Below are 72,089 nucleotides of genomic sequence, written 5' to 3' on the forward strand. Positions count from 1 at the left end.
TTCCAAACCCACACTATAGATAAACATTTGATTGGAGATACTTAATCAAAACAAGAACGCTTTTGATATGCTGAGGTGGATCCGGTTGAGGAGAGGGTAGGAGGTCCCCGACATGCCAGAACAGAGGGGAGGGGGGGGGAGGGCAGGTGGACCAGTTGGCATGGGCCTATGATTTTAAGGGGGCCTCATGTTGAACAAGTAAAGGAACAAAAAATTACACACTTACATTGATTCTTGTTTTATTTTCTGGTGTAATTGATGAATTTGCTCAAAGAAAAGCACGGAAAGCATTTCTGAATGTGAAGAAGTGATGACCATTTCTGATCTGAAATTCCGAATACAGAATAAACATGAATGTACTGTTGCATTTACTGCTTCTTATTACAGTACTGTACTTCATTGTCTTATATACATTTTGAATAAAATTGCTTGCATTACCTTTTTTATAAATCGTTCTAGTTCTTTTATTCTGTTCTGTTACTTGTAAGTACATCATGCACACTACATGTACATGTATATACACATACATAAATCATATGTATTTAGCATTGATTACACTGAACAACAAAATTTTTTTACTGGAGATGTGTAAAGTGATTTAGACTAATTTGGGTACGCTGATTTCAAAAATCATAACCGTTTTGCTGTATCACGTCAGGATTTTCAGTAACAGAAATATTCCCATTGCCTAGAAGTCAGGATTTCAATGAAATTTACAAAAATTCATTTATTCATTTATTTCATCATGAATGCTTCAAAATTATAGAAATTACAGAAAAACTCCACTAGAATGTAATTAAAAATGCTTTAGGCATTTGGCTTTGCGTTTGTGCTGCTCTGTGTCAGTTTCACGATGCAGGAACCAGCAGAAATCGCCCATCATGTTCGGGTTGTGCCGCCCTTGGTAACGCGTCTCCATGAGTGAAATCTCTTGGTGGAATCGCTCGCCGTGCTCGTCCGAGACTGCTCCCAAGTTGTCAGGGAAGAAGTTCAGGTGCTGGTGTAGGAAATGGATTTTCAGGGACATCCTGGAGCCAAGTTTCCTGAAGGACTCCAGCAGCTGCTGCACTATTTCTTCATAGTTGTCCGCGCGCTCGTTCCCCAATAAGTTGTCCGTCACAGCTTTGAAGCTCCTCCACGCTGCCAGCTCTTTGGGGTTTAGAGTTGTCGGAAAAGTTTCGTCCTTCATAATTTGTCGGATTTGCGGTCCAATAAAGACACCAGCCTTGATCTTGGCCTCCGACAAGGTGTTGCCAAACTTTTCCTTGAGGTATAAAAACCCACGCCCATTCAGATCCATTGCCCGTACAAAACTTTTCATCAAGCCGAGCTTTATGTGGAGTGGTGGAAGGAAAACCTTGGCTGGGTCGACAAGGGCGACATGCTTCACGTTGTGTCGACCAGGTACATGCTCTTTTCGCTCTTCCCAATCTTTCTTCGTCCAGTGATTCTTGTCGTCTCTGCTATCCCAGAGACAAAGGAAGCACATGTATTTCGTGTAGCCTGACTGCAGCCCTAACAACAGCGCCACCACTTTCAAGTCTCCGCAGATGTGCCAGTTGAAGTCATTGTACTTGATGGAATCAAGCAGCTGCCGCATAGTCTCATAGGTCTCTGTCATGCCGAACGCGTGAGCCAGTGGGACTGATGGTTTCTCGTTGCCATTGTGGAGCAAAACAGCCTTCAAGCTGTTCTTCCCCGAGTCGATGAAGAGGCGCCAGTCTGCAGGATCGTGATCACACCCAAGTTCTTTCAACAGACCGTTGATGTCACTGCAGAATGTCATCGTGTCTTCCATCTCAAAGAACTCAGCCATGTCTCTGTGACGTGCTCTGAACAAGGATATCTTGGTGTTAGGTTCAAGTAGATTCCACTGCTGCAGCCTTGATCCAAGCAGCTCTGCCTTCGCCTTTGACAGCGAGAGATCTCTTACAAGATCATTTAAGTCTCCCTGGTTCAGAAGGTGTGATTCTTGAGTGTCGGGTTCAAAAGGTTCATCATCACCATCCTCTTCACCACTGCTTACAGCTATGTTCTGATCAGCTGGAGGTGTTGGAACGGGGTTCTCGTCATCATGAGGCACAGGTTTACGAGCAGAGACGCAGTCAGCGTACTTGATGTGACCTTTATTCTTCTTGTTGAAGCCGGCGATGCTTGTGCAGCAGAAATAACAATCATCATGATGATTCTGCGGCTCACGCCATATCATGGGCACCGCAAATGGCATGCTCGCGCGCTTGCCCACCAACCACTGAGTCAAGGTTGTGTGACAGCTTGTGCAGCAGATGTGTGGTGCCCAGCTCTGTTCTTGGTCCCCCACCTTACACCCGAAGTAGTGAAAGTAGGCGGCCTTCATTTTCACTGCTGTAGATATACTTCGCTGTTGATCTTTTTTGGTATACCGACCACAGACATAACAGAAGTTGTCAGGATGATTGGTACAGGAACGCCTACTCATCTTTATCTGAAAGAAAGAAATATAACACAAGTTAACAACAATTGTACGAAATAGACATGTTAAAGACATATGTAAATTTCATTGAAATCCTGACTTCTAGGCAATGGGAATATTTCTGTTCCTGAAAATCCTGATGTGATACAGCAAAACGGTTATGATTTTTAAAATCAGCGTACCCAAATTAGTCTTAATCACTTTACACATCTCCAGTAAAAAAAATTTTTTGAAATTTGTTGTTCAGTGTTACAAAAATACTTAATAAGCAGTTTGAAATTGGGGCCTACATTTCCCATGTGGCCTGGGCATATTACCAGCTTTGCACGGGCCTGGTCCCAGGAGGACCCCATGTGCTTTTGATGTTGGGGGGAATCATTATGCCACCATATTAACAGTTATTATTAATATATATAATAGTAATAATAAAAACGTACAAATTATTTTATAACCAGAGAGCTGCAAGCATCACTAAATGCACCTGTACTGCTCCCATCCAGTTAGTTGATTCCAAGTTCCAAACACCACCTCCTGTTACTGCTGGAGCCACATAATGCTGACAATGTATTCAAGCCACCTGTTGCACTAACAAGCCACCTATTGCACCAACAAACCAACCATTACACCGACAATCCACCGATTGCATCAACAAGGAACATATTGCACCGAAAATCTACATATTGCACCAACAAGACACTTATTGCGAGACAAGCCACATATTTCACTGACAATCCAACTATTGCAACAAAAAGCCACCCATTGCACTGACAATCCACAGAGTGTACCGAAAAGCCACCTATTGCACCGACAAGCCACCTATTTCACCAAAAAGCCACCAATTGCACTGATAATCCACCTATGTCACCGATAATCCACCTATTGCACCGCCAATCCAACTATTGCACCAAAAAGCCACAGATTGTACCGAAAAGCCACCTACCTATTGCACCGCCAAGCCGCCTATTTCACCGAAAAGCCACCTATTTCACCGAAAGCCATCTTAATTGCACCAACAATCCACATGTTGCATTGACAAGCCACTTATTTCACGGATACAAGCCATATATTGCACCGAAAAGCCACGTTACTTACACCAACAATCCACATATTGCATCGACAAGCCACTTATTACCGCCGCCACCGACGTTGGACAGAGGTTATGTTTTCACCCGTGTCTATCTGTTTGTCTGTGAGCAGGATATCTCAAAAAGTTATGTACGGGTTCGGACGTAATTTGGTGGAGAGGTTGGGTGTGAGACAAGGACGAATTGATTCCATTTTGGTGAAGATGCGGATCTGGACCCAAAAGAAAATTGATTTTTTAAAATCATTCTTCACCATTGAGGAGGGATAGGGCCAAAAAACGACATATAACATGATATCTCAAAATGTAATGGACGGATTCGGACAAAACTAGGTGGATGAGTTGGTTAGGTGACAAGAACAAGCCAATTAGATGTTGGTTAAGGCCCAGATCCAAATCCGGTCTATCAATAGGATACAAAATGTAACCTGTTCAAAATGGCGGGAGTAACCTATGCACTCACTCCACCGAGTGTCGTTCTAGTTTCCACGATTTGTTCAAAAGTTCTCCACTTGGTAAGACGCTCAAATGACATGAGTAGTCACGTGGCACACCGGCTCGGTCACGTGGAATACCACGCGTTTCCATGCAAACAAGAGGATCAGGTTTACTTGAAACTGTTTTTGTTGGATAGTCCAACCAACGTCTGTTCAGCGGTATTATTTTCTTTTCTTTTTCACAACTTGCCAAACCCTGAGAGAGCAGCCTCATTGGGAATAGCATTTCTGTGCTTCCAGCTGGGGATTGTAAACAGGAAATGTGCTTCGTTCGAGGGAGATTGGCTTCTAGCAAGTGGAGGTCACAGTCAGGGAAACGTGTTGTGTGTACATGTACACGAAATGTAATGTGTCTAACCTAGGTTCGATTCCTGACCCGACTATAAACTGTTCAGAATAGAGGAGGTATGCATTGACCTTCACAGGCACGATCATGTGCTTTTGAAGGTCAGCATCTCTCTGGCCATTCTCAGAGAACAGCCTCTGTGCCGATGAGTCTGACAGTTCACTTAGGAAGACTGGCAGGGACTGCAAGCAGCAATCTCTCTTCATGACTGGTCTCCTATATCCACCACCGCTAATATTGACTCAACCTGGGAATTCTTCCATAGAAACCTGCTCTCTATTATGAACAGATTTACCCCATCTCATCTTCAGTTATCTAACCCATCCTCCCGTTCTTGATACTTTGAATCCTGTGGTGAGGCAGTTGCTTTGAAACTATTTGCATTCTCCTCCTGGAAGGGAAATCCAATGCAAGGCAACCACAGATCATTCCACAAAGCCCCCACACCAAGTGTGTGTGTACTCTCAGGAGAGCCAGAAAACATCTGAAAAAAAAATGTCACGAATGAACTTTCAAACTTGTCTCCCTCCTCTAAAAGCTGGTGGCACCTTGTTCAGTCTGTCTCTGGTGCATGCTCCCCTCCAATCCTTTCCCTCACTTCAAATGGCACCACAGCCGACTCCGCTCGTGAGAAAGCCAAATGCTTCAAAATCTTGTGTCCCTAACCCCCCTCTCTCTCTCTCTCTCTCTCTCTCTCTCTCTCTCTCTCTCTCTCTCTCTCTCTCTCTCTCTCTCTCTCTCTCTCTCTCTCTCTCTCTCTCTCTCTCTCTCTCTCTCTCTCTCTCTCTCTCTCTCTCTCTCTCTCTCTCTCTCTCTCTCTCTCTCTCTCTCTCTCTCTCTCTCTCTCTCTCTCTCTCTCTCTCTCTCTCTCTCTCTCTCTCTCTCTCTCTCTCTCTCTCTCTCTCTCTCTCTCTCTCTCTCTCTCTCTCTCTCTCTCTCTCTCTCTCTCTCTCTCTCTCTCTCTCTCTCTCTCTCTCTCTCTCTCTCTCTCTCTCTCTCTCTCTCTCTCTCTCTCTCTCTCTCTCTCTCTCTCTCTCTCTCTCTCTCTCTCTCTCTCTCTCTCTCTCTCTCTCTCTCTCTCTCTCTCTCTCTCTCTCTCTCTCTCTCTCTCTCTCTCTCTCTCTCTCTCTCTCTCTCTCTCTCTCTCTCTCTCTCTCTCTCTCTCTCTCTCTCTCTCTCTCTCTCTCTCTCTCTCTCTCTCTCTCTCTCTCTCTCTCTCTCTCTCTCTCTCTCTCTCTCTCTCTCTCTCTCTCTCTCTCTCTCTCTCTCTCTCTCTCTCTCTCTCTCTCTCTCTCTCTCTCTCTCTCTCTCTCTCTCTCTCTCTCTCTCTCTCTCTCTCTCTCTCTCTCTCTCTCTCTCTCTCTCTCTCTCTCTCTCTCTCTCTCTCTCTCTCTCTCTCTCTCTCTCTCTCTCTCTCTCTCTCTCTCTCTCTCTCTCTCTCTCTCTCTCTCTCTCTCTCTCTCTCTCTCTCTCTCTCTCTCTCTGGACCCACCCTTCCCAGTTGTACCCAACTGTTCCTGGATTCTGTGTATCTTGCACCTAAAAAAGTGGAAAAGAGTTTGGAAACACTCGACTCCAACTCTGAAACTGGACCGGACGGCATCAGCTCATGTGTCCAAAAACCTGCTCTGCTGCTTTTACGCTTATGCTCGTTGCCCTTTTCACCCTTGTCATTTATCATAGATTATCTTCCATCTGCTTAGAAATCGGCCAACATAGCAGCATTATATAAAAAGGTGCAAAAACGGATCCCCTTAACTCCAGACCAATTAGCTTACTTCCCATCATCAGCAAGGTCATGGAATCCATCATCACAGTTGACATAAAATCATTCCTTTTCTCCAACAGAGTCATCTCAGATCATCAATTCGGATTCAGACCAGGTCACTCTACCTTGGACATGCTGCTTCTACTCTCCCAACAATGGTGGAGGCCCTCAATATCAGACATGAGTTCAGGGCCGTCTCTCTGGACATATCTCGTGCTTATGATAGTCTGGCATCCTACCTTCCTTTCCAAACTGTCTGCCTATGGAATTCAAGACCAACTCCACTCTTGGATTACCGACTTCCTCCCCTCTCGTAGACAACGTGTGGATCTCAACAGAACCCTCTAATCTCCTCTCCCTGTTAAGGCTGGAATACCCCAAGGAAGTGTTCTGGGCCAAGTCCTATTCCTGATATTCATCAATGATCTCACCGACTGGAAAATCGTATTAACCTCTTTGTTGATGACTCCACTCTCTGCTGTGACATCTCTCATACTTATGATAGGCAGGCTGCAGCCTCTTCCCTCTCTTCAGACCTTCACAAAATCATAAACTGGTCAAATGCTTAGAATATGTTTTTCAATCCTGATAAATCCCTCACACTCTCTCACTCTCCCTCTCCGAAAGGACTATTATACAAATCCTTCCATCTACTTTCTTAACAAGCCTCTCGAAGAGGTTCAGTTACTCAAACTCTTGCGTCTCATGTTCAGCCATGATCTCTCTTGGGCAAGCCACATTTCAAAATTGGTTTCCAAAGCCAGATGCCGAATGGGCATCCTCCATCATGCAAAGTACTTATTTGGCACAACTGAGCTCCTGTCCACCTGCAAGGCTTTCATCCACAGCTCAACATCATACTGCTCTCTCCCTCTGGGCTGACTCCCCTGCCTCACATCTTACTCAGTTTGATGCCATGGAAACAAAGGCTTTCAATGTCATTGGAATCTCTCGTGATAAAGCTGAGTCTATAGGGTTATCACTTTGCCATCGCCAACAGGTCGGTGGTCTCTCTGTCTTCTTCCACCTCATTTCTGGTCTTGCACCCTCTGCCATCTCCATGCTCTGTCCCCCCAGGTATCTGCAGGATGCACGCAGTTCACCAGCAACCCCTTACTCATGAAACTGCCTTGATACAGAACCACTGCTCACCTCCACTCATTTATTCCTCTTTTTCCCCTCCTGTACAACCACCTACCATACTCTATTCAATCTCAGTCTTCCTCCAGGTCTTCAAGACAACTGTTCACCACCATCTCAAGTCATGTCCTAATAGATCATGACCCCGCCCTCCACCCCCAGTCGAAGATCATGACCTTTCCTACACCCGTTAAACCACGCCCACCCCATCCCTCCCAAAAAATAATTTTGCTTATGTATCCATGCTGTCCACCCCTCGCATTCTCTCTTACTCCTCATTGTTATCTGAATCCTTTGTTTGTCCGTTTCTGTCTACTTTCTGCCTCTGTCTTGCTGTTGGTGTTTTCCCCCTTTCCACCCACATCTGCTGTTTCCTCGTCTTCAGTTATCTTACTCATCCTCACGCTCTTGGTTCTCTGAATCCTGTGTTGAGGCAATTGCTTTAAAACAATTTGCATTATCCTCCTGGAAGGGAAATCCAACGAAAGGCAACCTCAGATCATTCCACAAAGCCTACAGCAAGTGTCTCCCCCCAGGAGAGCCAGAAAACAACATCTGTCCAAAGTGAAGAATGAACTTTCAAACTTGTATCCCTCCTCTAAAACCTGGTGGTGCCTTGTCACGTCTGTTTCTGATGTCTGCTCCCCTTCCATCCATTCCCTCACTTCAAATGTTATGGGTACGATATCTATTGGAAAAAAAAAATGAACTACTGAAATGCCCATTGTTATGGTGTGTCCTGACTTGTTCTGTCATAACTCTTCCACGAGCCTAGATCATGCATTTTTTTTAAAAATACTAGCAGTCACCCGTGGAAATTCCGTGTAATGTAAAATGGTACTTCAAGTCCTCAACTCTCTCCCCTCGCATCCCCCAAGTCCTCAAGCTCCATCTTCTCACCCCATGTCCTACCCTCCCCCTCTCAACCCTAAGGCGTCAATCCCCTCCCCATTCCAAGCCTTCGACCCCCCCTCCCCCCACTACCACAACTCCTAAACCACCACCCACCCACGGAGCCTCACCCTCCTACTTGTGACCCTAAGGCATCAATCCCATCCCCACTCACTCCAACCCTTCAAACGCTTCCCCACCTATCACGTCGCCTGTCCAACTCACAATCCCTTCAGATATGCGGATAGGATATGTGACAATAAACGAGCCAAAACCAATTAACTTCTTCCCCATATACACATCTTTAAAAGTCAATAATTAACTTGGACAAAGACCTTGAATAATGACATGGGTTTAAGCCCTGCTTGAGCGTATACCACAGTTATTTGGGCAGTGTGTAAGTTAACAGTATATATATATATATATATATATATATATATATATATATATATATATATATATATATATATATATATATATATATATATATATATATATATATATAATGATTCAAATTTTATGGGCAAATTATGACAAAACGAGGTGGATGGGTTGGATAGGTGACAAGAACGAGCAGTTTCGATTTTTCATTAAGGTCCGGATCCAAATCCAGATCCAGATCCGGCCGATCAGTGGAATACAAAACTTAAACTGTTTAGTTTAACCTGGTGAAGGTATGTGCTCTACCGAAGGCCCTTCTAGCTTCAAAAGAGTCCCAGTTTGATCACGCCGAAGGGCTCAGATTCCAGTCCATCTCCAATCCCTGCTGTATTCTTTGCATCCACAAAGTTGCACACAGGACAGCCGGCTTTTTAAAAAAAATTCCTTCCAAAGGACAGCACCTCCAACACGTCCAATAATAGAAATGGCATTTCAATTATGATTCGATTCCAAATAATGTCCAAGCCAAATCCAAGGAAATATAGAGATGAAGTAATTTTCAACGAAGGTTGTGTAATATTCCTGTGTTTGTGTGTTCCTCTGGACCATCAACTGATGCAAACGTGTGACCATTACACATGCACGCCCTTTGGGTCGTCGTCCACAGTCATTCCCGATGGAAAGCTCGCATTCTCGTGTTGATTGGCAAATGCGTTTGATAATTATTTATTTATTTATTTATTGAAATCTTACTTCGCTGCTCTTTTGGGTTTTGCTGAGACCATGGAGGAGCAGAAGAGGAATGACGTAGTGAGTTTTAGGATTGTTTGGGTTCGGGCTGTTTGGGGTTGGTGCTGCTCCATCCCCTCTACATATCACTTGAACAAACGTTCACACCTGAATATATCACGTGGCATAAACAGAAAGAAAAAAAAAACTGATAAATAATATACACACTCACTCATTCATGGTAAAGAAGAGTTCACCCCGAACAAGGGTAAGCTCGACGAGGGTCGAGGGGAGGCGTGAAGAGGGTCCAGGGTTCCCACGCACAGAAGGAAGGGAAGTGGAAGAGGAAGTTTGTCGGATTTGTGGGAGCGGGAAACTTGTGAACTATTAGCTTGCAAGTTGCACCTGCTGTTTCTAAACTTATCACTTCCTCTCCTGAAAGGCAGTCGAGCCGCTCTCCGTTCATCATGCATCCCCGAGCTCCCTGTGACGTCAGTAAGTGCGTCACGATTTGATGCGCGAGCTCGTTGAAGGAATTACCGCTTGCTCGACGTGCCAAGGTGTATTTCAAAACCTCGAGGCAACGGAGATTCAACAACAAAAACAACTACTAAACAATGTCGTGATGGCAAAGTTGGAATTTTTATTTATTTTTTAATCGCTCTGTTGTGCCTTTAAGGATTTGTAGCAATGTAAATATTAAATGACCCCGACCCCATTCCTTAGTGGGTATATGGAAGTATTTCAGGCCTCCCACAAAAAATAGACTGGGCATCACAGGTACCCCTGCTAGTTAACATGAAATACAATGGGCTCACAGGATGGCATAGACTCCTGGAGGTACTCACACTCACCTTACCTCTGAGTTGTCTAGAATGGGTTCGAATCCTGACCCAGCTATAAACGAGGACAGACATTGATTGAATTGAAAGACCATATTCCACCCTCTTATTAAACCACTTGTGTGGATCAGCTCGCGACGCTCGCCTCTCCACACGTCGTTACAGAGATTGACGTCACAGATGTGCTGTGTTGTCATGATTTTCACCAATCATAATACAAACGCTTCTTTTCTACAAATGTATTTGTAATATTGGTAATATTATATTTATTTGAAATTTATTTGTAATATTAAAAGGTCCAAGTGGTCTAAATGGTCAAGGGTCTAGGCTGTCTAATCTGTCTGAGGGGTGTAAGGGGTCGAAATGGTGTTAAGGTCGAAGGGATCCGGAGGGTCTTCGGGGTCTTTTTGGTCTTTGGGGTCTTTTAGATCCCCTGGGTCTTTTGGGTCCTCGGGAACCTTTGTGTCATCTTGGTCTCTAGGGTCTTGGGGGGTCTGAAAGAGTCTTCAACGGTCGAAGGGTCTCACTGGTCTAAAGCGTCGAAACGTACATTCCAATAGTACGTAATTAATAGACGTATGTGTGTGAAGTCAGGATGCAACTGTCGTTCAAATAGTACGTCATTAATAGACATATAGTCACACGGTTTCACGGACTGAGTGACTGACGGATGACTTCACGGCTTCACAGATGGAATGATCTTGCTTTATGTATATGTTTATGTTTATAGTTATATATAAAAAACGAACATCACCTCTTCGCTGTGATGGAGCCATGACGATGTACGTCACAAAGCACCTGCTGAAAGGGTCCTGGCCACCATGGTCTGCCACACCATACATCCACCCTGTTTAGGGATCCATTACACAGTTAACGAGGTTATGGAGTGTTTTATGAGTTGGAGGCGACTCGATACTCCCAAATCAGTATTTATTGACTTCTCCCAGTGCTTCCGATACCATTGCACCACACATACAATATCAATAAAAAACTAAACTGAAACTGAAAGTCACACACCGGTTTTCAAGATTAATTCAGTTTTCTTGCAGATAGACCACAACGGGTGGAGTGTAATAACATAGTGTCACGTGTGAGGTTTTTAAGTCCCAGTGCACCACAAGGTTGTGTTGCTTCCCCTATTTTGTTTTCTTTGGACACAAATGACGTGTCAGTTCAAGTCCTAATTGTAGTGTTATCAAATGTGCAGATGATACAGTAATTAGTGGATTTCTACAAAACGATAAGCATGAATACATGAACTAAGTTCAGAGGTTTGAAGACTGGTGTATGTTCAGTTACCAAGTTTATTGTAGAGCGCTTGCCAAGTGGCTTAAGCACTCAAGCAAGTACTCCATTCAAAATCATTGATAAGGAACGGCTGACTTGGTAAGCGCTAGCTGAATGCTTGGTAAATGAACACCCCCTTGTGTGAGTGGCATAATTATTTAGTTTGTTTATGTCAATAAGACAAAGGAAATTATTTTTTGATTTTCACCGCTTAACAGGTGGACGTGACCCTTTGATTAATAATTATATATTCATGACCAGAGTAGAGAACAAGTCTCCGAGCATAAGTATTTGAACACTGATCGATCACCAATTGAAACAGCGATAATTCCCAAGTGTTGGCCGGGTAAAGCAAATGAAGCACGATACTTTTTATGGAAATTGAAAGTTTTGTGTCCATCATAGCATTTTGGTTCTTTTCTGTCAGTCTTTGATCCCAAAATATTGTGACGGACGGACCTCGCTGCTCTCGGACAACTCCGAGAGTCCGAGGGGTGTATATAAAGACCACGGATGCCATCTACAACACACCTCTGGTCGGATCTTTGCACCTCGGGTTGGTTTACCATACCTGTGAAATGATTGAAGCAGACAGGGAACTTTGCCGGTGGCTGTGCAACAGATGTTAATTGGCTGAGCGAACCAGCATTACGCGCCACACCCTATCGTGTATAAGAAGCCCATCAACCCTGAATCAATGGCCCACCAGCATGCTATATCATGGTCAAAGCAAGAGAGGGATTAGTTGGGGTTTTATATGCATTGTGAGGGATTAGTTGGGATTTTCCCCACTTCTCCCCCATCTTCTACTTTCGAACACTCTCTGTTAGCATCATAATTGCATCATCGTGCCAATACCATTTGAATATGCATGCCAGAACTAAACTGCCACTGCATTGCAATAACATTAACCACAAAACTTCATTGTCATTCCTTCATTCCACTTCTCTGTCATTCCTTCATCATCTCTGATAACCACTCCACCTGCTTCAAATACAAACACTTTATTCCAATTTCATTTATAATTCCATCCAAGCTCGTCATTCCAGCACCCGCTCGCCACTCAGATGCCTGCTCGACATTGACCAGACAACGCCACATCACCACAAAGATACAACCACAACCACCTTCCAACGCCTCGCTCCAGCTATCACCATCTCGCCCTGCCATAAGACACCACGAGTGCCACATTAACGGCTCAAGTCCAGCTACGCCACCAATGAGGCTTGTTACCAAGCTGCACACCCAGTACTGATAGCTCTCCTGTTAACCACGATCACCCTGCTGTCCAGCCTGCCACCTTTGCTGGGCGTTTGTGCAGCAATTCGGGAGCACCATACCTGCCCCCATGTTAATTTGGGAGAAGATGTGTATGGCTCATCCCGAGGGCACCTGAGCCATCATGCAGATCCAGGTCTCAGAGGAAGTGCGACGTCACGAAGAGACAAGTTTTAGTCCATGGGCCCAGGCATATATCGGTACCATCTGAGGAAACCAAACTTTAGGGCTACTAAGTTATTGGTAGGGACTATATGATTATTTCAATATGTGATAACCGTTCCAGAAGAGCAGCTTGGTGTATGTATTTTGCATTTTTACCATTCTGAGATATTGACGTTTTGGGGGAAAAAACCCCCCCAAAAAAACCAAGGACCACTGGGAGGAAGTGGCAGAGCTGAAGTCCATGCAGGAGGAAGCAGACACCTGAATGCTTCTGCATGCTCTGCATGCAGCAGATGCTGGGTACAAGGCTGTCGTCATCACTGCCAAAGATACAGATGTCCTCGTGCTGTGTCTTGCCTTCAATAAGGAGATCCCATGCCCCGTGTATCAGAAGTGTGGTACGCAAACCCGCACACGGTTTCTAGACATTGACAAGCTTGCTAGATCGATGGGAGGCAGTGTCTGTGATGCCCTGGTTGGACTGCACATGTTCTCCGGTTGTGATACAGTCAGTGCCTTTGCAGGCCGGGGAAAGATGGGCGCCTTGAAGCAAATGAAGTCGGATAAGACCTACCAAGAGGCCTTCAGTCAGCTCGGTCATTCATGGGAAGTATCCACCAAGCTCTTTCAGAAGCTGCAAGAGGTCACCTGCCACATGGACGTGCCGTCTACCAACACCACGAAAGTCAATGAACTCCGACATCAACTCTTCTGTGCCAGACGGGGAGAGATAGAGTCCAGTCAGCTTCCACCATGTGAAGACTGCCTCTTCATGCACGTCCTCCATGCAAACTACCAGGCTGCTATTTGGAGGCGCTGTCTGCAATGCCAACCCTATGTTCCAAGTCCCAAGGGTTGTGGATGGACCACTGATGATGACGGGAACCTGGCCATCGAGTGGATGCAGGGTTCTCCAGCACCGGATGCAGTGTTGCAACTGCTTTCCTGCAAGTGTGGACGGTCGGGCAAACTCCCAGACTGCACGTGCCTTGCCAATAGCCTGAAGTGCACTGACGTGCAAGTTGCGAACCAGCAGCAACCAGCCCGCTGATGTCGAGGAAGAGGTTGTAGACCTCGAGGACTCTGATGCTGATAACAGTGATGAAGACTAGACTACTGATCCATGGTGTGAATGTTTTGGCACAATCACAAGGACATTCATGGCTACAAATATGCATGAGTAAAACATAGTACATAAACATGCCACAGTAGCGTGGTGAAATTTGGGCTATCCGTAAATTTCAAATTTTGGACGCTTGTTGGAACTTGGGTAGGGGAAGGGCAATTCCTTTAACTGTGGTAAAAACTTGTAAAATGTTCATAAATGTTTTCCTCATACAACATGTGGATGTTGTAGACTACTGCGGTTCAGTAGCACTACCCAGGGAACTTGTATGACAATATTATAAATTAAAATGTACTGAAAATCACTAATCAGCAACATTTTGATTGGCCCTATTGTTCGCCCCTTTCTGCCATAAAACAAATTCTGCCTTCAGGAATGACAGAAAGGATTATTCGGATGGTATAAATAAAGCATTTCAGACATGTATTTGTGGTTTGCAGTTCATTCTCGCCCCATGTGGAAACAGCAATTGCATCATTAGTGAATGTTTCTGAGTTTGCCTTTTCACTTTCATGAGGGCGGAGGGTGGGTACATTCCAGAGATGATAACGACCAATAAGCTGACAGTCTGCAATGGTTATCACATCAAAATATGATATATATATATATATATATATATATATATATATATATATATATATATATATATATATATATATATATATATATATATATATATACCAATTCAAAAATCATAACTAGGATTGGTTTCCTTAGATGGTACCGACAAGTGGAATTTTTGGCCTGGGCCCATATGGACTATTTGGACCAATGGGCACGCCAGGCTCAGGACAAAAGAGGAGCGCGACTCTCACGCTTTGCAACCACACCGACAAAGACCACCAGACTCCACCCCTCCCGGGATGTATAAAATGGTGGAGCACCCTTGCATTTGGGTTCAAGTATAGGTTTTTCATCTTATGAAACGGAGTGGAACGCTGATGTAGCATTCGAAGACCTGAGCGGGACAAGCGCTCAAGTAGGGTGGGAGATCGGACCAACCATACCCAAGAGATAGCTCATTCCACACAGCGACACTCATCAGTTACCATTTTCCCTTCTCTTACCTTCCCCACATATGGGATCAGCCCGGCCTCGCAAGTCCGTGCCGGAGAGAGGCCACCAACTCACGTCAAGCCTCAATCCTCTCTCTGTCTCTCTCCTTCCACAAAATGAATCCTATGAGCACCTTGTTTTTGTTAAATTAAGTCACATATACAAAATTGATAGTTCGGTGCAAGTCTGTCTGCTCTTTGTCCTTTTATGATCACATGACCCACTGTATGTATTTTGCAACCCAGATAGCTCAGATGGCAGAGCACTGGTACGGTTTGCTAGAGGACCTGTGTTTGATTCCCGGTCTGGGCCCGTAATTTTTCAACATGTACTCATGACTTTTCTTGGAGTCAGAACTGCTTGTAAGTTCAATTCTGGAGTTTGAATTTTGTAATTCCCCTTCGTTTAAGAGATACTCGTGGTGATCATGTAGGGAAATGAAATAAAGCAACGAACGCCGACGTCTCCGCGTGTTTATAAATATTGCGATATACCCAGCGATTCGTAGCTATGATGAACAGGAATTCGACAATATGAGTGAGAAAAGTGAAGAAAAAAAAACAAACTTTATGTGGTGAATGGAAGGTCGTGACGTGCGATCACATGTTGCCCGGCTCGAGCACAGAAGAGATAAAGCTGAGGTTCGGCTCGGCCGCGGGGTTTTGTCCCTGGGGCATTGCCGTTTTATGTCAGCGGCTCACTTGGTGCTCATTGAATGGTGAGAACACTGATTGATATATAATACTGATTTATTTTGCGGTGATTAGTTGCGCGTGTATACCTTACTGCTTGTACTCCATGCTGCGTTTGTATTTCCTGGTGTGCCCGTAGAAGCGGCTTCAATCAAATGGAATAAAGCCTAAACTCTGAAGGTTCTTCTCTCGTCCTCATTTCACTTTACCTTTAAGAAATCGTTGAGGCCTGTTCCAAGTCAAGGCATGGTTGAGCAGGCCAAAAAACATGGCGGCTTCAGATCCCAACGAGGTTACCAAGGATACGCCTTAAGACCTCATATCGAGCGGTGACTGAGGATGTGCCTGATGAAGGACATAATTAAATGAAGCCGTTAATCACCTTCAAAATGGGTGTTTCAATTAACCCAAACACACAATTTTCACTCTTGCACTTCCTTGGAGTTTTCTTAGTGTGTATACCAAGTTTCAGGCTGTTAGGTTTCATGGTTTTGGAGTTATGGAGAAGACACACATACACACACACACACACACACACACACACACACACACACACACACACACACACACACACACACACACACACACACACACACACACACACACACACACACACACACACACGACCTTTACATACGTAGAAAGCTGCTCCCGAACAATGGATCTTTGAATCGTCTTTTTGCAACTTAATGAGTTGATACGTCATCACATCGATGTGTCACGTGTAGTATAACTAAACTACACAGTAAAACCGTAAAGCTTCTCCTCCGACGCCCCAACCCCCTCACCCCCGCCCCAACCCCCCCACTCACCCCCGCCCCCAACACCCTCTCCCCTCTCCACGAACTTTCCTTCTGGGAGAAAATAAAAGGGAAATAAACAATACCGTGCATCACGTGCCAACACCCAACCCTCACACACACCCCGTGCCCTTGATGGACACCCTTGCGCATTCCACGGCCAAGCCGAAGGTTGTGCGTAAATTACGTAAATGTTCTGTGAGGTATTTGCATAAGTTTTGCCATAAAGCTGAAGTTTTCCCGAGGAGGCGGTTTTAGTGATCGTGGGAAGCGTCTGATCGCCAGATGGGTCCAGGAGGCTTTGCCTTTAACATCGCAGCTTGGACAGATTCTCCGAATCGAGTGAGTGTTAAACAATCATCCTTCCATTGTCGGGTGAAACCACACGTGCACCTGTTTATAACGGACGTGAGGCTCGTTCATTCCTTTAAATCGAGTTCTTCGTTATTATTCCTTCATTGTGGTTTTTAGCCGCGTCTCGCGTAGCGAACGCTGGCTCGAAGAGAGCTCCGCGTTGTTGTTGTTCTTCTTCTTGTTCTTCTTCTTCTCTTCTTCTTCTTCTTCTTCTTCTAGTGAAGACAAAACCTTTCCGCGTCGCGTTGCGAACGCTGGCTCGAAGAAGCTCCGCGTTGTTGTTGTTCTTCTTCTTGTTCTTCTTCTTCTTCTTCTTCTTCTTCTTCTTCTATTTTTCTTTTTCTTTTTCTTCTTCTCTGGTGGAATGACGCGGCTCTTGGACACATTTGTCCTTGTTTATTTGTATGAAAGCAGCAAAATGTACATTTAATAAAAAATTTTTAACAAGGACCTCATCCTCCGTGTCCCCCTACATTTTTGGTGGTACGAGGAATAGATCTGTGTAACATGAAAGATAAATTATAATCGAACGGTTTTTGAAACATCGCGTGCACAAGCCCAAGTTACCGAGATGGTTTCCATGGCAACATGTTTCTGCCAATCACGGCCGCGATCTCATCAGGTTTAGATCACGTCACGGTGAAGAGTAAACAACATTGATTAATTATGAATGATTATGAATTGGTGTTTAATCGAATTGCGATGACTGATCGAATGTTCAGAAGGATTATTTATTACGTACGCATGATTGTCGGGAATGTTGAACCACGTCCCCACTAGCCCAATAACCCCTGCACACCCTCCACCACGGCGGCCCTTTCGTCCGTACGTAATAAATAGATGGCTTCAAAGGCAAAACATGTGTCTTTCATTGCAGGCATTTGCTGAACCATCAGCGATTTGTGGATCGTAAGACGAACTCACCATGTTCGACAGCAATTCGACTCAAACTGTGGTGAGCCAAGTACGCAGGTCGTGCCCCGTGGTCTGGAATTGAACGTTTTTATAGAATTCCCTAATGTAGGAATGTGGAACAGCTCAACAATATGGCTCTGGGGTTCGAATCCATCAGGACATGGTTAAAATTGCTCAAACTTCAGGATTGATTGAATTTTTGCGATTCCAAACTTCAGCATTAGTTGAATTTTTGCAATTCCAAACTTCAGGATTGGTTGAATTTTTGCGATTCCAAACTTCAAGATTAGTTGAATTTTTGTGATTCCAAACTTCAGGATTAGTTGAATTTTTGCGATTCCAAACTTCAGGATTAGTTGAATTTTTGTGATTCCAAACTTCAGGATTAGTTGAATTTTTGCAATTCCAAACTTCAGGATTAGTTGAATTTTTAAAAGATTGTGCAACCTTTAGTCCTTTCAGTGGTTGTGACATCTTCAGAAGTTCAATTTTTCATTGTGATGTAAGTCAGGTGAAAGCTCATTATTTTCTCCATTATTATTTTTTTTTTGCAATTAAACAGGTGGAACAGGTGGTTGAGGAGAAAGGCAGCAACTTATCATACGCTGTACCAGTGCTTGCGGTCTACGGCTTGGTTTTGGCTGTGGCCACATTGGCCTACCTGAAAGCCAAAAAACCTCCTCCGATTGATGACCCCATCCACGAGGTGGTCGGCCGACAATGGACCGGGCCCAAACTGGATCCCGCGGATCTCGATAACTGGGAGCCAACGCTTTTGGAGGCCGACGAACCATCCGGCTTAAGTGGGGACAGCACGGGCCTGAGCACGAGCGAGCGGTGCTCGGATTGGAGCGATTACGGGCCGGGAGGTTGCGTCCCGTCGAGGGCACGCTTTGAGGAGATGCCATCGCTGGATCGTGACAGCAACGGAAGCGACGTTCGTCGCGTGTCCAACTGGTTGTCTGCAGCATTGCCCGAAATGCGTGAAGATCGTACGAGTTGGGCAGCAGACAGAGATGTGGGCAGGCACATGTGGAAGCCCCACGGACTGAGGAATGAAAGTTTAATGGCCGTTGTTTGACCGTGCGGTATGTATCTTACAACATGACCAACCTGCAAGAAATGTGGTTCAATATTTTTACAACCGCCCTGACCTCACAAGTGATCTCTCGTGCCCATCTCTTCAAAGCAGCCTTTCCTTGATGTAATTTTATGTACATATTGTTGATCGTAAGTTATACATAACATATATATACATTACTATTATAATAAAACTAAGATCTAAATTTTCTTTTTGTGTATTTTCAACTTATTCCACCTGAGGTGATGGATTTTCAACTTACAATGGATGAAATCAACAAGACTGATCGAGGTATGCAAACCACTGTGCGAAGTAAAAAGCTGATGTTTTGGGCGTTGACCTTTCACCGGGGAACCCTGAAACATCAGCATCTCACTTCCCACGGTGGTTAGCAGAGCTCGATCAACGTCCTGTCAATTTCATCCATCGTTATCCCTGTCTGACAACACAGAGATACATTTGCCTTCAGCAACAAGACTAGTTCTTCGTTCGACTGGAATTGGAATGTTTGGTTTATTTTGTTTTCACTTTTACATTGATTCAAAGCCCTTACTGGAGCTTGCGCAACAATGATCAATGGCAAATCCTCTCTTTTAGACTTGATGACAAACTTCAACGTTTGTGTCTGTTATTTCTGCTCCAAATGGTTCATCTGATCATGTGCTTGTGAAAGTCATCTCTCTGGCCATTTGCAGAGAGCTGCAATTAATGCCAGCGAGTGTAGCTTTTCACTCATGCAGATTGATATGGACTGTAAGCATCCATCTCTCTTCAGGACTGGTGTCCCATATAAACTGCCCCAGATGTTAACTCAGCCTGGGAATTCTTCCATAGAAAACCTCTCTCTCTCATGCTAGGATTCATCCCATCTTGTCTTAAATTGTCCTATTCTTTTCCCCCATGGTGTACTTAATCCTGTGGTGAGGCAATAGCTCTGAAACAACTTGCCTTCTCTTCCTGGAAGACGAGTCTGACCAAAGGCAATCTCACTACATTCCAATAGGTCTGCAACAGGTGTGTATCCACTCTCAGGAGAGCGAGAAAACAAAATCTATCCAACATAAGCATGAACTTTCAAACGTCTCCCACCTAAACCTGGTAGTGCCTTTAGTATGTCTGTGGTGTATGCTCTCCTTCCCTCTCTTCAAATGGCACCACAGCAGACTCCACTTGAGAAGACTGAATGCTTCAATTCCGTGTTTGCTTCCATATCTTGTCCCCAGCCCCTCACTCTCAGTATCCATCTGCACCTGGACTGTCTTTTGCAGCCGAGAAAGTAGAGTAGTTTTTGGCAACCTTCAACTTATTCTGCTCCTGGACCAGATGGCATCAGCTCACGTGTCCAAAAAACCTGCTCTGATGCTCTTGCACATCTCTCTGCACTACGTAAAAAAAACAAACTTAAAGGGCACTCTTCAACATCACAACTTCGCACACACATTTCACATTGTGGACGTGTTGCATCACAAATACTTGTACCAAGTTTGATTTAAATCCCTGAACCCAAATTCAAAATATTAAATTCTAACTGCCAGACCATGCAGCCGATCAGGTTGATGTTTAAAAACATATACTCCCCATGACTACTAGATGATAACTGTGTGACGGTTTGCATGAATTGATGAAACGGTTCAAGGGAGGCTTTAAAAAAGATTTTTGTTCAATTAAATATGGCAGCAGACCATGGGACCTATTAATTATTCATGAACACCCTGGCATCTCCAAGACTTGGGGAACATAGGGGTGAAATTTCCCCTCCATCTGTAAAGCCATTCTAGAGGTGGTTTTTTTTTTAACATTTATTCTTAAAAAAAAACATCATAGCTGCCAAACCATGTGACCGATGACATCATATGTGAACAACTTTTTGTTCCTTATGGATAAGCGCTCACACCTGTAAACTTTTGCTTCGATCTGTTGAGCCGTTTGGGAGAAGATTTTTGAAAGATTTCATGTAAAAGCAATACGGCTGCCAAACCAGGTGACTGAGAATGTCATCAATTCTCCCCCCCCCCCACCTCTCCTCCAACAATGGATGACTAAAAAAAATTTCATCCTGCTCCGATAAAGCGTTTGATATAAGCAATTATGACATCATTTAAAAAAAACTACAAAAAAACTCGTTTCCCATGTGCAAACTTAAATATTTTTTCCATGGAGTGCTTTCAGAGACAGAGGTCTAAAGTTTTTCCTTCCCCCCGCCCCCAACATGTCTACCACACCATGTGACCTATGACATCATAATCATTTAAACATTCTTCACGAGTATTCAAACCTATGGTGAAAATTTCCTGTCAATCGGATAAGCGGCTCCAGAGAAAACCAGCATGGACGTACATACGTACGTACGGATAACCAGAAAACATGCCTCAACGACTTCATCAGCAAAGGAATATTTTTTTTGAAAAAGGAACAAAATCTGATCCCCTTAACTGCAGACATTATATATATATATATATATATATATATATATATATATATATATATATATATATATATATATATATATATATATATATATATATATATATATATATAATCTTAGTTCTAATCATCAGCAAGGTCATGGAATTCATGATCACAGTCGATATGAAATCCTTCTGTTTTTTTAACAGCATGATTGAAACAAAGGCCTTCAAAATAAGAATCTCCACTGAAGCAGAATCTCTGGGCCTTTGACACCCACATTGCAGACAAGTCACTGGTCCCTCTGTCTTGTACCTACCACCTTTTTCTGGTCTTGCACCCTAATTCCATTTGTTTTTTCTCATTTCCTTTCAAGAAGCCTGGACTCCATGTACAAAAATTTCACCCAACAATGGGAATTTTTTTTTTTTTTAATTGCCATCAGAACAAGTTTGGGGTGAAGGAAGCATTCTTAATCCCTTTGATAGCCCTCAGGGTGTTGAAAAGGGTTCAAATTTGAAATCTCAACACTGCCAGAAATGGTGGGCACTTTCAGGCAATTTAACGAAAGTTTAAAGTAATAAATGTGAACCCAGGAGCGAGACAAACAATGAGAATAAAACAGATTATTTATATAACAACCAACTACCCCTCTCCCTCCCACCATTTCACACTGTGGACGTGTTGTATGTGCTGGGATAACGGATGGCTCCAGTGACCTCCTGAGTGTGGAAGGAAGTCAGTGTCATCCACAGAAGGCAAAATAAGTTTTGCAACATCAGATAAAATGTAATATAAAAACTTTCAAGCGAAGAGAGTCTTACTCAAGTCAAAATGAGGAGAGGGGGAAAAAAAAGGGGGGGGGAGAGGAAGTGCAATTCTACAAAATTTCACCTTTTCAAACAGGCCTATTATTTATTTCACATTTTCATTTCAAGCAAACATTAATCAGATGGCATGATGTGATGATGTCATGTAGATTCCCATGGTACACCCCATCCCCCCCCCAAAAAAAAATCTTTAAAAAAACTAATAACAAAAGGTCTTCCGGCAGAGCCCGATCAAAATAAAGTGTAAAAATCCACAAGAAAAAAAAGGTTCAGGATAAATCAGTACAATCACATCTGTGACAATAAACTAATGTTGCAGATTCAATTTAAATTGGGGGGAGGGGAATGATTGAAGAGCAACAATTTCAAAACGATCAGGCCACTTTATGACCACAAGGAGCGATAATGTACCCGAGCAATTCTGAGCACAAAAAAAAACACTGAGATAGAGTAAATCTTACAACAGCAGAGGGCATACGAGAGAGACTGCAAACTTCCACAAAAGTGTCTGAAGTCAAACAGACTTCACAAATTACAAATGCAACAATTGTTGCTTGGAAACATTACCATTGTTATGCAAACCAGTCAATCACAAATGAAAAATAAAGGTTTTTCAAAAAAAATACTCCAATGAAAACAATTGTAAAAGAATTTTAAATGAGGAATTTGAACCGAATAAAACAAAAATAAGGGGTACCCACATAGCCCACTCCAACCAGCACTCCTCAATGGAAATTAATGAAAACAAATAAATCTATATATTGCAAACATTGTGCTTATACAGGAAATTAAAACAGAACCTGATGGGGTCATGTCGAGGTGAATTGGATCACACCCACAGGTGAGGGGAAGAAGACTTGGACATGAGGAAGCTTTGCAGGTGGGGGGGTGAAGAATTGGGCATTTTGAGGCAGTGACCATGACCAAGCAACAGATTTCTGATTGTTGGGAAAAAAATAACAGGTGATTATCAAAGCACCGATGATGCAAAAAGACTCCAGCAGCCATTTCAAATCACACAAAGGAGGTAAAAATATTAATAATAATAATAATAATAATAATAATAATAATAATAATAAAATATATTATCATGCAATTAAAGTTCACAGTAAGGAATTACCATTGTCAAATCAACTGATTGTAAAGTGCAGGGAAATCTCAGAAATCACATACAGAATACAGTGAAGGATTATTGATCATTTTTTTTTAACATGAAGTTGGAAAGGACAGATGTACCAAGGTATTTCAAGTTAAATTTAAATGCTCATCCGCTGACACTCCGTAACGTTCCTTGTTTTCCTCAAACAAGGCTTTGAGTTCCATCAAGTAGCGCGAGTGCAGACTCTCAATCTGCTCCACAGAAGGGTTTCCCACTTGTGGAACCGAGATAGGATGACCCACTGTGGAGAAATGCACACGTCCCAGCAAAGACCTTCATATGCAACACCATTAGTCTGACATTGACAAGTTCAATACAGAGCAATGTACAATAGGTAAATGGGTGTGGAGGGCAGCTGTTGATTGCACACATGGCAAGGATGGGGTTGGAGGGGAGGGGGGAGTAGGTGAAGGTAAATGAGAGAACTGGGGGTCGAAGGGATCACAACGAAGCAGGGAGATTAAAGAATGTTGGATGAGAAGGAAGTAAAGGAAAGGAAATTTGCCTCTCAGCTGTCTAGCCTAGGTTCAAATCCTGACCCGGCTATAAACTGCCAGCCTGGCGTTTCATCAATGCAAGTGCCGTCCCTTGGATAGACGTTTTACTGGTTGTCCCATCTGCTGGCATTAGTTGGTGGACGTCAAAGATCCCACGGCGTCGTTTGCAAAGAATAGGCAAGCTATCACCAGCATGCTGAACAAATTACCAATTCCTGCCCCAACTACGAGTCGAGCATCAGCCCTGACCAACCGGTTTGTGAAATATTTGGGCCAAACATTCCCCAGGCCAACCCCACAAAAATGTGGGGGGGGGGAAAGGAGAAGGAGAAGGAGAAGGTGAAGGAGAAGGAGAAGGAGAAGGAGAAGGAGAAGGAGGAGGAAAAAAGGGGGTGGGGAAGAAGTTTGCAAAGAAAAGAGTGAAGGGAGGAGAAGGACTCAGCATTTAAGAAGTTACTGGGGGGGGGGGGAGTTCACGAGCAATGAATGCCCTTAAAAGGAGAGGCATTTCCACTACCATATACCTGAGAAAAACACCATCTTACCAACAGTGTAGATCGGCTTGCGGTATGGAAGTAGACCAAAACTGTACTGAAAGACCCCACGGGCATGGAAGAGAGGCAGTGCCACCCCCATGAATGCTTGCAGGCGGTCTTGTACTCTACGCAGCAGAGATCCACGGGGGTTCGGCACCTGGAAAAACAGATTGTTTTCTCCAAAAGAGTAGACCGGCACCAAAGTAGCCCTGGAGAGGGTGGGCAAAAGTGAAATGTCAGAAACAAACAGTATACATGCAAAAAAAGCATTTCAGAATTTTTACATTCTTTTTTTTTTTTTTTTCCTTCAATTAATCCTGAGTTGCACACCTCGTTATGTGTAGAGAATATTGCTTGAAGAAAAGGTAAAAGTCGGAGATGCCCTGGTGTTGCAGTTGTTTAAGTGGAAACAGCAATGAAGTCACAGTAATTCTTACCCAACCTTGTGCGCCAATTTGATGAAACCCTTACGATGCAGGACCTGCAAGGTGTGCCTTCCAGGCTGGGCATCTAGACTTTCTGGGGCTCCGCCAATCGCCAGCACGGCCACATTCCCACCGCCTGGCCGGCTCAAAACCCACGTGGCACTCTGTTTGTCAGAAGGAACCATTCCTGGAAAAAAACAAACAAAAATAAATAAATAAATAATAACAGATAGAGAAAAAGCAGTTTAAAAGTTTTATTTTCCAATTAAGCGATTTCAATCCATTGTTTAATGGAGAACATGTGACCACCTTTACATTTATATTGCAAAGCATAATGCATGCATGTTGCACATAACTCAAAAGTTGGTCAGTTTGTATCTACCCTAACCCCCACCCCCTTGTAAACCCCAACCCAACCTATTCCACAAGGAAAAACTCAAATGACAGAAGAATGGTGTTCTTTAAACAATGTTTAACCAGACTTGATGGTGTCGTCGTTAGAAAGTCCGTTCCGAATCTGGGACGTCGGCGGTTCAAAAATGGTAAGTGCCGCTTCCTCGGTTAACTCAGTAGTTCAATAAAAATAAAATAAAAATAAATAGAGCATGGATAAACAAACCATACGTTGGCAACCACTGTGTAGACTAGATGGGCCTCATGACTGCCTCCTGCGTTGAAGTTCCTTGCAAGGAAACTCGATATTATATAAAGTAAAATATCATCATTCATCCTTTTGATTAATGGTCTGTAGATCAGATGTCAAAACACTTTCATCCTGTGCCTCTTCTTTTGCAGGCCTTCAAAATGGCGGTCGACTAACAGCATGTGAAATAAAAGAAGCTTGAACAACACTTTAAATAATAATCAACAATCACATAATTCCTTCCTCAGTTTGCAAAAGTCTTCAATTTTTTGGTTAAAGCTCCGACACCCCCGCCATCAATCACCCCACCCCCGCTCCAAAATGGAGTCGTTCATACGCAGGACTTCCTGTGGATAAACTAGCCGAGCAAAGGAAGCAGCCTGGCTCAAAAACAATCTTCTTAATATTTGCATTAAAAGTTTCTTAAACAACACTTGAGCTGAGCCACCACCAATGTTACCAACCCACCGGCACACATGAGATAGTCACGGAAGAAAGGCACACGGAACCACAGAGGAAGCATGAGGAGATGAGGCCGTAGACCAGGGTAGGCTGTGGAGAAACCAGTCGCATCTGTGCCAAAATTAGCAAAGCCCCCGGCAACCAGCACACCATGAGGGTGGAAACAGAAGAGGTAGTTCTCGTTTGTCGGCAAGTCCGTGGTCTTTACGAGCTAGCATAAAGATGGGAGGACACAAAAATGACACGAGTCCAAAGCAATTAGTCACAGCTCAAAACCGTCACGCTACTCCGAGCACATCTCTCACGTTAGATCAACAGGCAACAAACACCCACATGGACAGGGAAATAGTCTCTGAAGAAATTCCAAATTCTCCAGCGCCGCATAAACTCGACACGACGCCCCCCTCGACGTGGAGTCTCCCAATCCAGAAAGAGCCAGCAGGCGTAGAGTGCTGGAATCCACCAGTACCGCGACAGCAACAGCACAACAAATATTGCTGCACAAATCTGGGCTGTGGAGACGATGGGGAGGGGTCATCAAAATGTAAATATAATACTCGTTTCTCAGTCACGAACAACAACAAAAAAATATATAAAAAAATAATAATAATAAAGTAAAAAAACAGTCAATGGCTCACCCACCCGATCAAACTACAAACAGCATCTCATAAATGGAGACAAAAATTATAACAAGGATAGAAGAGATTCAAATAAAAAGTGAGAGTTTATGCTCGAATGAGGAACACAGCTTCAGGTTTCCAAAGTCACTGCAGTCTTTCATTGGAAACGAGGTCCTCGCTGCTCACATACCGGCAATTTCTCTCGGCGAAAGGCTCAAGGATGAATGAGCAAAATAACCGGGGAATTGTGTGAGCGTTGGACCGACAGGGCAGCAGCTCAATAGTTGCTGGTGGGTACACAAACAGGGTTTGATCTTTCCCGGACGTCCGTTCAGGTCAGGTATGGGAGCATGCTCTAGAGCAGCGAGTCGCTGCATCCAATTTCCGCCAGTACTCCAGGAGCCTCCGTCTGGCCATCCCCCAGGCAGATGACTGGCCCATCCCCATCTCCATGAGATGCTGATCAACTGCTGCAACCACAAGGCAAGTGGTCGGCCCATTGGCCTCCTCCACTCACGAGGCTCCCTCACTGAGAGAATCTGGTGAGCAGAATCAGTGTCAGGAAAACGAGCCACATGTCCATACAGCCGCAGCTGATGCTCACGGACGAAGCAGGTAACAAATCTCATTTGAGTCTCTCTCAGCAACTGCTCATTGGACACAAAGTCTGACCAGCGATAGCCAAGGATTCTCCACGGAGACCTGGCAAATGAATTAAGTCTCAGTCTCAGATCCCTACTCAGAGTCCAAGTCTCACATCCATAAAGCAAGACTGGAAGCACCAAGGACCTGAAGACTTGGACTTTCGTCCTCCTACAAAGGTACCGGCAGCACCACACCCCATGATGCAATGAATGCATGACTCCCCAGGCCCGACCAAGACATCTGTTGACCTCTGACTCACAGCCAGCAGAGACATGAATATCACTGCCGATGAGAGTGAATCTCTCCGTGACTTCAACATCCTCGCGACAGACAGGTACGGACAGGACAGCAGCATCCAATATGTCAACGAAAGCCTGGATCTTAGTTTTGAACCAGGAAACCCGTAATCCCAGAGCTCCGACTCCTCATTCAGCACCTCGAGGGCCCTCAAAAGATATACAGAGTCTCCGCAAAGGTGACTGCATCATTGGCGAAATCAAGGTCAGAGATCTTGACATTCCCAAATGATGCAACACAGCTTGATCTCTCAGACATCCTCACCAGAATCCAGTCCAAACAAGTGCTGAAAAGTGTGGGGACCAGTACACACCCCTGACGAACTGCAGTAACAACTGGAAATCAGTCAGAGATGGTACCACATCTCACAGCACTCTCAGTACCAGAGTATTGTTCAGACATCAGATTGATCACCTTTGGTGGCACCCCACAAAGACCAAGAACCCTCCAGAGGGCATCCCGATTCACAGAATCAAACACTTTACAGAGATCAACATAGGCTGCAAGCAGCTCCTGCCAAAACTCTCGTCTGCGTGCGGTGAGGACCCGAAGAGCAAGGATACGGTCAATCGTTGACCTCTTTGGTGTAAAGCCTGACTGCTCTGGATGCTGGTGCTCAAGCAGATGGTGGCGAACCCTATCAAGAATTATCCGAGCAAAGACCTTGCCTGGCACTGAGAGCAGCGTCACCCCTCGGTAGTTGTTGCAGTCTTGGCGAACACACTTCCTTTTCCAGAGAAGGACAACAAGGCCCCTCTTCCAGTCAGTTGGGATGATGCCTGTGTTCCAGGCAGAGCACAGAACTGCATGCAATGACACGAATGCAGCATCTCCGCCAGCCTTGAGAAGTTCAGCATGGATGCCACAGATCCCTGGAACTTTACCGCATTTCAACCGGTTCAACGCAGCCAGTGTTTCCACAAATGAAGGTAGACAACAGTTGATTGGAGGGTCTGCAATAGATAGTAACACCCCTGACACCCAACTTGACAGCTGGTGGATCAGCCTGGTACAGCCACTCAAAGTAACCGGCCCAGCGGGCCTTCACTTCAGACTCCTCTGTCAAGAGCCTACCACTCTCTGCTCGAACTGCAGTACACCGAGGGATGGGTTGGAGGAACGCAATGCGCGAATTCCCTGTAAGCAGGGCAAGAATCACCTGACCACAGGTGATGCGCTACCCCCTCACATATTCCTCGTGCATAGGCCTCCTTGTCCACCCTCAGCGCACGTACAGTTTTACGCCTCCGCTCCCTGAACAGCTCAGCTCTGCCATTCAGCCTGGCCATGCGACTCTGGTCAATGGTATCCACTGTCCCTTGTGAGAGAAAATTCTTCTTCACCCTCTGGTGAGTTCAAATAAATCGACCGGTAACAACAAGGAGGGTGGTCTTGAAGGTACTCCACAACTCAAGATCCCCCAAAGCACCCAGAGCCCCAAAATCTTCACTCGGCCTGTTCGCAAACTCCTCAGCTACCCTCTCATCCTTGAGCTTGCCAACATCCAGCTTCGGTTGGCATGGTACCATTCTCCTGGATTTAAGCCGAAACTTAAGAGTTGCTGCAAATCAAGCTCAGTACTGAGGAACTGAGCACTGCGGTAGACCCTGCAGTTCAGGATCATCCTCCAGCGAACATCAAAAGCACAAGGTCAATCTCCTTTGCCACACCACCAGCATTGGAATACCAAGTCCAGCGATGAGCCTGTGGGTGCTGAAACCATGGACCGGCCACCCTAAATCCATGACTTCTTGCAAAGTCACGGAACTTCGTGCTATTCTGGTTCACAGCTCCAGACCCATGGAGACCAACACATGTTTCATAACCATCCCTATCAGTTCCAGTCGATGCATTGAAATCCCCCAAGACGAGAAGTGTATCTCGCCTGGGGCACTGATCAACCACAGATTCGAGCGTGGCATAGAATGCGTCCTTCACGGTGAGATCACTCGCCTCAGTCTGAGCAGAAAGAGACCAGGGGAACGACACCCAAGGAGTGACGAATCCTTCATCTCATAATACGCTCGTTGACCCTGTGTTACCTCAATTATCATTGGAGTCAGCTTATTGGACACAGCTGCAGCAACTCCTTGGGCATGGTAACCATCAGAGAGACCAGACCAATAGTAGGTGTAACCACCCGCCATGATCTCGCCGCAATCCGGTCTCCAAACCTCAGAGTGCTGCAAAACTGGTGTCCAAACGCTTGAGCTCTGATAACAGATAGGTGATCATCCTCTCTTTGGGATAGGACATTCCAGGCACCCACCTGAAGTGACCGTCTCAGGTTAACCCAAGGAGACTGCCACCTGGTGGACGTCACTCAGCACCACCACGACACACACTACCGCAATCTGACCTGGGAAGGTTAACCCGTGGTTTCCCTGCAATAATCAAAAATTGGGGGTCCCAAAGGCTTTGCCCCAATCCCATCATCCAGTGAGTTGCCCTGGGAAGGGCAGCTGCACAGGAGGTACTCCCACGGAGTGGGTTTTCAGATTTTTTAAATGCTTTTCTTATGTTTTGCGGAATGAAGGGTTTTACGGTGGCCGGAGTGCAAATACTGCCACCAACCTCCGAATAAAAGTAACCTAACTGTAGGAGGACGTCCGCAGACGCAGTTGGTCACTAGATATGAATGGCTATTGGCTCATAAGGAGCTCCTCTGCCCTTTGACAGGTTTTGTTTTTCATCCTGCTGGGTATCCAAATCATACACCTTCCTCACCAAGAATTTGGTGGGGGAGACGGCTAAGTCGCTGACAACCCGACCATGGAACAGGTTAGTACAGGTTTATATGGTACCGACAGCGAGTCACAGATCTAATCGAACCTGACCTGACCTGACATACATCCGCTCAGCCTAATTGGGATGCTGACGGGTCCAAGCTCACTACGGCGGCCTCATGTGTAGAGAGCTTTCAAAAGTGATCACATCAGACTAACCTCATTCAGCAAAAGGCAAGTTAAAAGCAAAATAAGATCTCAATCATCTCCAGTCCTCACTTTCAACAATGAGTGTGATGTGATGTCAAATTATGAAAGTATTAACGGGAGAGTTATAAAACAAGAGATTTACTTCTTCAAAATCAAAGCAACCATGAGCTTTACTTTCATGACCAGAACGATGAATCAAAACCTCAATTGTTCCTGTACGCATCACATCCTGTACTAAATCGACAGGATTCGAAGATCTAAATAACACCAGCGTCTGTTTGCCCAGAAATACAGCAGCACCCATCATCCAATACATCTAACATTTCAGCAAACGTTACAGATATATCCAAAATCGACCCCTTTGAGTGATTAATTGCGTAAAGATTCTGCATCAGTTGCATGAGAAGTAATTTTGTTTAGAACACAGCAGGGAAACACGACCAATGTCCTACATTTCGGGTACAAATTGACCTTTGGCAAGGACTATGCAGATTACAGTGCCCAGGTTCTAATTATACTCCCCAGGGATGAAAGATGGTAGGAATGTGGAGAAGGGAGTGGTTAGAGAGGCTGAGCTGGGCAAAGGTTGGGAGGTAAAGGGAAACAAAAGTGAGTGTGTTGCAGGACCAAGTGCCCAGAAATGCAGACACCACACTCCCAAAAAACCGCTTCACTGATGAATGAAAGTAAGGTATAACCTCGTCTACAAGAGAAATGCATTGCCCACCTTCACCACACACTCAATCCACTCACCCTTTCATGCTCATAGAGTATATTAGGACGTGTGCACATGTAATCAGCAAAGTCCCCGTTGAATGTGACTAAAATAGTGGACCCAAGTCTTTTCCGTGGTTAAAACTTTCTTGCTTGGTGGTACTGGCAACAATGTTGCACAGTCTTAACATGATGGGGTTTCCAAACTGCACAAAAATCTTCTTTATTTTAAAATCACAAGTTTTCAGAAACACATTCTCATCAGTTATCAAACAGATACTATCCATGTCCTGGAAGATGGATGGAAAACAACTTGCAATTCCAAAGAAAAATAAATAAAAAGTACAAAAAGCCCCCCAAATAAAACATGAGAATTAGACATTGATGATCGAAATAATCATTTATATACATTTGTATCAAAAAGGTACATTAATGCACTACTCTTGGAAAGACAAATATTGTTGCGGGGCCGGGTAGACTGCGAGCACGACCGCTAGATGGAGCAGTAAAGTCGGCTCGACCGATCACCCGGAATTTAGATCGTACTTTTTCGGAAAAATCCGAGAAGTACGGGTCCCTTATCAGACCGTGAAGGGTCAATATTTCTACCATGTGGTACAGGGTTATTTGCCAATTTTCAAATTACCTAGAGAACACGTGGTGATTTACTGAGTTTCCACACCATCGACGGCACCCGTACGGAACGAGCTGCTTAGCGTACTTGAACCGCATGCGACCCGAGTGGTTTATCTCCAAGATCCGTCGGTCCAAATGTCCAATTACAGCGGCAACAGCATGGCTAATTTTCCAATACGCAGCACGCTAAGCCAATGGAGGAAAGGACACAAACGAGCTGAAACATTTAACAATCGGGGTATTTATTCACAGTGGGGAAATGAGGGGAGCACATAACGGCAGAGTTAAACCGATGAAAAGAAATGCACGTATGTACAAGCAAAAAGCACTTAACAATTCATTACTTATGGACTGGTGCCACAAGCACACACACACGCACACACCCAAACGAATCGGACCAAAGTGGTCTTTATTCGGACCCATCTCGGACCTGTCCACCTCGTGTGGTCTTCGCGATCTTGGGGGGGGGGGGGCAGGATGGGACTCGAACCCACAACCACGACCGTCTGCAGGGCCCTCGTCGACGACCACTCACTGGCCCTGGATGCCAGGTTCGAAACTGCCTGGACTGAAAAGTCCTCTCCCACCAGGGATGTCTCACACACGGTCCTTCGAATTTGCCAATGCTGCTGCCACGAGAACACTGTCTCTCCCTCTCCTCGTCCAGACCACCCCTCCTTTTTGTGCTCAGGCGCGATAGACCTGCTTTTTTCACCACTTGTCTCCTCATTGGACGGTCCATTCTCGGACGACTTGTCGTGGCCTCCCCATTGGCCGTGGCCGAACACTCTATCTGGCTAAGGCGGAGCCAGCCTGAGGTGCTGAGTTTCCTGGTTGGACAAGGAGCACGCCTCTGCCCTTCTGGGAGGAGTCTCGATCTGAGGTGATGAGGTTCCTGGTTGGACAAGGGGCGCGCCCCTGCTCTTCTGGGCGGAGTCTCTATCTGAGGTGATGAGGTTCCTGGTTGGACAAGGGGCACGCTCCTGCCTTTCTGGGCAGAGTCTCGATCTGAGGTGAAGGAAATCTCCGCCCGCGTACGTGATCGAACACATGTAGACAATGGCATCGAGCAGAGCAAGGGGGAGATGATGCTGGCATTGATGGTGGTGTAAAAAGAAAAGAAAAGAAAACCTGACAATTAAAATAACTCCACAGCGCAGGAACATTTAATTACCCATTAGACTTGGGACGGGACCCTAAATGGCAACACGTACTTAGCGATATAACTGATCTCTCGGACCTGTATGTTGTGTGCAGTAAACTTCCAAATCCATAACAATATTAAGACCATCTGTACTCATAAATGGCTGTGTGTGTGTGCATCAATGTGTCTCCTCCATAATTCCAAAACCATGAAACCTCTCAGCCTGAAAATTGGGTGTTTGGGTTAATTAAAACAACCCTTTTGAAGATAATTAACGGTCTTATTTAATTAAATACTTTATCAGGCGCTTCCCTGGTCACCGCTCTCTATGGGGTCTTAAGGCGTATCAGAGGTAACTTTTCTGGGGTCTGAAGCCACCATGTTTTTTGGCTGACTCAACCATGCCTTGACTTGGAATAGGCCGCAACAATTTCTTAACGATAATGATTTTTTTTTCTCCACTTTTCTCACATATTATCGAATCATCATTACTACGAATGGTTGGGTACATTGCAATGGTTATAAACACCTGGAAACGCCAGCATTCGTGGCTTTATTTCATTTCCGCACATGTGATAACCTCAAGAATATCTTAAAGTAAGGAGAATTACAATATTTAACCTCCAGAATTGAACTTGGAAGCAGTTCCGATTCCAAGAAAAGTGTTCATTTGTCCAATTCGGACATATTTGATATTTCGGGAATCTCCAGGAGGTGTATGTTTAACATGACGGTTCGGCGATTGCTAATCGCATGCCAAGCCAGCCATTCCTCATCAACCATTTTGTTGGAGTGCTTCCTTGAGTGCTAAAGCCACTTGGTTGTTTGTTTCGGAAAAAGTACCGGAGCTTTCGATCTAACATCAATTACATACATTTCTGCCTTTATTGGGTCCTGCGGTGCCGTGCGGTGGGTGCCTCATCCGCTGAAAATGTGCAATTACATTTTTCAGGACATTGCTTTGTTTAACCTTTTTATGTGATCTCCTTATATATTCCACCCCTCACTTCGACATCGATACTTATAAAAATAAAAAAACAAGGTCCATCCGACCAGGAGTTCGCCATGTTTGTTCGAGCTGTGAAGGCATGGAGTTTTGGTCGACATTTTGTGTTGCGTGGCTCGATACATTTTTGAATTTAATTTCGTTAATTACCCACTATAAAAGAATGCTATTTCAAGTAAATCTTTGTTTGTCATTGTTATTTACTTTATTTGAGTATCCTGTGTCATAGTGGTGACCCGTCCAGGATTGTGCCCAATCACCCAGGAGACTGCTTCGGCAGCACCGACGCTCTGTGCAGAGTATGGCCCCAATGGATGGATGGATGCGTGTCGACATTTACACGTGTGTTTATTTATATAAACTATTACCACAACTGCACTTGGCACGGCACGGTGTGTGTGTGTTATTGGTCGTTATCTCCATATCGGGGTTTCAGAAAGTGGAATGGAGTCCTCCCAAGGTGGGCTCAAAGTATCCATCTTCATTTCTGTCCGGGGTCACGATTCAAGGACCAAGCTGTGAAGTTTTCTGTTCTCAAAGTTTCGTGCTGAGGGCTCTCTTCAGGATCGTTACTGATCCCCGGACAGCTTCCAACTGTAGTTTGTTTGCAGTAATATTCCCAGGAACTGTTTTTAATATCTCTGTGAGGTTCTTTGTCATCATTCCTGAAGCTCCAACTATCACTGGTACAAATTTGGCATTCTTCAACGTGCAGGATCTTCTCACTTCATTTTCTTGATTTCTGCATCATTTAGTCCAAAATCACTGGTATCAACACCTCAATCAGCAACGACTTCTCTTTTTTTTTGTACCCAAGTATGATATTCAGTCGTAGCACTTTGTTTTCGATGTTTATGCTCGATGGTGTCATTAGGTCATACATGAGCGGTAGGTACTTCCATGTTTTCAGTGATTGCTTTGAGTTAAGGTTCCCACAAATTCTCTGGAACTGGGATATCAAAGTTTTTGCGGATGTGCCAGCAGATTAAATTATAAACTCTGTTGTGTCTGACACGAGTTTTTTGTGTGTGTGTGTTCGGTCATTAAAGCCGCTGTCACACCTTGACGTTTTAGCCAGCGTATGGCAACGTATCAAAATGTATGTAAAACGCTGGCGTACGCTGAACTATTGATGTTTTTGGGGGGGGGGCGTATAATAATGTGTTGGACATATGCATAACGTATTAGTAATGTACACAGAACGTTTTAATCACATTTCGATAACTTATACTAATGAATGCTGAGCGTGTTGTCGGCATTCACAACCTATGCCCAACAATAGTCTAACTTGTGCATAGCGCGCGGCAGCGTATCGCGGAAGATCATGTGGCGTAGGCTATTAATAGGCTGCGGCTCGACGATTCAAATCATAACCGTACTAGACATCGAAGTGTGAAGCCGCTGTCACACCTTGGCGTTTTAACCAGCGTATAAAAAAATTGCTGAACCAAGCTTGTACACGTCGAATACGTTATGGGTAAGTTTTGTATAAGTTAAGAGCACGCTGGCATACGTCGTAGTACGCCGAGAAATTTTCAGCATGTTCAAAATTTCTCGACGTACTCAACCTATGACACATTCCGCATACGCTCGCATAAGTTGTAGGCACACTACGCGATCGTTGACACGTCGACATAAGTTACTCCTAAGTCGAAACACGTCAAGGTAATGGTTAGCGTCAGTGTTCCAGACTCCGTTTTTTTTTTTTTCTTCGGTATGACGGTTATGATTTAAATCGTTGAGCGGCAGCCTTTTAATTATATTACATTATAACCGCACTAGAAATCGAAGTGTCAACATCACAGTCATACCAAAGAAAAAAAAGATTAAAAATAAATAAATAAATAAAACCAGGGAGTCTGGAACACTGACGCTAACCATTACATTGACGTGTTTCGACTTATGAGTAACGTACAAGTAACGTATGTCGACGTGTCAACGATCGCGTAGCGTGCCGACAACACGTTACTCATAGGTTAGAAATAAGTTTCGGGTACACTAAACATTACCTCGACGCGTTTCGACTTATGAGTAACGTGTGTGACGTGTGTCAACGATCGCGTAACGTGCCTACAACTTATGGCCAGCATTATGCGGAATGTGTGAGTCATACGCTGGCATACGTCGGGAAATTTCAAGCATGGAAAATTTGTCTAACAGCTCGGTGAACTACGACATATGTCAGCGTGCTCTTAACGTATACAAACTTACCCATAACGTATTTGACGTGTGCCGGCGTTTTAGCCCAATTTTGCACACGTCAGACATACGTTGGCTAAATCGTCAACGTGTGACAGGGCCTTAAGCATAACATATTCTCTTTTCTTACCCCACACCTTTATTTAACACACACACACACGTTTGATGAAGCATAGCACACCACACCACCACCCCCTTCTTCATGCACTCCTCACTCCCCCCCCCCTCCTCCCATAACACACCCGTCAGCGAAGCAACGGGTTGTATTTGCTTGCTTTTTAATAAAACAATAACAAATCAAAACAAACTAGAGCAAAGTCTATGGTGTATGGTGTACCATCAATAGTGTTCAAAAATGTGTCCAACTGCATTTTTTGGCATATAACCTTTTGAGCACATGCCGAGGGGGTTGGAGGGGGGGTGTGGAGTGGAAGGTACAGAAATGATACAACTCACACCTTCTTGCTGTGTGGTGATCATAACTACCAAATTTGTTGAATTTCTGCACAACCGTTTAGGAGACAATGTGGAGACCGCACGGACAGACTGACAGACAACACAATATCCTCACACCTCTATTTTTAACGTAGGGGAAATTATCTTGCTTTATTAAAAACAACGAGTTCCCTTCAATCCCATCCACTTCCCCTCCCTCCTCTCACCGCACCTCTCCCTCCTCCCGCAAAAGAATTTCCTCAGCATTTTTAACCACATCTGGAAAAAAGAAATAATGAAAATAAAACCCGCTTTCAATTCCTCCAAACCTCTAACTTGCCACGTGTCATGTCGAAATCTGTCCCCAAGGGACAAAGTCATCGATATGGCTGAAAAAAAAGTGTCACGGTAAAGATGTTTATCCTCGGCACAATAGAAAGAATCTGGTGTGTGTTCAAGTTTGTTGTAGAGTGCTCGTCATATGGTTTAAGCACTCCATTCAAAACCATTAAGGAATGGATGACTTGGCAAGCACGAGCTCGCTGTTTGGTAACAGAACACACCCCTGGACATTTCAATAGCATGCAGTACATGACAAATGCTGAGAAAAGGACAATTTATGTTTTTTTTAATTAAAGATTTCAAATATTAATCGTAAGTATTTTCATTGTAATGAAAATGTATCTTGTCCTGGTGTTTTAGTTTTTAAAAAGGAAATAAACTCAAAGGTGATGTTGAGTGTACGAAAGTGTACGCGTACATTTCATACAATTTTAAAGTACACATGTACAATGTACATAATATTGTTGCGGATCTGGGGTGGTGGGATTCTCACCCAACTCTTGGCGCCACGCTCACCACCGCCGTCTCTGGGGTTTATAATGCCGGCTGGCTCAGCACAGGCCTCGGGTCACGCATCTTCAATCGCGATACCAACGTAATCCTGAACCTTACCAGTTGGGGAAATAGAACCCCGGTTACAGACTGGTTGTGTCAGATGCCGAGCGTTTTCTGCCGGTCTGTAACCATTTTGGTTTTATATGCCAATCGAACGGATCGTTCCTCGACGCGACACAAATTAATCCACAGTGGCAACTTCATAGGAGCCAACCAGATTTATTGGGGAACATCGGGGAACACGACACAAGCAAACCATTCACGACAATGTTTCTATTAACAATCTTTAACCCGTTCTCAACTCGGGAACTACGGATTACAGGTTTTGAGGGGGTCCCGACCGAGATATGCCTTATACAACGTGCAGACAAGACAGACAGACAGCATGCATGCAGAGAAGACAGAGTACTTGGTGAGGTTCCATGGACGAGAGGAAAGTGTCAAAAGCACGAATGTCGCTCGTAACAAGCGGATGTCCATGGATTCGAGCCCCCAGCTCGACCTCGAACACGCCACGTGGCGAGACGGCGCTCGCCTTCCTTTTCCGCACGTGGTCTCCGTGCGCTCTGACCCCGCATAAGGTCGACGGCACAAGACCGTCAGATCGACGATGGGCCTCAGCCGATTTCTCTCAAGGTCCAGCATACAAATCCAGGTCTGGCCTGTGCACCAGACAAGGCCCAAATCGAGGTGCCGGGCTCCGGCAAGCGGATCGGCAAAGGTGTCGAGCCGTGAGGTGAGTAAGGACCGTCAGAGGCTCCGTCGTTTCCTCTCTTGCCTTCCCGCCTCGAAGCCAGACTTCTCAACTCCGTCCTCTCAGTTTCTTTCTCTGCAGAATCACCTTTTCTACGCTCACCTCTCAAAGCCGACTGCCATTTCTCTCACGGCAGAATCACCTCCTCATAAGAGTCGATCGCCGACTCGACGTGCAGGCCGCCTTTAGTCGTTTCTCCTGCCTCCTTCACGAAGCAGATCGCAGACAGACACTCGTTGTTTCTCTGTTGCCTTCCCTGCCTTTCTTTCAGCTCGTTCCTCATGAAAAACAGACACAGCTGTCCGTGTACAGACAATCGGCGCCAGCTCGGCGCTCAGTTTCACCACAGATTTCCTTTCCTTCTCGCCTCGAAACCCGAGCACGCCTCGAGACAGACTGTTTCCCCCAAACTGAACCCTTTTATTACGAGGTCTTCATTCACTCGTCTCAAAGCCACTCTCTTCTCCCCCTTTATGAAGCCGACAAACTCCTCCCCTTAGCTCCACCTCCCTCTCCAGGCCACTCCCCCTCAGCCGACTGGGCGGGGTCTCGTCCGGGATGGGGAAGGATGAAGAGGGAGCTCTCGATCCACCACCACCGCACAAACAATAAACAGCCTCTTACATCTCCTGACACACATGTAACGTCCATTTTACCAAACAACCTAGCTAAGCATGCATTTAATGGGGGGTCTGAGCTAATCCTATATTTAGTAGCCTAATAAGGGCTATTTCACTCACAATATAGATATATACATATATAAAGTTGAAAGTGTGTCTGTCTGTGTGTGTGTGTGTCTGTGTGTCTGTGTGTGCGTTTCTCTGTGACCTATGCACGCGAAAAGTACTGGACTGATCCTCACCAAACTTCACATGCTGACAGAACATGTATCCGCGAGTGTCGCGATGTAAAAGAATTGTACTTCCAACTTCCGGTTTCCGAATTATGACGTCATCACCTGATTTCGTAATGTTAATTTTTCAAGTTCAGCCGATTGACATGGGGCCAATGCCATTTGCAATAGAATGAAAAAAAAAATAATGCTACAGTCAATTGAAGACAATGACTTCCGACTTCCCGGTTTATGAATTATGACATCACCTGATTGCGTAACGTTAATTTTTCAAGTTCAACCAATTGACATGGGACCAACGGAATTTGCTAGAGAATGAGAATTAATTAAGTCACAAATGATGACATGAAACCATCCTCACATTGTTGAGGCATTATGGTTTTTTAATCTGATGCGGCAATAAATCTTAACATTTTTGAACTCGAGTCTTCTACATATAAAACATGGCGGGGAAAATATAGTATTATAGTGGTGATGAAAAAAAATAATAATGGTGGCAGCCTCTACAATTTTACAATTAACTGTGACATATACTCCTTCAGACCCGCCGTCATCCACGGGATTCCTGTGCGGAGCATGGGTATCCCTGCTGGTATATATATATATATATATATATATATATATATATATATATATATATATACATATATATATATATATATACATATATATATATACATATATATACACACACACACACACACACACACACACACACACACACACACACACACACACACACACACACACACACACACACACACACACACACACACACACACACACACACACACACACACACACACACACACACACACACACACACACACACACACACACACACACACACACACACACACACACACATCCCTTGGGAATTGCCCCGGTGGCCTTCCGACAAATTAATTACGGACGCATTCTATGATCAAGCCAATTTTCTCAAATGTTTGTTTATTTATTTCACATAATATGTGAATTACACGTCCATCAGTTTGTTTATCAGCCTTGAGAAATCGGGTGAAAACCAGAGGGCTATCATGAACCCTGAGAACTAAAGATGGCTGCAATTTCTGGGTGGCTGAAGGGAAAGACGTGGCCTCGCTAATGGGCGCCGCGTGTGATGCTGGGGGAGAGGGGGGAAGGTGTGGCCTATAGAATGGGTGACGCTTATGACCCACAGACACACACAGCTTTACATATCCTGTTAGACCCCACTAATCTCAGGGAATACATTCCTGAAAAATTCCACAAATGCCAGAGCATTGTTTTTTCTTTTTTTTTTTAAAACATGCTCTAGGCTCGTGGAAGAGCGATTACACAAAAGAGGATACAACATAACAAAGGGAACAGCAGGAGAAAGGGGAAACAACAGCATGGCGGAGGGAGAAAGTACTGGAAGACGGACAAACAAGGGATGCAGGTAATGATGAGGGCTAAGGGAGAACACAAAGGGAGGACAATTGCATCTGACCAGTTTGTGATTTTTTTTTTCCAAGGTCTGATGAGGGAAGAGGCTGTTGCCTGTATGTCAGAAGGATGAGAGATGTCACAGCAGAGAGTAGAGCTATCATCATCAAAGAGATAGAAAGGGTTTTCCAGAGTCAGTGAGATCATTGATGAAGATTAGCAATAATATTGGGCCTAGAACACTGCCTTGGGGTACTCCGGCCTTGAAAGGGAGAGGAGATGAAAGGATTCCATTGAGAGGCACATGTTGACTACGAGAGGGGAAGAAGTCAATAATCCAAGAGGGGAAGAAGTCAGTAATCCAAGAGGGGAAGAAGTCAGTAATCCAAGAGTGGAGTTAGCTATGGATTCCATAGGCAGACAGTTTGGAGAGCAAGGTAGGATGCCATACTGCATCAAAAGCACGAGATATGTCCAGAGAGACGGCCCTGATCTCATGTATGATAATGAGGACCGCCACCATTGTTGGGAGAGTAGAAGCAGCATGTCCAAGGTAGAGTGACCAGGTCTGATTCTGACTTGATGATCTGAGATGAGGTTGTTGGACAAAAGGAATGATTATATGTCAACTTTGATGATGGATTCTATGACCGTGCTGATGGGAAGTATGCTAATTGGGCTGCAGATAAGGGGGTCCGTTTTTGTACCTTTATGTAATGCTGTGATGTTGGCTGATTTCCAATTTCCAAAGTGGACTTATGAAATCCATCCTGAAGTGTATATATTAAAAAAAACAAGGGGAGAAAAAAAAAATGAAAAAAATAAAAAAAAAAAAGACATAAAAAGTCATAGCCCCCATTGTTTTAGTAATTTTGTTGTTGGAGTAAAAGGGCCTCCAGTCTACCACATTTGATCAGATTGCAAAATAAAAAAGTGGCATGTGCATGTCATCATGTACTGTGCTTGTGTCAAGTTTGAGCAAAATCAGACCGCGCATGTATGGGAAATGGTTGGGGACACATTTAAGTAACAAAATGGCCACCAGTTGGCCACCTTGCATCTGATCTCAAAAAAACAAAACCTGATGTGCTTATGTAAGCCATCATTATTTATCTGTGTGCTAAATTTGAACAACATCGGTAAATAAATGTCTGAGAAATGGTTGAGGACGTGTTCAACATTGGGTTTTTGCTTCTGCTCTGGTCGGCCATCTTGGATCTGATGTCAAAAAAAAATAAAAAATAATTATATGCATATGTATACCATCATGTGTTGTCTGTGCCAATTAAGAATAAATAGGTCCATACATGTCCGATATATGTTTGCGGACGCACGCACACACACCAAAATCGAGACCAAATCCATAAGCCCCCTGTTTCGGACAAATAATAATAATAAGCAGAAACAATAGGGTACCACAGCCCTTTAAGGCTAATGGTACCCCAATAAAATCACAAAAATATCCCATTTGATTATAATGGGGTGAAAGTTGTCATGGAAACCGTTTTCTCTTTGCCACATAGTGTCTTTGGGGACAAGGGGGTTTTAGGGTATTAAGAGATGGGGAGGTGGGTAAAGGATTCTAAAGATTATAGAGGGGTCTGGAACTCGCCTGCGCACAAAGCTTCATTTATCGTATGGATTATGGCAAAGGCACGGTGAAGCATTGAGACAAGACCATTTGCAGGAAACCATACAAGACCATTTGGTATGATGGCAACTTCAACGAGTGACTCAAAAAAGAGCAACAACTCACAAGAATGAAAATCTATTATTTTGCTCTCATTTCACAACTATAACTATGAATGTTCAAATTCGAACACAAACTGCAGGAAGTTGGTTCAACCCAGACCTAATAGGGCGTCCAAGTCCTTCCAAGGGGTAACTCGGTGGGTGCATCACCAAACAGGAAGTGTACAGTACCATAGAGGAATTTTATACTTATTGCATCATTATCAGGTAGTTGAGTTCCCTGGATATGCACATTACAATGTTGGACTTACCCAAGATGAGGAAAGAGAAAACCCATTGAAAGACCGCAAACGTTTGAAGCCGTCTCTTCAGCGGGAGGTTCATTGGTGCAAATTGGATTTTCATTTTGAAGACCTTTGGGCACAAGAATACTGATGATAATTATCGTTCACATGAAATTACCTGATACTTTGGTTCAGTTAAGAATCTTTGTGGAATTGAACTTCAATGTATACAGTACTGTGATGCAAAGCATGATTTGGGGGGGGGGGGGGCATTTCAAGAGCCTAGCCAGGCTGGTTACATCCAAAAGAGTATTCAGCAAGTCAACTCAACTCAATGAAAAAGTGGTGGCATCCAAGGAAATCTCTCATCCAGAGAGCTGGTGTTCAACACTCAAAAACATGTTACAAAAGTTTATTTTGAGTGGGGGGGGGGGGTAGGATTGGAAAATGAAGTGTAAAGGAAAGCTGGAGAGGCAAGAGGAGATTGAATGGAGGTGTACAAGGGCAAGTGAGAGCAATAAAATAATTCTCCTTGACACATAATTTGTAGATAACCCTTCGATCAAGCTGGCTCACACTTTTATTCAAAAGGAAACACTAACAACGTTTCAGATTATATTTCAATGCAAAACAACAACAACAACAACAACAACAACAACAACAACAACAACAACAAAGCAAAGGAAAACAAGAGTGTAATCCAAAGCTCTCAATTGGAATCTCCAACGAGGACGAGGCACAAATCCTATTGCTCTCACACTGCAAACATGTCGGTGGCCTCTCATCCAGTAGCTCCCTCTACTCTCTAAATCCTGCGACGGTCTCCTGCTACTCGATGATGCACGGATTGTTCCAGTAACTCACTCTTCATTAAACTACTAAAATCCAGGCTCATCACACACCACCACCACCACCACCACCACCACCACCACTCGTTACTGCTGTTTGTGGAATGGTCTTCCTGAAGAAGTTTAATCCACCTTTTCTCTCCTGAGCTTCAGTCGGTGCTACACTCCCACCTCATGTTATTTCCCCTCCCTAGGCCTTATCCACAACATTTTCCACTCTGTTGGCACGACCTAATCCGACCCTCTTACCTCGCAGGCGGCTATATTTCCTTCCCTACTCTCACCTCTTTTCCTGACTTGTATTCACCTGTAGCCCCACTGTCAGTACATTCCATTTTTAGCCCATCTCACGTGACAACCATGATTCTCATTTCTACGATACTGCAAAGACAGCCGAGAGACCACTCGCAGTAACCTTTGCTCCTCTAAAAACAGCAGATAGCACTGAACTGCTGACTACAAAGGCAGTGGTGATACAGATGTGGTGTGAACACTTTAGTGAGCTCCTGAACAGAGATTCCCATATGGACTAGTACTGGACAAACACCTCCTGAAAGAGAGCCGGTCTCACCCTCCATCCATGGAAGAGATCATGAAGGCAATGAAAGATACCAGGCAGGGCAAAGCCCCAGGATCAGATGGTATTCATGCAGACATCTGGTTGTACTGGAGGAAGGAACTCGTCGAAGATGCAAACAGTCTCCCTCTGAAAGTGAAAGGGTTCAAAAAAGTATCCGGGGAGACGATAGAGGAAGAAACCTTCTTTTCATTGCAGGAAAAGCAATCACAGGCATCCTGTTTCACAACATTGTGGTTGGAATCATTCCTCAATCCCAATCTGGCTTCAGGACCAACAAAGGCATTTCAGATGCGGTTTTCTCAGCCAGACAAATGCAAAGTGCAAATAACTCCAAAACACGTATGGCCTGGCAGGGTAGCGTGTCCGACTCTCGACCCAGCAAAAACTGCCATCCTGGTGTTTTGCAGGCAGGATGAGGGATCAGTGCGTGTGCTGTCCCTATTGCTGGCACCCTGAACAAATTGCAAATAACTGCTCTCGCCTATAAGGGGGCACTGCATCAGCGAAACAATGGTGTCTCGAGCAAACGATTCCACCCGCAGCTATGTGATGCATTGGAAAGAAGATGACCTGAATATGGTTCATCGGTCTCAAAGCTTTTGAGTGTAAATAGTCCTGGGATGAAGAGTCTACTTTCAAAACGGATGTCCTCGCAAATTTGTCAAGAATCTACAAGCGCTAAATGATGGAATGACAGGCCGTGTCTGCTCCATCAGCGAGATCAGATGGTGTTGTTGTAACCGTTGATGTAAAGGAAGAATGACTGTGTCGTGGCTCAGACTTTTTAACCTCTCCTTTGCTGCGAGGATTGTCAGGGTGGTCAGTACAAGCATCACAAAGACAAAGACTCAGAGAGCCTGAAAACCTCAATGTCAACAAACACTACAGGGGAGCAACTTGCAGCTGACAGGCCTGGATGGGGATATGCTGTGAGGGCTGGCGTACAACATTGGGCAACTGTCTGAGGCTCGTGAGAGCGGAAAAAAAACCAGAACTGGTGGGCCAGCAGCTTCCAAAAATGCCAACTACTCCATCTGCCATGTCTGTGGACATCGTTGCCAAACCTGCATTGGTATTTTCAGCCACGAAAGGATCCAAAAGGGACCAAACAAAGCAATCTGCATCCAAGATGTACTCAAAACCGAGATTTAAATAAATAAAAACCCCCACCGTCTCCTTCGTCTTCCATGAGCCAAAATCTTCTGCAGAAAACAGAAAAAAAGTTCAAAAAGAAAAGAACGAGTTATTAAAAAAATCAGAAAGTTCACATGTAGTTGTGGCTCGAATCCTTTCCGGTTGTCAGTGCTGTCGGAGCAGTCCATTTGCAAGGAACACAAAGGGTGGTTTATCATTGCCTTCACAGTGGGGGTCTTCAAGGAAGGAATTTGCAATTTGTCCAAGATGTCAGCACACAAAGGCGTACTCTTTGTGAGCGACATCATGACTTATCCTGCTGTTAAACGAGTCCACAACTTAATGTCCATCCGAGGGAGGGTGCACTCTGTGATGCAGCACCCTGCCTGCGAAACACCATTCTGTTTCCAGTGATGTCAGGAATCAAACCCAGACAAGACAGCTCAGAGGGAAGTGCACTGATTCTGGAAGAACCGCCATCACTCGTATCAAGTCTTCACATGCATTGGGCTGCCGAGGAAGTTTTCTTTGGTTAGGGCGGCACAATCCCGGATGGGTCGCCACTCCACCGCAGGATACTCGAATGGCTCATTCATCCCAGCAAACCGGTACTCATTTGACCTCGGAAGGATAGGCTGGGGGTAGAGCAGGGGCTCAAAAAAAAACTCAGGACACTAACATCTTAAACCAGCGACCTTAACCGTGAAACAGACAGCAGGCTATCACGACATCTGAACCATCCTGCCGAAACTCCAGATCCTTGGTATAAAAGTGGAAACGATTTCAGAACCAGAAAAGTTGCGATACCGATAACGAGAACTTATGATGAATGATTAATCATCATGATCCTGAGTTAACCTCTCACCGTTAGATCAACAAAAACTCAAACAATCTGAGAAATTCAGGACATATTGTTAAACTTTATAACTAACCGTGCAAAGTCAAAGTTCAAAACTTGAAGCGGGATCAATAAAAATTCAAAATGCCCATTTTATGATCAATAAACTAGCAACTAATTAGACGCAGTCCATAATACAACACATAACACCACATTTTTCATACGAGATAACTGACCACCATGTTACACAAGACCAATCTTCCCCCAATAATTACATGATACTTTGGAACACAGTCCAACAATGAAGCCGAATCTCTGGGCCTGTTACACCCACATTACAGACAAGTCAGTGGCATGTCGTCAACAAACTCTTTTCTGAACTTGCACTCTCTGCCCTTTCCATGCTGTCCCACCCAGCACATGGGGGCATGGCCAGGACCCGGCGCGTGGTGCGGGACAAGGACCCGGCGCATGGGGCGGGGCCAGGACCTGAATGAAATTTTGTGGACAGGTTGAGTGTGTGTGACAAGGACAAATTGATTCGATTTTGGTGAAGATCTGAATCCGGATCTGGATACGAGAGTTATTTAATTTTTTAAGTGATTCTTCGCTGTTGAGAGATTGGGCCAAAAACCATCTAGTACTGAATAGCATGATATTTCAAAAATGTATTGGGCCCGATATGTTCGAGTGGATCAGGAATTGCGAGGCAGAGGTTCGTGCTCTACTGAGTGCTCTTGTAGTTTCGCTTGTTTGTTTGTCTGTGTACAGGATATCTCAAAAAGTTGTGGACAGATTCGGATGAAACTTGGACAGGTTGGGTATGTGACAAGAACGAACACATTAGATTTTGGTGAAGATCTAGATCCAGATGTGGATACGAGAATTATTTAATTTCTAAAGTGATTCTTCACCATTGATAGATTGGGCCAAAAACGATACATAGCATGACATTTCAAAAATGTATTGGGTCAGATATGTTCTCGATCAGGCATTGCGTGGCGGAGGTATGCGCTCTACCGAGTGCCCTTCTAGTTTGGTGCATAAAATACTTTACAGCATCTCATGTAAGCCTGGTGTTGGCTTAGTGGTTAGGGTGGCAGCTTAGGATCCTAGGGTCCTGAGTTCAAGCCACGTTGGCCGCTGAATTAAAATACACCAGGAGATTGACACAGCCTGTCATCCTTCCGAGGTCACGAGGTTGGCAAAATAAGCACCAGTGTACTGGTAAGGGGGACACTGTATCAGAGGCATAGCGGCGTCCCAACCAATGATGCAACCAGCAGCCACAGGCTGAACTCGATAGAGAGAGAGCATCTCATGCATCGGACGAGAAGGACATTCGGCCCATCACGCCGGCACTGCACCAACACCATTAGCTAGCATCATTGAAGTCCTGCTGATGTCCCCATACCCATCTATCTTTTGGTACCCATCGAATCGCAATTTGAACCCATCTACTCTTTCTGCCTCAGACTCGGTGGTGTATAAATGTTTAGAGCGTTTACTCTGAGTCTTGGAGGTCTGTAACTCGAAACCCATCAGTCATACCAAATATTAAGAATGGTACATGCTGCTTCCTTGCTCGATGCTAAACATTTAAAAGGTTAAAAGTTCGGACAAACAACGCTGGGAAGGCAATGGCAAACCACCCAGTGTAACCCTTGGCAGGAAACTGCTTCGGCATCACCAATGCTCTGTGAAGAGTTAAAGGTTCATCAAAACACACGCAAACGCTTTTCCATCTCTGGTTATCCCTTGTTGCTGTGATGGAGTTTCTTCACCCCATGTGACCCCTCCACCCCCTCTACCCCCTCTCCACCCCCATGTGCCCCCTCCACCCCCTTTCCACCCCTCTCTCCACCCCATGTGACCCCTCCACCCCCTTTCCACCCCTCTCTCCACCCCCATGTGCCCCCTCCACCCCCTCTACACCCCATGTGCCCCCTCCACCCCCTTTCCACCCCTCTCTCCACCCCCATGTGCCCCCTCCACCCCATTTCCACCCCTCTCTCCACCCCCATGTAACCCCCTCCACCCCATGTGCCCCTCCACCCCTTTCCACCCCACTCTCCACCCCATGTGCCCCCTCCACCCCCTTTCCACCCCTCTCTCCACCCCCATGTGCCCCCTCCACCCCCTCTACACCCCATGTGCCCCCTCCACCCCCTTTCCACCCCTCTCTCCACCCCCATGTGCCCCCTCCACCCCATTTCCACCCCTCTCTCCACCCCCATGTAACCCCCTCCACCCCATGTGCCCCTCCACCCCCTTTCCACCCCTCTCTCCACCCCCATGTGCCCCCCTCCACCCCCCTCTCCACCCCATGTGCCCCCTCCACCCCCTCTCCACCCCCATGTGCCCCCTCCACCCCCTCTCCACCCCATGTGCCCCCTCCACCCTCCTCTCCACCCCATGTGCCCCCCTCCACCCCCTCTCTCCACCCCATGTGACCCCTCCACCCCTCTACCCCCTCTCCACCCCATGTGCCCCCTCCACCCCCTCTCCACCCCCATGTGCCCCCTCCACCCCCTCTCCACCCCATGTGCCCCCTCCACCCCCTCTCCACCCCATGTGCCCCCCTCCACCCCCTCTCCACCCCATGTGCCCCCCTCCACCCCCTCTCCACCCCATGTGACCCCTCCACCCCCTCTACCCCCTCTCCACCCCATGTGCCCCCTCCACCCCCTCTCCACCCCATGTGCCCCCTCCACCCCCTCTCCACCCCATGTGCCCCCTCCACCCCATGTGCCCCCCTCCACCCCCTCTCCACCCCATGTGCCCCCTCCACCCCCTCTCCACCCCATGTGCCCCCCTCCACCCCCCTCTCCACCCCATGTGCCCTCCTCCACCCCCTCTCCACCCCATGTGCCCTCCTCCACCCCCCTCTCCACCCCATGTGCCCTCCTCCACCCCCCTCTCCACCCCATGTGCCCTCCTCCACCCCCCTCTCCACCCCATGTGCCCTCCTCCACCCCCCTCTCCACCCCATGTGCCCCCCTCCAACCAATCTCAAGCAGTTTTGCAACTCAATGAACGCCCTCTCACAACAGACCCCCAAATCGCCTCTCAAACTGCAACACAAAAACCAACTTATAGAAACTTACTTGTTTGTGTGTCGCTTCTACACGAATCCCTTCTCAGAAAGTTGTTGCAAACCTGTTGGCACGACCTTCAGCTCCTCATGTGTTCTCCATTAACCACGTCTCGGTCTGGGTGTGGTTGTGGTTGTGGTTGTGGGTCTGGGTGTGGGTCTGGGTCTGGGTCTGGGTCTGGGTCTGGGTCTGGGTCTGGGTCTGGGTCTGGGTGGGGGTGGGGGTCTGGGTCTGGGTCTGGGTCTCGGTCTGGGTCTGGGTCTGGGTCTGGGTGGGGGTCTCGGTCTTGGGTCTGGTACTCGGTTTGACCGTTCAGCGGTTTCACACCTTTTCACGCCCTTTGTACAGTCCCTGAGTCTTCGTAGCGACTCTTCCTCTCCTATATGTATATTCCTATATCTGATTGGTTGAAAGCATGACCGCGGCCACAATAACCACGCCCCTGCCCTCTACCCTTAATGTAAACGACTCCGCCCACATTCCGTGACCCCTCCCCCAAAACAATCCGTTCCTCCTCCACTCACTCCGCCCCTGCCCATTCCTATCGATCGACGTAAAACGCCATCTGCCAGTCACTACCACGACCAACACGGTGGTGCTGCTGCTGCTACGACTACTACTACTACTACTACGACTACTACTACTACTACTACTACTACTACTACTACTACTACGACTACTACTACTACTGCTACTACGACTACTACTACTACTGCTACTACGACTACTACTACTACTACTACTACTACTACTACTACTACTACTACGACTACGACTACTACCAACTCTTCTTTTTTCCCTTAATTAATCCCACTACTACCAGGAATCCTGATTCCACGGGAATTCGAACGGTATCATCAACAGGTGTTCTTGATTCCAGGGGAATGGAATCGATGGCATAGCCCGCCACAATCTTGCAATAAAACATGTGAACATTGTTTAACTAATGGCCATGGCCCGTATATTTATTACGTACTCAAACTATCACAATTATGAGTGACTCGTGCGTGGCCGTACCACTGATCTCGACACCTGGATCGGTCACGTCCAACAGCGATTGCATACCGAGGAGTGAAGTCACCGGAAGTTCACTTTCCGCCATCTTGTCTCCCCCAAAACATCACTGCAGCGAAGTACGAAAACAGCAGACTGGGAGTAAGAAATCTCCAAATGCAAACAATAAACTTTGCATGTAACTCATGCAAGGTTTTATTAGTTGGTGTAATGAACTTGTGGAAATCACAGACCTCGTGTGTCCGTGAGAGAATGTCACTTTGCGTGGTTTAATCACCTTTTACGTGTGTGCGCTGACAGGAATTACAGATTTACAGACCGCACCGCGCGGGGAGGATTTAATAATAATCCGACGGTAGGTCAATCTAGTGCAGCCTATAAGAGACTCCTGATGAGGCACAATATTAGGAATGGCACAGGCAGTTGTATTCTTCGGGATACTACAACTGTCCTTCATGTGGAGCCACAGCCACAGTCACAGTCATCAATCAGCAGAGCACGGAAGTATGATCTTATACTCCAGGATAGTCCAGTACATGATGACCATGATTATTCTGATGTACCAAACTTTGAACAAGTATCAGAATACAAAGAAGCAGCTATTAATTACATTGCTGGATTTGTAGTAAAAATAATGAAACGTAAGGTGAACTGCATGGTGTGCAAGGATGCACTGACTACCCCAAATGGCAAGGTTCACAACTTTGTGGCACTAAAGGATCGTGGACGTCTGCAGAAAGCATCACCTAATGTAATCACTGTTTGCTTGGAAACAGAAAAGTGTTTCCAAAGACTCTTAAAGACCTCAAACGGAAAGCTTCCACATGGGAGTGGCATCTCACAGGCAGTTGCTTCATCAGTTTTGAGTAACTGTGCAGGGCTGAAACTGTTCCCTGAGCTACATGAACACCAGTTTGACACTGCAGTAGATGACAATCATGGTCACTACCTGGTAAAACTTGCAGCATCATGTTACTGTAAGATCAAGCTTTTCCATATAGGGAAACAGATGGCAGCCTCTGTTACCGGACCCAAAGTTAGGAAACGAATGTCCAACCTCATTTTGTTCAGCCATCAGTAAAAATCACAGACTTAATTGCTTAGAAACGGAAAAGTGTTTCCACAGACCCCCTCCCCCCCCCCACGAAAAGCTTCCACAGGAGGGGGTGAGGGGTGGCATCTCACAGGCAGTTGCTTCATCAGTGCAGAGCTAAAACTGTTCCCTGAGCTACATGATCACCAGTTTCACAACGCAGTAGATGACAATCATGTTCACTAGTACCGGTAAAGATTGCATCATCATGTTACTCTAAGATCAAGCTATTCCATATTGGGAAACAATGCTTCCACAAATACTAAATATCCATTTTGTACTTGTTGAAACCACAGAGGAATGATAAACTCTATTGCTCATTACAATTTTATATTCAGAGAATGATCAATACAGTATTTACAGGGGATGGGAGAAATGAAAAAAAAAAATTACAAAATTTTGCATCCCCCTCATGTCCGCTCAAAATTTCCAGGCTCCCCCCCTCTGTGTTTTCAAAATTGTCTCCATTTAATACTTCATGTTCCAAACAAAAATTTCAGATTCCATCCTGAAGGTTCTCCAAAGCTTGGATTCTCCCTATAATCCCCCTGCGTTATTGATTGGTCCCTTACAAAAAAAAAAGATATTATCACTGCACAAAAAGAAAGTTCACTCTTGTTTGAGTGTCATAATTCTTAATACAATCAATTAAAGAAACTAAAATTAATATGAACATATGAAGAATATTGTTACTTGTGAAAAAAACAAATTATTTTAAATCCACTAGATCCTGACGAGTTTGTGAAGATTGGTGCAATTCAAAAAGTTCCAAATTCAATGAGAATATGCGGGGTGAAATTGCTTAGCTTGGGGTGTTGCCTGAATTTAACTCGCCTGAATTTAAGTGGTGACCAGCGTGTTTCATCGATCTGAAAGTCGCCTTCCCTTAAATGCTGAGTTTAGTGAAGGTTATAAAACGTTTTTACAATATTTTACAATGTTTTCGAAATGGTTTCAAAAATCTTTGTTTATAATATTGCAAAGTTGACAAAATATTTTTTATTAATATTTGACAAAAATGTTTTACACTAACATTTAGACGACATCCTCTGATAATATTTATTTTAAAACATTTTCATCGTCTTATCTCGACTCAATATTTTATATCATTTAAACATTTTTAAAACTCTTTGGAAAAATGTTTTGTTTGCTGGTTTCCATGTATGTATGTGGTAAAGTTTTCGAATGAATCTACATAGTGTACTATGTAAATGTTGTCTTTTTGATATTTCTTGTAAGAGGTACTGCATCTTAAAATTAAAGCAATTTAACTCATCAAGCTTTTATGTGATTTTCATCTCATTATTTACATGCATGTTTTGCATTAGGCCAATTCATTTATTTGAAAGTGTTCTGTAAATGTAAAGGGCAATGAAATAATATGTAAGCCTATTGGGGGGTGGGGATGGAAGTTTGGGTCAGGCAGAATAAGTTTTTATATGTATACCTTTATGCAGAATTGGGTGAGGATTTTTTTTTTTTTTTTTGGGGGGGGGGGGTCTCGACTAGCGGGTGAAGGTTTTTTTTACCATAAAAACTTCCATGCCCCCCTGACAATCTAATGGTACACCTCTTATTTTGGAGAGTGACAGATTAAAAACCAACAAATTAAACCCTTGAAGTTTGGAAATTTATTCACATATGCCTTCCCCAAAATCGCTCGCCTATGCGAAAACAAATTTTCCCCACAAAAAAAATCATTTTCCCTGCACTCTCCTTTGTTCATTAAAAGTTTTGACCCTCCCACTTATGTTGAACCAAAATTCCCCCCCCAACCATTTTTGCCCTCCCCTGCGACAAAAAATGTCGAGGAAAACCTAACCTTAAAAAACACTAAAAACAGCAAAAAAAAAAAGGAATTTTTTTAAATCCCTTAAAAAACGTAAGAGAGTTGAAACTTTTAAAAATCCTTAAAACATTAAGAAACGAAGAATAACATAAAATTGCCTAAAATAACAAAACATATTTTAAATAACATAAAAACATGACTTTAGTTTTGTTTTGTTATTGATGAAGTGACCTGGAGCCTCATGTAACTTGGATGTTAGGCTTATGTTTGTTTTCCGATCCAACCCTGTGTCGGGCCTCATAATATGCATTGATCGCCTCCTTGCAATTGCCAAGGAGCTCCAAGGGGATTTTCCGGAATTCGATTGAGTAATAGGAACAGTAATTTACTTCAAAATCCATTAAAATATTAGACAGAAGTTGAAATATATTTGAAGAAATATATTTTGCAAAATCGGCCGGGCCCGGTTCAACGTTGCGTGTTACGACAGTTCGCCTCTTTTGGGGAAGACAAGATGGCGGAAAGTGCACTTCCGGTGGTTTCACGCATGGAGCCGTGGTGACCAATCCAGGTGAAGAGATCAGTGGGCCGTACGTGCGTGGCCATATGTGCAAAAAATATATATATATATATATATATATATATATATATATATATATATATATATACTTTAAAACCGCTTGCCAGAAACAACCACACAGGCCGTTCCTTCGCTCTCGCGTGCCCGTATGTGCGTGTCCATACGTGCGTGGCCGTGCATGCAAAAAAAAAAGAAAAAAAGAAGAAGAGGAATTGTGACGTCAATCATGATGTCATAGCACCGTGTCCTGTCATTGGTTGGAAAATAAATGGCCATAACTTGGGAAGCACTTGTCTGATTAATATCAAACCTTGAAAAGGCTAATACTCAGGTCCCCAGCAATATTCCTGGCAAGTTTCAATGATATCGGACCAGTGGTTGTCGAGAAACAGCGGTCGCAGACACACAGAGATTGCTGGAATTATAGATAGATATGAGTTATGACCTTTCTCTGCTGCTCAATTTTAATACCTCTTCTCTTCCCTTAGTCAATAGTTGCTCCCCTTTACCACTCCCCCCCACCCCCAACTCCCCTTTCTTCTCTGTGCATATGTGAATAAATTAATGGCTCTTAATAACTGGGGTGTTCGTAAGCAAGTTCCGTTCGCAAGCGGCTTGCTATCGCTTTCCAAGCAATTCGTTCCGTTTGACCGCTTTGCAAGCCGCTCGTCTAATGGAGCAAACGATTGAGAGAAGTCTCGATCTTCGTACTTGGGACGGATTATGGACTTGTAGAAATCTAAACATGGAGGAAAAGCGAAGGGAAAACACCTGGAGGAGAACGTAACACGTGAAGGAGAGCATGATGGGAGGAGATGGAGGTGAAAGGAGGGACAGTGTCATAGAGGCTTGAGTGAAACTCACACAAAGAACAGGTTATTTGGCCCATCATGCCTGCGCTGCACCAACTTCAGTGTCATCATCCATCCACACACATACAAGACAGCGACCTACCATCCACACAAACCAATATCCCCAAATCCCTCTCTCTGTGACATCACCACATCTGAATGTAAAATGCATATTTATGCTCCGCCCATGTGTTGTGTCAATTGTCGTCTCCGCTGGGAGGGGTGCGGAGGTACAGTTCTTCCCTGGTCTGGCGGAATGGTGTGTGTGTGTGTGTGTCTGTGTGTGTGTGTGTGTGTGTGTGTGTGTGTGTGTGTGTGTGTGTGTGTGTGTGTGTGTGTGTGTGTGTGTGTGTGTGTGTGTGTGTGTGTGTGTGTGTGTGAAAAGCACGGTTTTTACTGTCGCACTTGGAGCGTTTTAAAATAAAGTGAAAAATGCTTTAAATCTTCAAGTGTTGGTAAGCTGCCTGGAGCATTCTTTTCTTATAATATTCGGGACACAGAGGCCGTTCCAGGATAGTAAAAAACTGACTTCACTTTCATCTTGCTGCCAGGGAGAAGAGCCGCCATGTCGAGCTCCCTTCGCACGCGGCCTGTCCCTGGTTCCCGGGGTTTGTGCAACTCTTCCTGCTCTTCACTCTTGTTGAAGGCCAGAGGAGAAGTAGCCGAGACCTCTGTCAGAGCTGCCATGGGATGTAAATCGGAAGAAGCTCGATTGATACTTGAAGAGCAACAGACGTGGCAACGATTGAAAGCTACAGATATATCTTGAACAGCTGAAGTGGGAAGAAGATTCTGCTGTGGCTCAGGCCCGCTTGGAGGTGATTACTGATGCTCTGTGTTGGGACAAATTGGACAACATTTTGGCAGCTGGATTACCTACATCTGCACAGAAGGTGGGAATGCTGTTGTCCAGGAATGCTACATCTTCGCCACCATCCATTGTGTCTGAAGACGACATTGAAGGTATTGCATCGGATAGCCGGGTACGTGCTGATCCAGCTACGTCGCTTGAACCAGCCGTCAACACTGCAGCACCAGCATCCATGGAGAACTCATCAACATCAAACGAGTACAACAGGCAAGTTCTGTCTGCTTCGTGTAACACAATGCCAGCTCCTAGCCTATCGTACAGAACTTAGACACCAACTAATGTCTCACTGTCATCATACTTCTCCAATGCTGTGTCACAGCTGCACATCGAACCCCACCCCCCCCCCCCACTGTGTTAACGGACCCTGTTATGAGCTCGTGGGTCACAAACCCGGCTCCGGTTATGACCGCTCGGTATGCCGTGTATACTGACCTCACGTCACCGTCGAACCGTGAGAGAGTATTGGATGGGCTTCAAAAGCATGGCAAGGAGTGGCCTTCAGTGATTAACATGTGTACGGACATTTGTGGTCGTAGTGGATCCAAAGGAAGGTCTTGTTCCAAAATCTGCCTTGTGAAGGTATTCATCACTGGTAATCCTGAAAACTTATGCTGTGTTGGATGACCAATCAAAATGGTCTCTGGGCCACAGCAAACTCTTTGATTACATCAACATGCCAAATAATCTAGTCAACTGTGAACTCAAAACTTGCTCTGGAACTATGGCAGACATTGGTCGGCGTCAGGAATGCAGTCATCAACTCTTTCGATGGAATAGTGCACCTACCGCCCCGAGAGCTAACTGAGTGTGATGCTATTCGTTGTAATTCCTCTGAGATCCCAACACCTGAGGTCATAAGACTCCACCCAAGTACAAGTCGTATTAATGAAATGTTTCCCGAACCCAATTCAGAAGCGTCCGTCTTGCTGTTAATTGGACGAGATGCTCCTCAGCTGCTTAAAGTCAGAGACTCTCAGAATGGACCACCTAATGCTCCGTGTGCACAGCGTATGGACCTAGGATGGGTGATAATTGGTGATGTGTGTCTGGATGGCGTCCATAGACCCGATCAAGTGGAGGCCGATCGCACCCATATTCCCAAAAATGGAAGACCTTCAGTCTGCTCATCATGCCCTAATCATGTCACCATCAAGGAAGTCATCCTACCACAAAGTCATGTACCTTCAGTTCAGCTCTTCGGGAGATCCTGCGATCACAGCCTATGATGACGGGGTCGTCAGTGACGTCTATGAGTGAACAACGAATGATTAAATTATTATAAGCTGCGCCGCTCCATAGAGGACAACCGTTTTCTCGCAATCATGGAGGACGGATTCATCAGAAATGCCAATGCCAATTGGGTGGCTCCTTTAGTTACCCTTCAGATGATGTAAAACTTCTAATCAGCCCTTTGCACTTAACTGCTAAAAGTCCCTTTGCAAGCTTCTGGATAAGAAACCAGCCCTTAAACAGCAGTACATCAACTTCATGGCTAACCTATTTTGCAAAGGAGCCTCTTGAACCATGAACAGAGGCAAAATGACCACGATGGTATCTTCCTCATTTTGCTGCATTCCATCCATGCAAACTTCAAAATATTTGTGTGCTGTTCAAAGGCAGTGCTACCTGTCGTGATGTCTCACTAAATGAGGTACTACTTCGGTCCAGACCTCGTCAGTAGGTTCCTCGGGGTATTGGTACGCTTCAGACATGAACCCATCGGCATCATGGCCGATGTAATGCAAATGTTCTCTTGTTTCTGTGTGCGGGATGATCACCAAGACTTTCTGCGATTTATTTGGTTGAAGAACAACGACCCCAAAGCAGCATCTCCATCTGTTCCTGACATGGAGAAGTCCTTCAAAAAGCGTGGAGTTCTTTCTGCAGTCAACAGCATTTACGACCCCTTCTGTTTCTCAGCACCTGTCATTAAGGGAAAGATGTTGTGTTAGATGACCTTACCTGACAATGCCGGAGCTGTGCTTGGATGGGAGGAACCACTTCCCGAACATTTCAAGAAACAATGGGACAACTGGTGTGCCTCTCTCACCTGACTACTTACCATGAAGACAGTCTATTCGTACACCACCAGACGATTTTGGTCGTCCCACAGACATCTTCGGCTATCAGTGGTGACATGTACAGCATTTGGCGAACACTTTCTGGTCACGATGGTGCAAAGATTATCTCCCGCCCCTGCAGCCCCATACGGGGTGGCAAGTCAAGAAACACAACCTTTGTGTCAGTGAAATCGTTCTGCTGAAGGCAAATGCTCACAGGAACGACTGGCCCTATGAACGCGTGACTGAGTAATTGCCCAGTGTAGACGGTCAGGCTCGAAAAGTGCAAATCCACACCATGATGGACGGCAAACCCCATATCTACCTGTGACCCGTAATACTGCTTATACCAGTGGGGGAAGGGGGGAGTGAATTCCTTCATTGTGTTCTCGTGATTGTGAATTTCATATTCTCATGTTATTTTCCACAGTGTCCCTATCCATTAGCCATAGTCAGGTCCATGAATTTAGTGACTGTGTATGATGTACGATGTAGTCAGTTTATTTCATTTTTGACAAATGTTCAACATTTCTGATCATGTTCAATAACAATTTGACAATGTTTCGAGCCAAGGTGGCTACCCTGGTTGGCAAGTTCACGTAATTCTCATTGCTCAATCAGTTGTTGTCGTGGTTTATATAAAAACCAGGTGAGGAGTACGATGTAACCAAGTTTGAATGTAAAATGGATATTTATGCTCTGCCAATGTCTTGCTTGCCTCATGCAAATTGATGTTTTTCCTTATGCATATTTATGCTCCGCCCCTGTGTTGCATCATCTCCGCTGGGAGAAGGCGAAGGCGGATCTTCCCCGTCTGGCGGAATGTGTGGTTGCACGTGGAGAAAGCACGGTTTTTACCATCGCACTTGGAGTGTCTTAAAATAAAGGAAAAGTGATTTAAACCTCTAAGCGTTGGTAAGTTGCCTGGAGCAATCTTTCTTAAAATAATCGGGACACGTAATTCCATTGCATCCATGTACCTATTTAAACTTATCCACCCCCTCCGCTGCCACAACCTTTCTGAGACCATTCCATGCGTAAACCACTTGCTGACTGAAAGACCCCAGCTTAAAAACTGTCCCAATTCTTTACCCTCAAGCTCTTGCTCCTGTTCCAAATACTGTCCATTGTGCTGAAAAACTCTACTCCACCTATCTTGTCCACACCATGAAATATATATATATATATATATATATATATATATATATATATATATATATATATATATATATATATATATATATATATATATATATATATATATATATATATATATATATATATATGTATATATATATATATATGTATATATATATATATATATATATATGTATATATATATGTATATGTATGTATATGTATATGTATATATATATATATATATATATATATGTATCTGTATATGTATATATATATATGTATATGTATATGTATATATATATATATATATATATATATATATATATATATATATATATATATATGTATATGTATATGTATATGTATATGTATATGTGTATATATATATGTATATGTGTATATATATGTATATGTGTATATATATATATATATATATATATATGTAAGTAGGGAAAGAATACTGGTTCTGGCTCACTTTTCCCCATGTAAATGAATGGGGGATTTTCAGCCATGAAATTTTTCTTTTTTTTCCCTGAAAAAATAAATCCCCTTTTTAGCCCAAGGTATATTTATTTGTCTCCCCTTTTAACCTGGAGCCTGGTGTTGGCTTAGTTGTTAGGGTGGCGGCTTGGGATCCCAGGGTCCTGAGTTCAAATCCCGTTGGCTGCTGAATTAACACCAGGGGGTTGACTCAGCCTGCCATCCTTCCGAGGTCGGCGAAATGAGTGCCAGTGTACTGGTCCCGGTGTATGCCCCGGTTAGAATAGGTGTACCGTATCCCTGTGTGTCGTAAGAGGCGACCAGGGTTGGTGTCAGGAAGGGCATCCGGCCATAAAACATTGCCTCAAGAAAAGCCAAACCCCTGCACAGCAGGGAAAAATGGCTGTAAAAACGGTCATTTTTATTTCCCCTTTTAACCTAGGGGCTCTCTATTCAAATAGCCCATACAACAAGATAAAGATTTGTTAAAGGTAATTCGAAAGAAATATCTGAAACGCCTAAGCCCCGGGACACTCTTTATCAAATAACCAATGCATATTGTTTAGCTCACTCATTGAACCTATAAACATTTGTTCATTCTCAAATTCCTTCAATAGTTTAATTTTCTTTGCACAATAATCCCCATCTAAAATATTGAAAAACAAAACATTTGAATCTTTATATTTTTTAAGATACCCCTTTTGTGCCATTACGAAATGATAAACTTCTCTTAATGATCTCATCTGACCACCTCCTGAGTTGCATATCATTTTGATATTGTAGTAAATTATTTTTCCATTGTTCAATTGATAACCATCAAATTTTTCAGTCCATTCAAACATATTTATTATTTTCTTTACATCCTCTAACTTATTGGTTTTTAAATTGATTCGCATATTTGTTTTATTTACCTTTGTTTTAGATATTTTTCAATAAGACTTATTTGATATTTTTCACATTCATTATGTTTTCCATTTATATACCAAGACTGAGATTTTCTCCACTCTTTAGTTTGACTAATACTTGGTTCGACCATTTATATATTGTGAAAAACGCGGCGGAAGCCCTTAAAAACCCTAACCCATCTTCCCATCGTTAAAACTTGTGTCCATATGGAACACAATCTATTCTATTCACTCTATCATACAATACCCATATGGAACACAATCTATTTTATACACTCTATCATACAATATCCATATGGAACACAATCTATTCCATTATCTAAAATAAATCTCTTATCATCAAAGGCTCCTAATGCCTTTTTATTTACTTCTTCACTATATATCTTATGTTTATAACTTCTTATTGTATTCATTTTCCTATATTCTTCTTTCTTATTCATCAAACAATTATAATAATTTCTAAAAGTTATTGATTTCTTTATTACATATTTCTTTATTCCCTTTAACCTTTTATCAATCTGATCACCATACTTATAAGCATATGCCTTTGCTCTCAATCCAATAAACTCACTCATTACTTTTCCACCCAACTCATCCTTAAACTTACCAATAACCTTTTCATTCTTTTTTGAAAATAACTCACTCTTCTTACTAAAATTACTTGTATCATATACTCCAATGTTTTTCTTCATATCCTTATAAACATCGTCAGTTTTTATATCTAGAATAAAACTATCGGTGTCCATATACAACAATGAAGCATTTTCACCATACTCTTTCTTTAAATCATTATACAAATAATCATACATCAATATCTTTGATAAATCAAGAACTGCTGTTCCAATATAAATTGGTTTATCCATGACAATACTTTCCTTTTTCATATGAATAGCAGAAAAGTTCTCTGAAAAAACCTCTTCTCTCTCAAAACTTGGTTTATTTATCAATCTAGAAGCTTCTTTCCAAGATGTTGCAAATCTAATGTTTTGCCTGTTTCTAACATTCTCCATTGTCTTTCCAAAGACAGCATTATTCATCAATTTATAGAATTCCCCTTCAAATTTTACTTTTGTATTTGTTCTCATATCTGTATTGAATTTAATATACTTTTTCATCCAAGGACTTTGTTTAAATTTTAAAACTCTATGAATTTTAGCTACTCTCAACCCAGCAGATAAATATTGTCTCAAGTTCCTTTGATGCAAAACATATCCCTCTTTATCATAGAATGTTGTTAATAACTTTTCTGTTGATTTGCCTTTAATATTAAAACTTTTATGATAATCACTGAACCATTCTTTCTTTGGGGTTTCTTTCTCACATGCAAAAGGAAGGTCTTTATGCTTATTATGAAGATCACTCGGGTACTTCAAATCAACTTCAAAATAATAACCTTCTTCTTTGCCATTCAATTTCTCTTGAGAAGAAATAACAATATTCATCAAAGCCTTTTCATAATCCTTTTCTTCCACCCACTCTAATTTACCATAAGGCAGAGATTGAGACATTGCCCATCCATACAAATTATTAGCATCAAAGTACATCAAATAATTACTATCTTTTTCACTCTCATAATTTGGAAGATATTTATTATTTGCTTTAGCATATCTTTTTGAACATACTTGTGATATTCCACCTCTCTTAGACTTCTCAATCATCAAAAGCATATCTACATCACTGACTAAATCTATATCTTGTTTTGTCATTTTCAACATTGCACTCCAAGCTAAACCAGGAGCTGTGAAATAGTGGGCAGGATCTAATCCATAACAATTTTTATTATGACAGAGTGATCTAAAAGCTTCAAACACATCAGCTAACAATAAAACATCTGTTTTTAGATACAAATCATGATATTCTCCAAGGTTCTTTATCTTAAATAATTTCCAAATTTCTTGTGCGTGTTTATATTCCTTATCACTTATCTCTTCTTCATAAAGGTTATTATAGAAACTTTCTTTTGAAGGAAGTTGTGTTTCTTTAAATCTCATAAATGAATCCATATAACCATAAGGATAAATTCCCTTACTTGTAAGAATTTTCTCTTTACTTTGAATTTCATTCCTTGTTTCAATTTTCCTCTCTAGTTAGAATTCCCTCTTTAATCAGAATTTCATCTATAATCAGAATTTCCTCTTTAGTTAGAATTTCATTCTTTGTTCGAATTTTCTGTATAATTAGAATTTCATCTTCAGTAAGAATTTCTTCATTCATTTCCTCATTAATTAGAATTTCCTCTTTACTTTGAATTCTCTCTTTAATCTGAATTTCCTCTTTAGTTAGAATTTCCTCTTTTGGAAAGAATGAATTAAGATTTGGAAAAGAGCCCGTGGAGCTTAGATTTGATGCGAGGTTGGCTAGTGGTGTTCCCATAAACTTGTAAGAATCAAGAAACCTTATACGAGTTATAGGTTTTGTGAATATCATTTTTGTAAATGAAATATACTTTTGACTTGTGTTTGTTATGGCAGAAATATTCCCTGGTGTTTTTGAAAGTTCATTTATAAATAGATGTGTGTCATAGTTGGCGCTGTTGTGAAGAAAGACTGGAATAAAAGAAGGTAATTTATAATTAAGATTACAACAGGAATGAGCGGGACCTCTATATTTACCAGTAAGATGACAATGATCCCTAACTTTAGACTCCTCAATTTCCTCCTCACAAATATGACAGATATTGTTCTTTCTAAATTCTAATTTTTCTTCTATGGTTAATTTCATCGGTTCATTTGTTTCTTTCATTAATTTACTTAGTCTTATACAATCCTTTTCTAATCGTTTTACAAACTCTTGTGAAGCATTTTTTCCACTATACTGTTCAAGTTTATTATACTTTTCTCCAACAGATGATTTGATATAATAACAGAAACCACAAGGAATATGTTTTTGATATTTATTTGTATATGGTTCTTTTGGATTAGGAGAAGCAGTATTTATCTTTTTAAGGATACATTCAAAATCAGCGTATATCACAAATGGGTGCATGATAGATTTATTATAATCTTCAAAAGAAATCTTTTCACCAGGTTTAGGCATTGTAATTACAGCTGATTTATGATTACTACAATATTTTGAATGTTGTTCTAATCGTTCTTTTGTATGAAATGAATTAAGACATCGCTTACAAGGATATATTGTGTTTGCTGTTCTGAATACCTGAGAAGAGATTAATCTTGATAAATTATTGATGTATGTGTAATGTGAATTATTTCCAACACTAAAATATAAAAGATCAATGTGTGTTTCTTCATTTTTATAGTTGTTTGAAATTTTTAATATTTGAACTTTGTTTGTATCCGTTAATCCATATACATTAATAGAAAGATTATTCTTTTTCTCAAATTTAGGAATATCTGTTAGTGGCATTGGGAAATTAAAATCTTTAATGTCCAAGGTATTCTCATATTTCATATATTGTTTTACTCTTTCTGAATTACATTTTGGTGGATGTAAGTGAGCAAGAACAGACCAGAGAAAACATTTATTATCATTATTCTTAATATTAACAACTGCCTTCTTTCGTTTTATTTCTTTTGGTAATTCAATATAAGAAGAAGCTTTAAGAGGGTTTGATTTTAGAATGTGTACATCTAAAAAGATGATTTTTTTAATATTGAATCCACTTCCTACCACTGTATTATCAACATCCTCCTCTTGTCTTGATAGTTCTTCATAAACCCCACTATTCAAAAAATCTTGAAATGATGTTATAAAATGAAGATCTGTCCTCATATAAGGAGTTTGTTCTTCATCTTGTCTTTTCATATTCATTTTCACTCCCATATAAAACTTTAAAGTTTTCATTTCTTTTAATGTTTTTTTAATAAATTTTTCAACATCAGGTTTCACTATTTCAATTGATTCAATTATTGATGATGGACCGGGTTCTCCAAATTGAAAAATCCTTATTTTTATATGCCCTTTAAATGCCCCATCAGTGTTTTCAATATAATAGTCTCTCTTTACTTTAAACTCATTTTTCTTGTGTTTTTGTGATTGAAGATGCCTATTATAACTACTCTTCAAAACATCCTTTGAGCAGGTATCACAATGTTTTCTTTCCAACTCAAGAGGGGATATTTTGTGAAATAGATTAAATGTGTGTTTGTTGGTTCGGAGGTGTTTTCTATAATGTTTATATTCGTGATTACAAACATCGCAGTATGTTGTATTCACCATATTTATATAATAAAACTTTGCTTAAACTAAAAATTTCTTGATGAAAATTTCGTTTATTTTACAGGTGAATCTGTGCTTAAACTAAAATTTTCTTGATGAAAATTTCGTTTATTTTACAGGTGAATCTGTGCTTAAACTAAAATTTTCTTGGTGAAAATTTCGTTTATTTTACAGGTGAATCTGTGCTTAAACTAAAATTTTCTTGATGAAAATTTCGTTTATTTTACAGGTGAATCTGTGCTTAAACTAAAATTTTCTTGATGAAAATTTCGTTTATTTTACAGGTGAATCTGTGCTTAAAACCATTTTATCCTCCAACTTTTTCACTTAATAAATACAATGTTTCAAGACACAAAAGACAAGTTTCAATCAATCTCTTCATTTGTTAAAGATGCTGAGAAATATGTCAAGGATGTAAAATTGAACAAAGATAAATATAACAACTATTGGATAAAAACAATTATGGTGGATATGATGAGTTCTTCAATTTACTTCAGTGGAAGGGCTTTTAGTATACCTGGAAGAACATCAATTAAGGTATCTCTAACAAAAGTTTCTCCTCTCCTTCTGGCAATATATTCAAAACTAGAAAAAGCAATGAAACAAGAAAAGGTATCAAAAAATAAAAACCTTATGGATGAAGCTTTAGAAAGAAAAGATAAGACCATCTGTAATATGCAAGGAGAAATTTGTATTTTTTTCAACAACCCTAAAGATATAAATCCTGATGAAATAAAGGATGTTAATATATCAGGTGAAATGACATTTCGTTCAATTGTAGTTAAGGATCATTTTAAAATTACCTTTAATATAAAAAATGTAGCAGTTGAATCTGTTAATGAAAAAATGTATATCGATATCGATGGTAATGTTTTTTCTACTAATTAAATGAGCCAATATTCAACTGAAGATTTTGAAGATTATGAGAGTGATTATGATACCGAGAGTTTGCATTCAAACGATAGTTATGACACCGAGAGTTTGTGTTCAAATGATAGTTATGAAAGTATAGATGATTCTGAAAGTATCGAAGATGATATCGAAGATGAATTTCAGTTTAAGTAAAGTTTTACTTTATAAATATGAATAGTTTACTCGATTTTGAGCCTCTTGAATTCCATGATTCTCCATATGACAAATTTGAGAATTGTCCTGCGTGTGAAAGACGGGGATTAAACACAGAGTCAAAAGCCTATAAACAATGTATATTCTGTGATTATCTTCTAATTAATGATAATCAAAAATATAAAAAGGAAAATAATTCTTTTAGATTTACACCAAAAATGAATTACTTTACAAGATTGATTCGAGAAATGAATGTAAAGAACGAGGGTGAGAACACACCTTTCCTTACAAGGGAAGAAACTGAACGTATTAGAGAAATGTTCAAAGGATTGTTGTTATATCTTATTCATGGATGTGATTTTCAGGGAAATATCAACACAAGATATTGCATAAATAAAATAATGGATTATCTTGAAATTAAACCTGAACTTAGGATAAAATATAGAATTTCGAAAAAGCCAAGAATAAATTAAATAACCTGTTTTCCAAATATATAAATGAATGATTTTTTACCTATTTGGGAAAATAAGATAAAATTTGACAACCATAAAAATCTCCCAAATTCATTAAGATGCCTCATAGTTGGTTCAAGTGGATGTGGAAAAACCTGCTTACTTTTAAAGATGCTCCTCACTCCCAACTTTTTAGATTATGATAATTTAATAATTTTCACAAAGTCGAGTTTTCAACCAGAGTATCAACTACTCTCACAAGGTTTTAATGCTGGTCTTCAAAAAGAAGATATAATCGGTTTATTTAAACTTCAAAAAACCTAAATGATTTTAACATTGAAGATATAATACAACTATTTTGTGATACACAGAGATGTAAAAAGAAATCAAAACCGATAACTTGTATTCTGAGTGATAATACGGATGATATACCGTCTCCCCAAGATTTGGATAAATCCAAAAAGAACCTCGTTATCTTTGATGATTGTGTTAATGAGAGAAACCAAACGGTAATGGACAGCTACTACACAAGAGGGAGACATTCTTCTTGTAATTGTATTTATCTTAGTCAATCGTACTTTCAGCTTCCTCGTCGTTCCATCAGAAACAATGCTAATACTTTTATTTTATTCAAGTTAAATTCAATAGATATAAACAATTTTTGGAGAGACAATTGTTCTACATTATGTAGTAAAAAGGATTTTGGGGATTACATGAAACACACGACTGAAAAATATAAATATATTGTTGTGAAACAAGATGAGATATTAAATGATATTTTTCAATAAATAAATGGATGCGAAAGAAAGAGCAAGAAGATTTAGGGAACATCAAGAGTTGGTTTCAAAAGTTGTAAAACAGCAGGAAAACATAAAGAAGAAACGCAGACAGAAACTAACGGGCGAAGAAGCATTTGAAAGAAAACAAGAGAAATTTTTTAAACCACTTTTAAAAACTTCCCAAGGAAAAATGAAAGATGTTTCCACATTTCCCACGGTAGAATATACTCCTAAAAACTTCAAATGTTAAAAGATTTCAGTCAAATGACGGAGGAAGAATTAGAGCATTTAGGAGAATTAGAATATGATGATGAAGGTTTATTTCAACAACTGGAAGAGATTAATCGACCCCCTGATTATATTGTGAATGCTCTTCAAAACAATGAATATTCAGCGGATTCAAAAACCAAAGCAGGACTCATTCCAACAGAACAATCAGCAATATTTCATCTTGTTCAAGAAAAGGTATTGATATTTAATGATGAATTAAGGTTCTTGGGTTCTGCTCAACCCCTGTTAAACTAACTCCAAGATTAATGTTTCTTCTCACAAAAGATGGAAGACAAGGTTCAACTGTGAGGGATGAATCAAAGTATATTGATAAACCATTGGATATGGAAAATAATGATGATAGAGTATATATTGATCTGCTGAACACTCTAAATTATAAGGTTATTCTTTCTGGTAAAAGTAGGAAGAATGAGAAGGAGAAACACATTATTCAGGCTTTAAGTATCCTTGGTTCAGGTGTTAGTTTTCTTCCAAATGACCCATTGCAATTAGTTAATAGACTGTTATTGTTGTTAGGCAGTAAGAAGGCTGGAAATAACAATTGTTTTAATGAAGCATCAGCCATTTTAGACCAGTTGATGAACATGAAAATAATTAATAAATATCAATATAAAGACATTTTATCTCATATTAAATAAGATGAGAAGCACAATCCTTAGTTTCAATTTCACAACAAGCGACCACACATCTTCATTCCCATACCCACTACAACTTGACACAACAAAAGAATATGAGGCATCTTTATTGTCCATGGAAACTTATAATACCTTATTTAATATAACCGAGAAAAATGACAAGTTTAGTTATAATCCAGGAAGTGGATACAAAACGATAACAGTCTCACCCGGAGCATATGAGATTTCTCAAATATCTTCCGAAATTGCTCGTCTTATGAAAGAACAGGGTGATGAACCAAAAAATATTGTTATAAACATTCAAAAACATACTTCAAAATCAACGATTAAAGTTAAAAATAACTACAAGGTTGATTTCACAATTGATAATTCATTTAGAGAGTTATTGGGTTTCTCCTCAAAAAAGATTGAAACTAATGGGACGTTTTACAGTGATAATGTCATTCAAATATCCTCAGGAATAAATTCGGTGTTAATTCACTGTGATTTGATTGATGGTGCTTATAATGATGGGAAAAAAACAAATACAATATTTTCATTCAGCGCATACTCAACCCCAATTGGTTATAAATTCAATATGGAACCCAAAAATTTGGTTTATCTACCTGTGTCAGGAAAAACCATACACAGAGTAAATTTTAGGATAACCGACCAAGATAATCGTGTGATTTCTTTTAATGGAGAAGTTATATCCATCAGAATTCACCTACGTGAAGTTTTCCAATAAATAAATACGATGGTTATTTTGAGGAAACACGAGTTGGGAAAATATAAAATAATTACAGGGGATGGGATGTTCCTTTCCCCATACTACAAGGGTGAAGGTATGTATCTTGGTAGAGGATACTATAAACCTAAGAGACAAAGGGGTGTTGGACATCAATTTAGAGGAGATGGGATAATTGATACTCTCATGGGTATTGGTTCAACTATTCTTAAACATAAAGATCTAATTGGTTCAACTGCTTCTGCTGTGGGAAATGTAGCAGGTGCCGTAAAGAGTATAAAAGATGCTCAGAAGGAATCTCATAAATTACAAGCAATAAAAGAAATTAAGAAAGGCAAAACTCAGTTGTCCCCCCAAGAACGACAGAAAATAATTCAAATACTTGGATCAGGGTTTCAAAAGTTTTAACAACTTTTTTTTCCTAAATAAATACAAGTATGGAAGCAATTGATAGTATCTATGATTTGGATGATACTATTATTATCTCAAACTCCACTAAAAAAGAAGATTACTTCAAGGTAAATGCAATAACTGGAACAGACTGGAATACGAATGGTACAAAAAGTTTTGAAATAAATAATCAACAAACCTATTTGAATCTCTCCGAAAGTTTCTTGTTGTGTAAATTTAAATTCACTAAGGCTGGGAATAACACAAACGCTACACTTGTAAATGATTTCTTCTGGAAAATGTTTGATAGTGTGCGTTTGTATATTGGAACACAAGAAGTTGAAGCGGTTGATTATGTCTCTGCTGTATCTGAAATGATAAAATTTACACTCTATACATTCAGTGATAGAATGGGAAAGGGGTCTGTCGAAGGTTTTATTCCTGATATGTCAACGGGAACAAACACAGACCCTGGGTATACTCAAAGGAAAGGAATGTATAATGATGATACAAAAGCAGAAAATAGTTTTACTGTGGCAGTTCCTCTTAAAGGTATATTTGGATTTTGTGATCATGATAAAGTTCTGTATGGCCTTAAAATTAGATTTCAACTACAAAGGAATGATAATGAAAATCGATTGCTTTTTGGTGTTGGTAGTGCTTTTGGTGATCAGAATAAATTTGTAATTGAGGAAATGAGTTGGTATATCAGTGAATATACTCCTAATCTTAAAACAGAAGAGATGTTGAATCGAAGACTTAACTCAAAGAAACCACTCAGTGTATCATACCTCAAAAGAAGATGTCAACACGTTAAACTCAATCAAACAACTTACACGTGGAATTTGGGTGTTCTGGAAGGAAAGCCACGATATCTGTGGATCATTTTTAAAAAGCCAGATGGTGATACTGCGACTGATAAGAATAATGCATTGAGTGATAATGCTAAGGTGAAACAACTTCGCGTTTCTCTAGATGGAACATTTTACCCACGAGATAGATTGGAAATTAATTGGGAAAAAATGATTTTGCTGAAGCATACAAGTCTTACCAAAAGGTGTGTGAAAGTAATGGAAATAAAGAACCTATTTTGGATATGACAGCATTTAAAAGTTTGTATACAATCTATGCGTTTGACCTGAGCGCTCAAAAGGAAACTATAAAGTCTAATCGAGTGGATACTTCCCTATACATTGAAAGAGGAGAGAGTGAAGAAGTTGATACATATTGTTTGCTTTTGGAAGAAACAGAATTGCAGATTAATACAGATAATGGTGTGATGATTAGTCTCACATAATTTTTTGTTAAATAAATGAGTGGCAAAGTACCAACTGGGGTATATGTTAATCAAATCAATCTTCATAAACTATCATCTTGTGTTCAAAATCAAAAGCCTTGTACGATTAACGTTAATACAATTCAGAGAAAAGGAGCAGTAAGAATTGATGTTTTTCTCACAAGAGAACAGGTTAAAATCTTGAATGACACTGGCTCACTTAAAATTAAAATGACAAAACCAATGTTGAAAAAATATTCAATAAGAGAGACGAGTGGAGGATTTCTCCCATTTCTAATTCCTTTATTTGCTGGTTTAAGTGCGGTTGGAGCATTGACGGGTGGTATTTCAACAGCGGTGAAAACTGCCAACGAAAGGAAGGCTCAACTCCAGGCTCAAAAAGAATTGGAAAGACATAACAAAGAGTTGGAGAAACAAATTAGTGGAAGTGGTGTAATTGTAGATTTTGCTGAAAAACTTGAAGGTCTGCCTGATAAAGCGAGATTGTTAGTTGGAGATATGCTTTCTTCTATAGCACAAGCAGGTGTAAAATTAACGAAAAGAGGTAATGGATTATATCTTTCTAATAAATAAATGAGCATTGATGAGTGGTTGAAAAAATTTGGAAAGAATACAACATCAAATTTACAACTTGTCAAATATTGTAAGAAATTAAAAATTCATAATGTGGTTATTTGTATGAGAGATGAATTAACAAATGTGCCGAAACATACAAAGAATATTATTATGAACTTAGAAGATAATAATGGGAACGGTTCTCATTGGGTTTGTATTTTTAATAGTCAAGACAAATATTATTTTGATAGTTTTGGTCTTCCACCACCTGTTGAAGTCATAAAATTCTTACAGAATGGTGTTTATCAAACATTTCAAGTCCAAGAATTAAATTCCAAGTGTTGTGGCCAATTATGCCTATATGTGTTATTTCAACTCAACAAAAATAAAAAATTTTATGATATTATTTTTAATCTAATATAAATGACTTATGTTGGTAAAGATGGTTCTATCTTTGGTTTATCTCAAGAACTGGATATTGATTTATCAAATTATTACACAAAGGCACAGGCTGAACGACATAAATATAATATAACCAAAAATATTAACATGAAAAATGCTTATAAATTAAAAAATTATCCAAGCCCGACTGACGCGAATGACTTGGTGAGATTAAGCGATTTATCACAATATATATCCTTAAATAAAACGGCTGTGTATTCCAAAGATACAGAAGTGTTGATATTATCTCCAGGTCATACAGAATTCACAGTTCGAATTAAAATAAATTTTTATAAAGAAGGGCGTATCGTTTGTATGAGAATAGAACAATGGGGGTATGATATGAATGATTTAGGGTATAATTGGTCATTTAAAATTAACCTCGAAGACCTGGAACAATTAAATCAGTCTCGTAAGGAAGAATATTATCCACTTGGTATCGAGAATGAGTTTTGTGGGGCTACGATTAGTAAACAACAAATAAAAGAATTTAATAAGGGTAAATATAATAATGGTTTTGCCCTTGTTTATCTCATGAAAACAGAAAAAACAGGATTATATATAATAAGTAAGGAAATACAAAATGATTTAACTATGGGAAGATGGGGAGGTGTTTCGTGCCATAATATTATTCTAACATATATTTCTAATACATAAATGACAGCAAGAAGGCTTCAAGAAAATTATCATTTCTGTGTCCAAGCATACCTTCAAGAAAAGGGTATTCGGTATTTTAATAAATATGTTCTACAACATAAGAATGAGGTATTTTCAATAAAAGATTGGCATTATGCTGATGTTGATAAACCGACAACTTTAGATTTAATTAGAATGTTAAATAATGAAAAAATTATAAAGTTAAGAAAAGGTAAGGCTCTTTTAGAAATTCAAAAGAAATTTTATTGGTTTCCTGTTGTAAAAAAAATTATTTTGGATACAGGAATAACAAGAAATCCTGATGAATATATGTATAATATTCTATGGGGTGTAAGCGATTCAAGGATAGTAAGGGATGAGGAAGGAGTTGAAGAAGAGAGGGAAGAGGAGGAAAAGGAGAAGAGGGAGAAGAAAGAGAAGGAGGAAAAAGAGAAGAGAGAGAAGGAGGAGAGGGAGAAGAGAGAGAGGGAGGAAAGAGAGAAGAGAGAGAGGGAGGAGAGGGAGGAAAGAGCGAGACAAAATAAATATCAAAATATGGAAACCAGTGAGATTAAAAAAAGATTAAGGGTATTACAGAAAATAACTCAACCCACCGAGGAGGAAAAGAAAGAATTGACAAGTCTATTTGCAATACTTTCGGCAAGACTATTGGCATCGACAAGATATGGATTTTAATTCAAGTTTTTCATTTTTTTTTTTCTTAAATAAATGGAGGAGAGAGTGAAGGCATTTCTAAGGATTCTTTATGTTTTAAAAATCAAGATTCAAATGTGCATGTTGGAAACTAAAAAGGTTTTTGCACTCTGCAGGAATTTTTCTCATAAATAAATGAGTTATTGTCTCAAATGTAAAAAGAAAACTAATACTAAAAATATTTCATATATTAAAAGTAAAAATAACAGGGTTATACAAAAAGGTATATGTTCGGTGTGTGGTTCAAAAAAAAAATCAATTTATCTCCCAACACAAACTAGGAGGAGAT

General features: G+C 42.1%; 2 protein-coding genes across 4 annotated transcripts; one reads left to right on the top strand and one right to left on the bottom strand.

Moving 5' to 3' along the window:
* Positions 1-16,651: 16,651 nt before the first annotated feature.
* On the top strand, positions 16,652-19,094 carry LOC147012978 (uncharacterized). Its single transcript, XM_085854389.1, has 3 exons — positions 16,652-16,876; positions 17,766-17,843; positions 18,366-19,094. The coding sequence occupies exons 2-3, from the start codon at positions 17,814-17,816 to the stop codon at positions 18,882-18,884; spliced, it is 549 nt and encodes a 182-aa protein (XP_085710515.1). The 5' UTR covers positions 16,652-16,876; positions 17,766-17,813; the 3' UTR covers positions 18,885-19,094.
* Positions 19,095-22,178: 3,084 nt separating this feature from the next.
* MOGAT2 (monoacylglycerol O-acyltransferase 2) lies at positions 22,179-49,245 on the bottom strand. Of its 3 annotated transcripts, none has more exons than XM_085854392.1 (7): positions 48,869-49,245; positions 42,389-42,508; positions 26,176-26,354; positions 25,849-26,053; positions 24,750-24,924; positions 24,322-24,521; positions 22,179-23,520 (listed from the first exon to the last, which is right to left on the bottom strand). In XM_085854392.1, exons 2-7 carry the CDS (start codon positions 42,480-42,482, stop codon positions 23,366-23,368), a joined length of 1,008 nt encoding a protein of 335 aa, XP_085710518.1. In that variant the 5' UTR covers positions 42,483-42,508; positions 48,869-49,245; the 3' UTR covers positions 22,179-23,365. The 3 variants fall into 3 exon arrangements, with proteins under 3 accessions (XP_085710518.1, XP_085710517.1, XP_085710516.1); XM_085854391.1 differs by having other exon boundaries at positions 42,389-42,491; positions 48,869-49,244; XM_085854390.1 differs by lacking the exon at positions 48,869-49,245 and adding an exon at positions 43,120-43,256 and having other exon boundaries at positions 42,389-42,491.
* Between the last annotated feature and the right edge of the window lie 22,844 nt (positions 49,246-72,089).

The sequence above is a fragment of the Eptatretus burgeri genome, chromosome 14, assembly GCF_056783735.1.
Source record: "Eptatretus burgeri isolate ZD-2024b chromosome 14, Ebu_testis_v1, whole genome shotgun sequence".
Classification (NCBI taxonomy): Eukaryota; Metazoa; Chordata; class Myxini; order Myxiniformes; family Myxinidae; genus Eptatretus; species Eptatretus burgeri.

Excerpts from the sequence above, each read along its gene's own strand:
- LOC147012978 (XM_085854389.1), top strand. The coding sequence starts at position 17,814 with ATGTTCGACAGCAATTCGACTCAAACTGTG. Across the intron at positions 17,844-18,365 it reads GCAATTCGACTCAAACTGTG|GTGGAACAGGTGGTTGAGGA; the intron begins GTGAGCCAAGTA and ends GCAATTAAACAG.
- MOGAT2 (XM_085854390.1), bottom strand. The coding sequence starts at position 43,146 with ATGAGAGGCCACCGACATGTTTGCAGT. Across the intron at positions 26,054-26,175 it reads GAGACTATTTCCCTGTCCAT|CTCGTAAAGACCACGGACTT; the intron begins GTGGGTGTTTGT and ends TCTTTATGCTAG. Across the intron at positions 24,925-25,848 it reads TGACTATCTCATGTGTGCCG|GAATGGTTCCTTCTGACAAA; the intron begins GTGGGTTGGTAA and ends GTTTTTTTCCAG.